At 36.9% G+C, this 72089-nt stretch overlaps 1 protein-coding gene and 1 pseudogene across 1 annotated transcript; both read right to left on the reverse strand.

Annotated features, from left to right (window-relative positions):
* Positions 1-24779: 24779 nt before the first annotated feature.
* LOC143595885 (UPF0481 protein At3g47200-like) lies at positions 24780-25919 on the reverse strand. Its single transcript, XM_077074797.1, has one exon. The coding sequence runs from the start codon at positions 25917-25919 to the stop codon at positions 24780-24782; it is 1140 nt and encodes a 379-aa protein (XP_076930912.1).
* A 5089-nt stretch (positions 25920-31008) lies between these two features.
* Positions 31009-54128, reverse strand: LOC143595886 (protein NRT1/ PTR FAMILY 5.5-like; annotated as a pseudogene).
* Positions 54129-72089: the final 17961 nt, after the last annotated feature.

Consider the following 72089-nt stretch of genomic DNA (forward strand, 5'->3'; position numbering starts at 1 on the left):
TACATTCATACATACATACATACACACACAAGAAATATCAGCCGCCTCCAGGAGAGCTCATCCTGGAGGAGGAGACTCTCTCAAAAGGATAAAACCCTAGATCTCTCTCAAAACACAATACAGTCACTCATACTAGACGAATGAATAAAAACATCTATTTATACTAGTCTAGCATGACTTGGTCTTCAAGCAATCCACCCTTAGTTGAGACCAAACAATATATTTTTCACCCACATATTAATTCGATGCGTCGGTCTAAAATATAAGTTCCAACAATCTCCCCCTTAGACCGATGCCATCGAATTTCTTCCATGATCACCTCATAACTCGTTGTCTTTCGTTGAAATTCTCCCCCTCACGTTAAGCTTCTCCCATTGTTCATTTCAAATTATCACTCTTATACCACTTTTGGATATAATTGTATGGGCATATGAACGAGGCTTTGAACTTAAAAGTTCAACTTCAAGTAATAAGGTTACCACAAAAAGAAATAAACTCAATGTGATCATCAAATAATCTTCAATTCTTCAAATTTGTCTCTTCCCTTGTAAATCATCTTCAAACAATTCCCTGAATCAAGATAGCATTCAAGTCAACCATAACCCGTTCTTGACTGTTCAAGTGACTATTTCATAGGAGGTTAAACTCTACTAATCATCCTTTCAACATTGTTACTTGTGATGACTCTATCTTCTCATCCGTACTAGGAAATCTGAAAACTTACAAACGATGAAACATCTTTGAAAGACCTTGGATTATTGATCTTGATCAACTTTTCGTTAACTTGAGTCTTTTACTTGATTTGAAGCTTGCCATTTGCAATGAAATTAAAAGATTGTTACTCCCCCAATTTCGTTGCAATTGTCTTTAATAATTGTGTCTTCAAATCAAGTGTGGGTGAAGCAATCTTGACCATCCTTATCAAGATTGTAAAAATCTGAAAATAAACATATTCATATGTTGGTTGACACTAAAAGTGAGTAAATCCTTCAGCTTGGTCAACACTTGTTCTTGTCATCTTTCTAATAGCAAACGTTTACCATTTAATGAATCTATGTCTATTACTCTTAAACCATTTGATATTATACATTGTGACCTATGAACATCCCCCGTCCTTAGCAAGTTGGCTACAAATACTACATGGTTCTAATAGACAATTACTCTTATTATATTTGGGTATATCCATTAAAATTCAAATCTGAAACTTTCCAACCTTTGTTAAGTTTAATAAACTTATTAACACCCAATTCAACGTCCATATCAAAACATTCCAATGTGACCTTGGAGGTGAATTCGATAATAATAACTTCAAGTCCTTTGCCCAAACAAACGGACTCTTATTTCACTTTGCTTGCCCTAAACTCTCAACATAATGGACGTGCCGAATGCATGATCCGGTGCATTAATGATATCATTTGTTCTCTCCCTATCCATGCTCGGCTTCCCTCATCATTTTGGGTGGAAGCGCTTCACACCACATCATATCTTTACAACATCCTTCCTACGAAACACCTGCATTTCAAACCCTTGCCTTTGTCATATGCCATTGACACATGTCGTATGATCACTTACCAGTGTTCGGGTGCGAATGTTACCCAAATATTTCTGCTACTCAAACAAATAAACTTTCGCCACGATCCACTCGTTGCATTTTGTTAGGATATCCATCCGACTTTCGTGGCTATCGTTGCTACGATTCCAAAACGGGTCGTGTACATATTTCATGGCATGTCTAGGTCAATGAACATTCATTCCCTTTTACCACCATCGCTCCATCTCACAGCTCCTACTCATTTTTGGAAGAACCTCACTCCATCATACACTCCAACTATCACTTTCCTACCTCAACCCCTCCAATCACAACTGACCAACCTCCATCTCCTATAACACCCCCTTCTTTAGCCCACTCCACACCTGCCGCCACACCAAACACTAAACTAGTTGTTTTATGTACACTTTGTTAAGTTAATTTATAAAAGTTAGCCTAAAGTTAACCGTAGCTCATGAATACACTAAACTAAGTTAATTTAGAAAATATGCTTATGTTGTTACCTTCCCATGCATTATAGCCTTCTCACTCTTTCTCGCAGATGAACCGGTCGAATTTTCTCTAGCAAATATCGTCGGCAACATTCCAGACAACAACCGCTGATCCCCAGATATGGTTTATACAGTTTTCACTTATATATATGCCTGAGTACCAGGGCCGACCCAAATGAGTTAGAAAGTAAAGCTAGGGCATTAGGCCCATAAATTTGTAAGGCTCCCATTTAAAAAGTTATATATATAATATAAATAAACATTTGTTAAGTCTTCTAAGCAAAAGATGTTGCTTTGGTGTAGAGGTGTTGCAACTTGGTTTTTCCTATAAGACCCGTGTTCGATTTTTCTTTCCTTCCCCAAAGTTTATATTTTTATTTTATCCAACATTCCAACCTGAAGTGAGAAGCAACTTAAAAGCCCAATTACATACAAGTGTCCATTTTCCTTTTCCCTCTAGTACTAGAAGTACATTAGTTCTTTTTTATTATTTTTATTACTTAAATAAACCTTTCATTTTTCTTAAATTAAAGTCTACTTCGAAACCTAAGCTTATGTGTTATAAAAATTACAATTATTAAATAGCATGAGCATATGATTAAAATTTGATCATTATCTTATAATAATTGTTCAGTTTTCTAAAAAAATAATACAATATATTAAAATTTAATGTTCAAAATGACCAATGTGTGTTGTTATCCCCCAAAATGATTTTCAATATCATACGAGTTACGTTTATGACGTGTTTCAAAATATTTGCATTTATTTTGTGTGCTTTAGTTATTATTTTGTTTTATTACTATCAGACAATACATTAAAGTAGAAGAGTATCTAAAGAGTATTTGCATATTGGTAATTGGGTTTTTAAATTTCAAACAATTATTACAATAAAGTAGAAGGGATCTAAAGAGTATTTGTATATTGGTTAATTGAGGTTTTTGAAATCATGTACTAGTTGTCTAACTCGAGTTATAAAATAGAGTATCTAATAAGTGAAACTATTTTGGTTTTGATTTTAACTTATTCATTTAATAAAATAAAATGTGAACGGGAATGAATAAAATTTTAGGAAATACACAAACCCAATTTTTTTAAAAAGCCCCTTGATTTTTTCTCGCTTTAGGCCTTTAAAATGGTTGGACCGCAACTGCTGAGTACATGTGTTTTATTTTATTTTATTCTAAAATGTTTATGATAATCACAAACTTGATATTAGGGTTGTGCAAATCAGTTAACCCGACCCACCCGGGTTAAACCCGACCCCACCCGGGTTAAACCCGAGACCGAAAAACATGGAAAATCAATAACCGAAAATTGTGCCTGTGCATAATTCCGGGTATCGGGTATTCTAGGGTTCGGTTCTTCGGGTTTGCAGGCTAAAACCGAGATTTCCGTCTTCTATATACTTTACACCTGTTAGGTGAGGACTAGAAGAGAACGATAAGGAGAAGAAGATGAAGCAACATCGATTTATGAGAGCTTTCTTACTGGTTTTGCAAGCTACGGAGGTTTTAAATTTTGCTTGTAAAATAACTTTTAAGAAAATAAAAGAGAGATGATGAGTGATAGCCTTTGTTTATAAACATTGTGTTTAATCCTTTTTTAAAATAAGTCTTTTATATAAGCATGTTGGAAGAAAAAAAGAAAAAAAAAAAAAAAAAAAAAAACCTTTTACTCTTTGATTTTTCTCTTAGGACTCACGTAGCATTGATATCAAACAAAAGCAAATTCAATAATAAAATATATAAAAAGTATAAGTTGTAACGTAGAAGTAAAGAAACTAACCATTACAACCTGGTTTTAAACCGGTTGAATATGAATATATAGTTATAATAAAATAACCTTATAATTGAAATTTACAACCTGCCATTTTCTAGATTGAAGAATATAGGTTGCTTTTTATCTTACCGATATATTTGAACACTTATTTCTATTAATCTATCCTCATTTCCTCAGTCCTCACTATCTCTCTTTCTTAAACTTTTTCTTTAAACCTTTATGAAGAATGAGAAGTTCATCTACATGTCTAGCTTGGAGATAAAAAGAGAATGGTGAAGAGAGTGATCTTCAAATCGTACAGAAGATGATGTTTTTTACAACATGTTGTTACAGAGATGGGAACACTGTTATGCAAATAAAGTGTTCATATGGGTAATGGAGCCTCACCAGAAGCAATTCGGGTCGGGCCTTTAAAAATCGGGCTGACTCGGGTAAAAACTGATAACCGAACCGAGACCGAAATCAATTGAAACCTAGAACCGATGGGTACCTGAAAATCATAAATACGGGTCGGGTTTCGGTTTTTTTCGGTTCACATATCGGGTTTTGTACGGGTAACCCGAAATTTGCACACCCGTGCTTGATATTAATGTGAAACTAAAGATGCCTTATGGTGAACGTGCGTACTTCATTCTCAAGTTATAACATACTATTAGATTTTGTTTTGGTGGTTTAAGATTTGGAAGCATCAACTTGATACATTTAAACATTTTTTTCATACTTTTTTTTATAGCTGATAATATTCGTTAAAATCCACATAAGTCACCACATAAGCTATCTATTGAGAGATTTGAACTCTCAAGTTCTAAAGGATAAGAATATCTATTTTACCACCATATCATTGAACAGGGTGTTCTTTTGTAAACTTTTCTATGTACTAAATTCAAAACTTAGTTATACAGCTTGATCAAAACGAGCGAGCCGACGATAAATAAATAATATATAAAATATGAAAAATAAATTCGTAAAAAGATATAATAGACTAAAGTGTCATTTTCATCTATGAGGTTTGGTCATTTACGTAACTTTAGTATAATTTTTTTATATGGACCTTGAGGTTTCATAATCTGGTCATTTTTATCCATTTCACTAAGCTTGTTAAATATGTCTATGTACCCATTCGTGTGTGAATTATGTATATCTATTAGGCTGTGTGTACTGGGTTCCGGCGATTTTTGGGCGCGAAGGGGCAAGAACACCCCCCCCCCCGGCGATTTGGGGCGGGGGCGAAGTTTACTTGTCGCCGGCGAGTGTTGAAATAATAATATAATAATAATAATGTTACCGTTGAGGGGGGGGGGGGAGTAGCGGCTATATAAAAAAAAACTTAATATAAATATCAAACCAATTAAACAATTTTCACCATATCATACATAAACCCAAACATAAAAATACCAATCATTTTTATTATTTTCATACTTCTTCAAACTGAATGAGTTCCCCGGATTCCATGAACTCTGCCGAGATTTGGAATCAATTAATCAACGGGAGTCGAAGAATTCATCAGATTCATCGACAAGTGGCGGAAGAGCATTTAGAGGTCACGAACGTGGTTCGGGCCGTCGCCGATAACATGGTGTCCGGCTCTGCTCCGTCTACGGCACCACGTAGACGGTCATATATCCTTCGGGATCGTATGCAAGCGAACGCACGTTTGATGAACGACTACTTCAATGACACACCTACATTTAACGACGCTATGTTTCGACGTCGTTTTCGGATGTCCAAGCGTTTATTTTTGCGCATCGTTGGAGATATGGAGCGGGAGTATGAGTATTTTCAACAGAAACCCGACGCAAGAGGATATTTAGGATTCTCCGCCATCCAAAAGTGTACTTCGGCTCTACGCATCCTCGCATACGGCAACACGACCGATATCAATTACGAGTATTTAAAGATGGCTGAGAAAACAACGAGAGATGCGTTGGAGAATTTTACATCTGTAAAATTTAAATTGTTTGTATTAACTATTGTTTTTAATATAAATATTTTTTTAATAATTTATTTGTATAGGGATAATACAATTATACTCTCGTCGTTATCTGAGGATTCCTACTTTAAACGACCTGACTCGCATATATGATGTACACGAAAGCAAACATTCTTTTCCAGGCATGATCGGGAGTATAGATTGCATGCATTGGGAGTGGGCCAACTGCCCAACCGCATGGCGAGGTCAATACACTCGTGGTGACCATGGAGTGCCAATGGTTAGTCTTCAAGCCATTTGTTCACACGACCTCTTGATTTGGTCAGCCTACTTCGGCTCAGTCGGGTCCAACAACGACATAAACGTTCTCAACGCGTCACGCGTGCTAGAGTATTACTTCAGCCGTAGCATACCGGTCTTACCGTTTTATGACAACGATACCTTCTATCGTCACATATACTATTTGGGAGATGGGATATATCCAGAGTACTCGATCATCGTAAAGACGTTTCAAGACCCTATTGAAGAAAAAAGAGATTATTTTAAGAAGAAGCTAGAGTCCGCGAGAAAGGATAACGAGAGGTGTCTCGGGGTTATAAAAAACGTTGGCATTATGTGAAAAACCCTTATCGTGTATGGACGTTGGCAAAAATGAGCGATGCCATGTATACGTGTATCATATTGCATAATATGATTTTAGAAGACGAGGGAAAAGCAATATGTCAACACTATATACCAGGAAACGTTCCAGAACAGTTCCCTGAACCAACCCAAGACCAACGAACGTATAACATTCACCAGCTCACATCAAGTGATATACATAACCAACTGAAGGCGGATTTGGTTCAACACGTGTGGGATAATCGTCCCGTTGAGGACGAAGATGAGGACGGAGAGGAGGACGAAGACAAGGAGGAGGACGAAGACGAGGACAGGGACGGAGACGAAGATGAAGACGAATATATTAGTTTTTTTATTTGTATTTTATATGTATTTTGTTGCGGTGTGTTTTTTTATTATAATTTATTTTTATTATTTGTGTGTTTTTTTTAGTTTTATGTATTTTTTTGTATTTATTTTTTTAATTTTAATACATTTTTATTTAATTATTAAAATAAATTGGTTTTTATTTAATTAGTTTAATTGTAAAAAGAAAATAATAAAAAAAGAAACTGTGGGCCCAACTTGTAGCCCCTACACCATTACACCCCAAAAACAAATTCACACTCTTTGCTGACTGGGTGTCACGTGTCACAATTCGCCTCCAATTGTAGCCCCTCCACTACACATAGCCTTATGTAATATGACGATGTCTCCCGTTCGTGTTTGAATTATTATGTACATGTCATATGAAAAGATTAATGAGCCTAGCTACGGCTTCCAAGATTCTTATACGAATAAATGATGACTTCCAAAAATGATTGTATATTTCATCACGGTTTCCTTTCATTACCTACAGGCTATATACAATTAATTAAGAAAGTTTATTTATTTTTATATAAAAACTCATTTTAAACTTTTACAGAGATTAAATTTCAATCTTCATGTTGAGCGTGTAAATACAGCGACGGAGTACATATATAGATGGTGTCGGGCTTAACCAACACCATTCATATTTGTGTTTCAAATAGAATGCATAACATGATAATTTCAAATGAACCCGATTCTTTTTAACATATTGGGTTATTGGTTTTATGATAAAAAAAATTTTGAACCAATTTCCCATGAAAAAATATTTTTTTATAAAAATTTAACCAAATGAAAATGTTATTGTTAAAGTTTAACTAGTCATTCTCACTTTAGTGAGGTGGTAAGATGGTTAAGATGTAAAATATAATGTCATAAGTTTAGACCCTATAGAACGCAATATTTTAGTTAAAAAAAGTATACTAATTAAACTAATAATCCTATTTCCAATTTATAGAAGCAAGATTATCTTTTTAAAAGTAAACCAAAATCTTTTTATGACCATGTCGTACTGGTCATGCATAAACCCAAATAACCTTGGTAGCTAGAGTAAGACCGGTATCGTATTCACAAAGAACATGTAGTTGGTATTACATGAGTTGTTTGATCATCTAAACGATTATTAAAACAAATGTAAAGAGTAATTATGAAACCTGCAATGATACGAAAGTTGTTTTATGTCAACGAAAGTTCGATAAAAAAATATGTAAAGGAAATGATCACCTCGGATTTAAAAACATGAAACACTTGGCACAATCTATTAAGTAATAACTACAAGTTGAGATTACATGGACATAAGTTGATTAATTATGTTTATAATATATGACTTGACCAATTGCATTTTATAGTGAGCTTAAAATGATGTAAAATGATGTTATAGTTGATGTTATAATTATTGTTAGTAAAACTTAAAATGGTCTGCAAGTGTCCAGCAGTTAAGTTGTAGGATTACCTCCACCACTTAAAACATTATTAGAAAAATTAAAAACTTGGAATAGACTTCAAAAGCATGATCTCTCCGTGTTTCATTTAGTTTAAGCTATAATTCCAAAGTTCGAATTCCACTCTTTATAATAGTTTCACATTGCGGCTCGGTTCATGCTTCAAATGTTTATAGTTCGTTAGTATTTAACTATTACACTGATATAGGGCCGTTCAAAAAGCTCACGGATCGAAGCTCGCTCGAAAAAAGCTCGCTCGCTCGATTCTAAACGAGCCGAGCCTAGCTCGACTCGATTTCTAAACGAGCCGAGCCTGAGCTAGCCCCGGCTCAACTCGAGCTCGCTCGATAGGCTCGCTCGATTGGCTCGAACTATTTTAATTTATATATATATATACACACACACATGCATATAATTATTTAGTCCAAAATCCAAATATATAACATATGGACTTCCTTTCTCAATTAAAAGTCCATCTAGCCCAATACAATTAAAATCCAAATAACCCTAATCTCACTTTCACGTTCTCACCGGTCACCACTACTAGGCACCACTCACCAGCCGCTCTTCTCTGGTCTCTAGAATGCGCAGCCTCAAGTCTCAACAACAACAACGTTAAACACTAACCTCAATCAATCAATCTTTCTTTACGGTAATTAATTAATTCCTCTTTATTGTTACTATGTGTTATTATAACTGATTAAAAGATTCGGGAACTACACATTAGGAACCAAATCTTTAATAGAGTGTATCATGCATATGAGTATATATTTAATATAGTAATCCATATGTGGATTTATGGAACCGAAAATTGTTACACTAGTTTAAATATGAATATGATATTAGAATAATCTAATAATTAGATTATATACATCGATTGCCAGTATCATTTAGCACATATATATATGTATATATATAGCTATATTGAAACCTAATATATGAATTTATAAATTTTATTGAAAAGTTATAAAAAAACAAATGAACAGTGTTGTATTTGTTGGAGTTAAAAATTCTGTTATTTGAAAAGTTATGAAACGGTACCCCACTAATTTAATATATTTAAACCGGAGTGTCAATGTAATTAAATTGAGTATAGTACCATTTAAATTGAGTTAATTATATGTTTCAAAGCGGAATGCTTTCTTTCTTGTTTTTACCTTTTTCTGTGTTATGAACTTATGGTTGATTTATTTGCTTAAACTTGTAGGATGTCTTCTTTTAAAGAATCTGTTGGTGGAATCGGGACTCAAAGTAATGAACCTGTTGATTTAAGTGATGGAGAAAGTGTGGAATTGATTGATGGTTTGGAAGATGGGGTTAATGAGCCTGAAGTAAATGATGCTAATGAAGGCGCTAAAAGACGTAGGACTACATCTGAAGTTTGGGGCCTTGCTTTTGAACTTCGTATTTTGTTGAACATGTTTAATTTATTTTGTATTTGGATTGTTTTAGACGTGTTGAACTTATTTTGTTTTCAATGGTGTTATTAGACGTATTGAACTTTGTATTTGGTTTAACACGATGGTGTTGATCTCAACGTCTTATTTATTTAGTTTAACACCATGGTTGCATAAAATTATTATTATTACAGGTAAATTTGAGCCAAATCGAGCCGAGCCGAGCTGGCTCGATTTAAAACCGAGCCGAGCTTGAGCTCACATTTTTAGCTCGATTAAGGTTCGAGCTCGAGCCGAGCCAGCTCGAATAGTTATCGAGCTCGAGCTGGCCCTGGCTTGGGCTCGGGCTCGGCTCGTGAACAGGCCTACACTGATATACATATATATAGTTCTTTTATATACTTGTATGATCATAAGGCAAATTGGATTTTAATAATCTCAACTTTTGTGCAGTTAGCCAATAATAATCTCACATAAGAAAATAGTTGCTACCGATCCCCACTTTCACACTAATTGTTTTCATTGAACCTCCATTAAAAAAACTTAACGCCGCTTCCAAATTTCAGTCTGATGTTTAGGGCTTTTCATCGAAATGAGAATACGAGTCGATTGATATAAAACTTACCTAAATCACGCTGCTCCAAACTGCTTGACTTTTGTTAATTGAAGGTTGTGATATGCCCGGAGCGGTGTGCCAAGATCCTCATGTCATCAATGCGGATGGCATTATTTTCTACTTCAATGGAAAGGAGGATAAAGATTTTTGCCTAGTTACCAACAACTCCTCCCACATCAACGACCATTTCATCGACAAGAGGAACCAAAACATGGGTTGAGACTTCACTTGGGTCCAATCCAATCCATTGCCATTATATATCTTTAATAACCACAAACTACTCAGGTTTAAGACACCAATAACGTTGTAGTTGAAGTTGATAATGTTGGAATTGGATATCACAGGCAACCAAGAATATTTCACAAGAAAACCACAAATATTATTAAACGTAAAACCTCCTTAAATAGATATTAATTGCCCAATCTTCTTGTAACTGTGATGGTTCAGAAAATTTACTTCCTTCGACAGTTTCAATTTCTGAGAATATATCTTCGATTGTTATATTCTCTTTTTCTTTATACTCAATTGAATGAGTGCTATTTGTTAAAGCATACGAGATTAAATAATTAATCGTAAATACTTTATTACCTAGTTCCATAAGGTCGGTTCTTTCACATTGATGTATGAACTTAATGTTTTATCGAAATCTTTTGAATCTCGATGTAAGGCAAATTTAGGATATATAGTAAACATAAATTTTCCGTATGCTAAATTTCCTTGTACTGCTCCTAAAAGAGCATCTTGTCTGTTAACAATTCTATTGTCAACTAGAGCCATTTTTATAGGAAAATTAATTCCATCTCTAAATTGTGCTTTTAGAAGAATTTTTACTGCTCCTATATGCACCATGTTCATAGTTCTTCTTAACTCAGGTTTCATAGTCAAAAATCTTTTTGCTATTTCTCCTTTAGTTAGAAGAGGTATATACATTTCTCCTGAAGTATCTTTTATATCTACTGAAAGCTCTTCAGTATTGAAGCAGTAGAAAATCTTATTTTTTCTAGAGAAAACCCTTGAGACTAAACTCTGTAGGTGATTAGGTTGATTAAAAACCGTTTTCGTGTCAAGCTTGAATTTAAGCTTGTTAATTTTTTCTAGTTGATCAAAATTAATCATATAATCTGAAGCAAAGCCATTTTCATTTTCTCTAAAGTTTATTACTTCGGTTATTTCTTGATTGTTTGATTCTTCACAATCGGTTTCTTTGAGATTCATTTTAAAACTCATTTAATTGTTGATTACTTTTCCCACTTTTTTAAAAAAACGAGCACATGGCTCTGATAAACCCTAAATATATATAAACGAAAACATAAAAATCCTTCTTCAAGAGCTGCAAGCTCTACCTTCTGATCGACCGACCCTTCTATGTGACAACAACAGTGCCTTTTTCATGACTCAAAATCCAGTATCTCATAAAAGTGCCAAGCACATTGATCTTGATTATCATTTTATTAGAGAGCTTGTCACATCAGGCAAACTTTGTACAAACTTTGTCCCGACCAATCTTCAGGTGGCTGACATTTTTACAAAGAGTATTCCACGCGCTCCATTTGAGACTTTCCGTGCTATGCTTCGTCTCGGTCCCCCACCATTCCAACTGAAGGGGGTATTAGGAAATAATCTTCTGTATTATATTTGGTATCTTGGTATTTATTTGTGTAATCTTTATTTTGGTAATTCTCCTATAATAATGGAGAGTTTGTTTGTAATTCACATTATATATTGAATAATCCTCAACCAAGATTGGTGAGGTTGTTTTACCAAATCATATAATTATCTGTTAAAAGGATAATTCAAATGTTTTTCTTTATTTAGTGTTATTGTTTTCTTTATTTAATGTCGTGGTTAGGTTTATCTTGTTTAGGGTTGTTTTGTGTTTGAATCGGCTTAGGTTTGTTCTCGCTCGTAATAAACAACCTCTAGTGTCCTGACCTAGACATAGTTTTACTGAAAACCCTTTAAGAATAGGAGAACCCAGTTTTACTGAATCACAATTAATAAGATCTATGTCTGAAAAGGTTGACAGATATGGTAAAATTCTTAAGAAAATAGCTGGAAAATGACATCATCATAGCCAATCCTTAAAAATTTAGAGCTTCTAAATGAAGAAATTGGTACCATAAAAATTGATTGTATCTTTGATTTTAATCAAAGAAAAGAAACAAAATCAACAAATGGAACACTGAAATTAGTCTGATTATTTAGTCTAACCTAGAAGAATTTTCCAATGCTAAGGCCTTATTGTTATTAATAGAACACAGGCCCGCAGGAATAGTCCAAGATTTTATTAAAAGAACAACTTGGAAGGAAGAATTACATGGGGAAGATCTCTTTGATCAAATTATTAATGCCATGTATATTATGTTCTTAGGTCTTGATAAAGATCATGAGAACCAAAAATTGCTTGAAAAAGCAAGACAAATATTAACCCAATCACAACTTTGTGATATATGTCTTTTAGATGAATTTACTTGTCTTTTTGAACAAAACTTATATAAGCTAAGCACAGGTGAATATCATTCTTGGATAGAAGTTTATCTAATGAAAATTCCTATCGTTGGTGAAAAAGCCAAAGAACGATGGAACAAGGAAAAGAACAACTTAACAATGCACTCTCTAGGATTTGCTACAAGAATTGTTAAAGAAGAAATTAATGTTTACTACAAGAATAAACAGTTAAAGAAATTTAACAAAAGTTTTTGCAATAAACTCATTGAACACCTCAATTATCTTTTGATAAGGAGTTATATTTCAAAAAGAAATATAACGTATGATTCATCTTCAGGTAATAGCAATAATAGTCCGAGATGAATAAAATTAAAACTTTTAAATGGAGGGATGAAGATGAAGACGCAAATAATATACCTTTTTGCAAAAATCTTCAAAAGAAAAATGAATTGGTTTATTCAAATGTAACTAATCCAAATTCCATTTATATCAAAGGAAAAATTTTCCTAAAAGGATATAAAATAAAAACTCTACACTGTTATGTAGATACAGGGGCAAGTCTCTGTATAGCAAGCAAACATGTTATACCTGAAGAGCTATGGGAAAATACTCTCAAAGACATCAATGTAACAATTGCAAATCAAGATACAATTAAAATAAATAAGGTTTGTAGAAACCTCATAGTGTATCTCTCAGTAGAACCATTCCCCATTCTTACAATTTATCAACAGGAAACAGGAATAGATTTACTCATTGGAAATAATTTCTGTCAACTATATGGGCCTTTCACCCAATGGTTAGATAGAATATCTTTTCACCTTAATCAGGAAATGATCTTGATAAAAAAAGATAACAAAAGCTTTTCAAGTTGGAAAACCAGGATTTCTAGAATCAATGAAAAAAGATTCAAAAACAAAACAAATCCCGGGTTCTAATATAAGTAAAGAAATTATAAAACCAGAGGAGACATATTTTCTCGAAAGATATTTTCTTGAAATACAGAAATACTAAAAAATAGAAGAATTACTTGAGCAAGTATGCTCAGAAAATCCTATTGATCCAGAAAAATCCAAGAAATGGATGAAAGCATCAATAGAACTTATTGACCCTAAGACTGTAATCAGGGTAAAACCTATGAAGTACATCCCACAGGACAGAGAAGAATTTAGCAGACAAATCAGAGAGTTACTTGACTTAAAACTTATTATCCCAAGTAAATCACCTCACATGTCTCCAGCATTCTTAGTGGAAAATGAAGCTGAAAAAAGAAGAGGAAAAAAGAGAATAGTAGTTAACTATAAAGCAATTAATGCAGCTACCAAAGGCGATAGCCATAATCTGCCTTGCATGCAGGAATTAATAACACTCTTAAGGGGGAAAACTTACTTTCGATTGCAAAAGCGGTTTCTGGCAAGTACTGTTAGATGAAGAGTCTCAGTTACTGACATCATTTACAAGTCCTGATGGTCATTACCAATGGAAGGTAGTTCTTTTTGGGCTAAAACAAGCACCAAGCATATTTCAAAGACATATGCAAAATGCTTTAAGAGGTTTAGAAAATTATTGTACCGTCTACGTTGACGATATCATAGTTTTCTCAAACTCAGAAGATAAGCACTATTTTCATGTTTTATCAGTCTTAAAGACTATAGAAAAATATGGAATTATCTTATCAAAAAAGAAAGCTAATCTTTTCAAAACAAAAGTAAATTTTTTAGGTCTTGAAAGAGACCAAGAGACTCATTTTCCGCAAAAACATATCTTAGAAAATTTGCATAAGTTTCCAGATGTCTTAGAAGATAAAAAACATCTTCAACGATTTTTAGGTATTTTAACTTATGCAGAAATTTATATTCCTACACTTGCAGAGCTTAGAAAACCACTGCCGGTAAAATTAAAAAAGGATTATGTATGGGAATGAAAACAATCCGATACAGATTATATTAAAAAGATAAAGAAAAACTTAACCAGTTTTCCAAAACTTTATCTACCAAAAGAAAATGAATTTTTAATCATTGAAACAGACGCTGTTGGAAGTAATTTCAGACTCTAAGTCACAAGTCGGTGAACTTGAGGGACTAATATTGACAACCTGGTCATAGTTCGTTATGTTTCCTAATTATATTGTGATTATAATAGGTAATATCTTGGCTAGCAAGTTAGGTTAGTCTATATAAACCGATGTATGGTTAGACATTATAGGGTGGTGTGAGATGTAACCGAGTTAGGGTTCATCTAGAGACACACACGAGATGTAACCGGGTTAGGGTTCATCTAAGGTGAGGTTGGTGTAACCGAGTTAGGGTTCATCAAGAGTCAAACCGAGTTAGGGTTTGAGAGTTTGTAATCAGTTTTTTGAGTGATATTTTTTGATTAATATAAACGAGAGTTATTCGTTTAGTTTGTGTGTGTTTGATTATCGATACGGGACTTGAATTGGTATAGTTACAGCAGAGTAGCGGATCAAGCAACTGGTGATCGAGAGTTGGAAACTACGGCGAAGTTGGGTGTGTTTTCCGACGGTGTTTTCGATCTCGTCAGGGGCGACGTGGACGGAACTGTTACGTCGGAGCAGCTGAGTGAGTATTGTTACGACGGCAGCGAGTAGGCTGTTACGGCAACGATAGGAATTCTGAAATCGGTAGCTACGATCTGATCGGTGACTTGCAGGTGAGTTATACCTATGATTGGTGCTATTCAAGAGGTTTTTTTTTTGGATCTTGTTGATTTGATTATTGCTGTCATTGATTGAAGAAGTAAAAGAAAAGGCAATTCGATCTCGGTTACAAGTGTTTCTGGTTTACATAATTGGTGAGGCTTTGTGATTAATTACAAAAGGTCACAAAAGTCAAAAGAAGGGTGCAAGGGTTTTGCACAGCTCACGACCAAAGTAATAATAAAAAAAGGTGTTTTACTATTTTTACAAAGAATTCAACGAAAAAAACAAGTGGCTTGATTTCTTTCTTTATTAGTTCAACAAGTTTGGGTTGGACATTGGTTGTTTTAGTTGGGTTGAACGAGTCGGTTCAATCAGAGTGTGTTTTTATACGGGGTTGAACGAGTTATGTTTAGACCAAGGTTTTGATTTGAATGATGTCATTGTGTTTTGATTCGGGAACAAAAGAAGATCAAGGAAGATTGTTGGAAGATTGTTGTTCACTCGATTAGATGACCGGGATTGCAGCCAAAGGAGTGGTTATGCATTTTCATACGACCGAGGGAATGGTTGGGGACAAGGTCACAAAGATAGTCGAGTTCGAGGGAGCCGGATAACACATCTGTGGATCAAGAAAAGTTCCGGGGAGATCAAGACCAAGAGGATTGTGAAAAACGAGAAGGTCAAGTTCATGTGTCAAATCAAACGGGGCAGAAGAGACATGCTCGGAGTTGAAGAATCACTTATTTAGAGTCAGAAATTAGGGGGTGATTGTTGGAAGTAATTTCAGACTCTAAGTCACAATTCGGTGAACTTGAGGGACTAATATTGACAAGCTGGTCATAGTTCGTTATGTTTCCTAATTGTATTGTGATTATAATAGGTAATATCTTGGCTAGCAAGTTAGGTTAGTCTATATAAACCGAAGTATGGTTAGACATTATAGGGTGGTGTGAGATGTAATCGAGTTATGGTTCATCTAGAGACACACACGAGATGTAACCGGGTTAGGGTTCATCTAATGTGAGGTTGGTGTAACCGAGTTAGGGTTCATCAAGAGTCAAACCGAGTTAGGGTTTGTAATCAGTTTTTTGAGTGATATTTTATGATTAATATAAACGAGAGTTATTCGTTTAGTTTGTGTGTGTTTGATTATCGATACGGGACTTGAGACGCTTCTCGGGGAGGGGTGTTGAAGGCTAAAACTGCCTAAAGAGAAGAAATATGTAAATACACTTCGGGAAGCTTTAAACAAGCAGAACAAAATTACCATAGTAATGAAAAAGAACTATTAGCGGTAAAAAATACCATTTCAAAATTTTCTATCTATCTAACCCCGGTAAAATTTCTGGTAAGGACAGATAATAAAAACTTTACTTATTTCCTTAAAACAAAAATTTCTGGAGATAATAAGCAAGGCCGTCTAGTCAGATGGCAAATGTGGTTCTCTAGATATTCTTTCGACATTGAGCATCTCGAGGGAACCAAGAACGTGCTGGCTGACTGCCTGACACGAGATTTTCAATAAACGTGAAAAAACTATTCACACCTTTTTTCACCTATCTAAGGAGCTAAAAACCCCCTCAAAAGGTGCAAACAATTCTTTTCCACAAAAAGAAAAAACCCATGGAAGAACTAAAGGCATTGCGCCTCAAAGAAAAAATTCTTCTTATAGAATTAAAATCCATTCAAGAAAAAATAGCACTATATGACGAAAGTCTAGAAACAACTGCCAGTTTAGAGCAGGAATCCGAAAGGAGACAATATGAATCTATTCCCTTTCAAACGTCAAAGGGTAAAGAAAAAACAAGTTCGTTTACTCATGTTGCTTTGGAAAAAAGCAAAAATAAAGTTGATGAAGAACTAAAATCTTCATCTAGTCCAGAAGCAAACGGCTCTGGTAAAGACAAATCAAATCCGTTGATGGCTGACAGTTTGCCAAAAACTGAAGAGGTCTTACTAAGACCAAGTTACTCTCAAATTACCCAGAGACCAGAAAATCCCAAAACAAGGTTTTATGTTATCTTCGACGGTGAGCATAGGGGGATATACGAAGACTGTTCAACAATCAAAAGCTACGTGGATGGAAGTAGCTATCCATTCAAAAAGTTTGGGACATTAGCACAAGCCCAACAAGAAGCCACTCGCTATTCAGCAAATCTTGGAAAGAGAGAAATATCTTTGAAGGTAACAATTTTTCCTGAACCCTTAAAACCAGGAAAATAAGAAAGAACTGTTTAGTTCAGAAAAACTTCCCCATTTCTCTTAAAATTAAAATTTTCTGAAGAGAAAAAGAAGAAGAATCCCAAGATATTGTATATCTTGATGAATTTAGATCATTATGGTCTAAAGCGCGGTCTTTAAGTCAAAATGACTTTGAATCTGAGCACATTTACACAGAAGATAAGGCTACTAAAAGTTTAATTGTCTTTTGTCCAGGCGCAAGCCCAGAAGTTATCTCCTTAGCATTCTCTATTGGGTTAGTTAAGTATATTTACCCTGCCTCTAATTTACAAGAAATTACTTTAATGGCTAAAGGAATGAAGAAAGCCATCAAAAACTTTCGTAAAAGGATTGCAGCAGCAAAAGATGCTAACACATCAAGTGTACTTCTACACTCCCAGATTGGCATCAAGGAAAAACCTTCCAAAGCTACCATCATCTGGAAATCGGTCTTGCTAAAACAAGAACCGTAAATCCATCCAAAGTTATGGAAGAAAAATATGAAGACCCGAGCAATTGGGTTGAAATAAGATTCAAGAGTTTTCTAAAAATTCTTGAAAATTTGCAGAAGATAAAAGCCGGAAGCTTTAATAAAGTGAACTATTACAGTCACCACTGCATAATTACCAGCTTCAGTAGTCTTCCACTACCAAAGCACGAGAAAGAAGCTTTAAAAAAGATGGAGCAAAGAATCATCTTTAATAAAGTAGAAGCAGGACCAGTCACTAAAGAAAGACTATGTCAGGAGCTTCAGAGCACTAATGAAAATCATAATTGCCAATACTGTTCAAACAGTACAAAAGAAAATAATAGCCCTCATCTTTACAGCTATTATTCTGACAAAGACACCAGAGAAGAGAATTGGACCCAACACATGGGTATGTCGACTAAAAACGTCATGCATGACGAAATTAGAAGGGCATTTTAGTCCATTGTATAAATCTTCTCCTCCTATATAAAGGGGAATGATTTTTAAGTTTAGGCATCGCATCCTTTCCTATCTTTTCTTTTCTCTCTACTTGTAATATCAATCATGTGTGTTAGTGAGTAATCTCTTTGCTAAAGGAGAGTATTATGTAAGTACCAAGAAGTTCTTCCCCAGGGAAGAACAATTGTGAAATAAATATATCAGTTCTTTTTATCCATCAAGTTCACCTTTTAGAATTTTGCAAAACCTGGAGCCCTGGAGCCATAAGAGTACCGTTGAGGCAGGAGGCCGTAGAGAACAAATTGGTTGGGTTGGTCACTTGAAAAATTCAACTTAAAAGGTTCACTTAGCTGGATAAGAAGAAGAGGTATAGTTTATTTTATGACTGTTAAATTACTTCAAAAGTATTTATTATAATCTCTTCTTAAGCATTTTTACAAAAAGTTGATTTCTCAAAACAAAACTCGATTAGTCTCTATCGAAACTAAATGATTTCTAATTGGAAACTTAGTAAACCTAAGAAAATTGATAAATACTTCATGTCATATTTAATAATACAGAAAAATGACCATCGACATCTTTTCTTGTCTTCCGTCATAAATAACTATAAAATGAGTAATCCAAACAATCTCGGCAGCAGTATTAGCCATCGCTCGGTATTCAGATTCACAACTGTATCTAGACACAATTGGTTGTTTCTTGACACTCCAAGAAACAAGATTACCACCAAGAAAAATAGAATAGCCGTATGTCGAGCGACGGGTCTTAATGCACCTAGCCCAATCTGCATCTGACAATCCAACAATAGAGGATTTGTGATTTCTGCTAAATGTGAGGCCAAATGATAAAGTGCCTTTAACATATCTGAGAATACGTTTGACAGACTGAAAATGATCAATCGTCAGGGCATGAAGGAACTGACAAACTTGATTAACCGCGTAAGACAAGTCTGGTCTAGTGATGGTAAGATACTGAAGAGCTCCGACCAGTGAGCGGTACCGAGTGGGATCAGAAAAGGGATCACCATGTGTGGTGAACGACTCATGTGGTGCAAGTGGAGTAGGAGCCCATTTGGAATCTAACAATTCCGCTCGTCGAAGAATATCAATTGCATATTTGGTTTGATGAAGAAATAGACCGGTATCTGTATAAGCAACTTCAAGACCCAAAAAAATAGTTTAGGTCACCAAGATCCTTAATAGCAAACTCGTGATTAAGGGCTGAGATGAAGGAGTTGAGCACCACCTCATTGTTAACCGTGAGAATCAAATCATCAGCATAACGAGTAAGTACATAACAGTTTTATCTTTCAAAAAATGAAGAGAGAAGTGTCCGCCCGGCTACATGAGAAACCGTAAGAGAGAAGAAAAGCGCTAAAGCGTTGGAACCAAGCGCGTGAAGCTTGTTTCAAGCCATACAACGCCTTGTTTAAACGACAAACGTGGTTGGGAAACCGAGGATTGAAAAATCCCAAAGGTTGCTCCATAAATAATGTTTCAGATAAATTGCCATGGAGAAAAGCATTTTTGACATTCAACTGATGCAACTTCCAATGATGAAGAACAGCAATGGAAAGAATAATACGCACCATTGAGGCTTTAACAACCGGACTGAAAGTGAGCGAGTAGTCAAGTCCGGGAATTTGAGTGAAACCTTGAGCAACAAGACGAGCCTTAAACCGTTCAACAGACCCATCGGAGTGATACTTGGTGCGAAAAACCCATTTAGAACCAACGACATTATTATATGTTGGACGCGGTACCAACTTTCATGTGTTATTGTGATGGAGGGCATCAATTTCGTCTTGCATGGCAGCAACCCATTGCGGGTTTTTGGTTGCCGGTTTGTAACCATGAGGCTCAATCACGGATGAAAGGGCAAGATGTAGTGGGTGAGTGGCTAAGGAGGCAATATCGGCAACGTGCTTCGGTTTAAAAATGCTCGATTTTGCTTGTGTTGTCATTGGATGAGTGGAGGTAGCTGTAGAATTATTGGGTTCGGAGTGGGCACGCTCAGGTGTTGGAGGTATCAGTTGGGGTGGGCTGATGGAATTAGGTGTCAGGTGGGTTGGGCTATTGGGTTGAGTGGATGGATTAAGGTCTTGGTGTTAGCTTGGGGGAGTGGTGGTTGGGCCTGATGTGGGTGCTACAGGTTGGGCAGTAGGTTGGGCAGTAGGAGTTAGTGAACATAATTTGCAATGTGAGATGGGAACAATTTTTAGAGGTGCTGTGTTGTTTATGCTTGGTGTTGGCATAGGCATTGGAGGTTTCTAAGAGAGGTCTTCTAAGAAATTTGTGATTTGGAGTGTGTTGAGATTAGTTGTTTGTTTCCCTTTAAATGGAAAGACGGTCTCATTAAATCGAGCGTGCCGAGTAATATAAATTCGAGACGTTGAAGGATCAAGACACCTATAGCCTTCGTGTTGTGTAGCGTAACCAATGAAAACACATGGAATGCTCCGTGGTTCAAGTTTGTGCTTAGAGTAGTCCCATAGAAATGGAAAAACTTGACATCCATATGTCCGCAAATTAGCATATTGAGGTTGTTGAGAAAAAAGAACTTCAAACGGTGACTTGTTGTCTAATGTTGGGGTAGGCAAGCGATTAATAAGATAAGTAGCCGAATTGAAGGCTTCAACCCAATAAAAGACCGGAACACTTGCATTGAAAAGCATTGGCAAACCTGTCTCTACAATATGACGATGCTTTTGTTCGCTCGCCTGTTTTGTTTCGGTGTGTGCGGACAAGAGAAACGATAAAACTTACCGTTGTCTTCAAAAATCTTACGCACGGTGTGATTGACAAATTCCGTACCCCCATCACTTTGAAACACTTTTATTTTACGAGAGCATTGCGTTTGAACTAGATTAATAAAATATGATAATATGCCATAAAACCCATTTTTAGTTTTTGTTTTCCGATCCTGAATATGAAAGAACGACTGAGAAAATAAAACATCAACCGAGTGATCTGAGGTTAGCTTGCTCACCGATAACAAACGCTTAGTAAGATTAGGAATAACCAAAATATCACGTAATAATAAATTGTTCGAAATAGTCGAATTACCCAAATGTGTAACTGGTAAGGATTTACCATTAACAAAAAACACATGTGAATTACCTTGATAAGGAGCCGCATGATCAAGGTTTTCAAACGAGGGTGCCATATGATGGGTGGCTCCAGAATCTACATTCCAATCCGGTGAATTTGCATTGACATGACGTTGGGCGTGAAAGGCTTTAACCAATGCTTCATCTGTGGGACCGGATCCAGTGGCATAGGATTGAAGATTCGGACAATTATTGGCATAGTGACCTATCTTATTGCATAATTGGCAGGGATTATATTTTCTGTTTTGGAACCTGCCTCCATTACCACGGTTGTTATTATATGCAAGATTGTGAGAACCACCTCCATGGCTATAGTGATTCCCACGGCCACTGGTATGGCCACGGTATTGACTACGGGAAGAAGAATATCGGCCCTCTTGAGCATGAGAAGCAACCGCTGAGGATCCCCAACCGTGGATGGATTGAAGGAAGTGCTCATGGCTCTATGCTTGAGAAAGAAGATCGTGAAAGGGAGGGACTGGTTTTATGGCTCGTATGGTGGTGGAAAAATTCTCGAACGAGGGCCCGAGACCACACAAAAAATAGTGAACTTTGTCAACCAGCTGACCTGTAGCTGCAAGTTGATCACAAACTGTTTTGAATTTCTTCCCAAATTCGATGACAGAAGAGGAACCTTTTGTGAGAACACAGAGGTTGTCCCGGAGGAAATGAGCGTGTTCAATGGATGAGTTGGCATAGGCGCTTTCAAGGGTCGCCCATATGAGGTGAGCACTAGAGATACCGAGAACCTCTACAGCCGATTCTTCGGTTAGTGAAGCGTTAAGAAGAATGATAGATTTCTGCTCATTTTCTTCACATACGGAAGTAGCAGGGTTAGGTTCTGATTTGTTGTCATTCGTGATAATAGGAATTGGTTTGATGGAGGTGCCATCAATATGGCCAGATAGCTTATAGAATGAAAATATAGGTAGCATATGGCCACGCCACAGTAAATAGTTTGTAGAGGAAAGCTTCATATTGATCATATGAAGCATGGTATTAATGGAGGAATCATGAGAGGTGGAAGATGAGGAGGAAGCCACCGACATGTTTGAAGGAGATGCCCAGGAATAGGGCTGTAAACGAGCCGAGCCGAGTCGAGCCAGAGTGTGCTCGAGCTCGAACTTAATCGAGCTGGCTCGAGCTCGGATCGTTTTCTTTATCGAGCTGGAAAATCGAGCTCGAGCTCGGCTCGTATAAAACTCGAGCCGAGATCGAGCTGGGCTCCTTTAATTTTTTTTATTTTTTGTTTATTATTTTTTTATTTTATATTTTACAAATTTTGATATATAAAATACAAAAAATATAATTTTAGCATACATATTATATAAAATTTATAAACTACAGAGTTTATAAATTTATATGTTTTATTTTCGTTATTCTTTTATAAGATTTTAGGTATCGAGTGACATAATATACGCCAAATTTTTATTTATTTATTTCTTGGTATGATATAATTATATATAGATAATCAAATTTAGGGTTTAATTTAAACGAGCCGAGCTAACGAGTCGAGCCAAGACCGAGCCACGAGCCGAGCTGACCCTGGCTCGAGCTCGGCTCGTTTAGAAATCGAGCCGAGTCGAGTCGAGCTCATTTAGAATCGAGCTTTTTCGAGCCGAGCTTTTTTCGAGCGAGCTGCGAGCCACGAGTTTTTTGAACAGCCCCACCCAGAAACTAGGCGGCAGTAGGGTTGAGAGAAGAGAGAAGACGGTGGTGGGAGAAAATTAAGCTTATACCATATATGATTTAGTAAAACAACCTCACCAATCTTGGTTGAAGATTATTCAATATATAATATGAATTACAAACAAACTCTCCATTATTATAAGAGAATTACCAAAATAAAGATTACACAAATAAATACCAAAATACACAATATAATACAGAAGATTATTTCATAATAATAACATGTTAAGGATCATTGCCAAAGTTGTCCCGATCACAAAACAAGAATCAAGAATCCACAACTATGATATAACCAACGAAGATTGCTTCGTGCATCTTGATCTCAAGTTCAAGTTCTTCTCGTTAGGTGATACCGTGGATAGGGTTTTGGGACAGGCTTACAGGAGTACTGATTATGTGATCAGCAAGGCGAACCTGTGTGTGTTAATGCATGTTATGGGAGGATATAGTAAGTTTTTGAGTAACAAATTATTTCCAACGGATTGTTTGGTTGCTTATATAAGGGTAGTGAAGAAGGTTCGCCGTTAAAGCTTGTGGTGCCAAAGTGGATTGGATGGGCAAGGTGTGGTACGCTTCCAAAATCTTGAAGAATAAATGATATTTGATTATTAGAATCTCATTTATATCACATCTAAGACTACATTATGTATATCATGCATGATATTCTTATAAACAAAACGTGTTTTCATACACGTGGATGACGGTGATGATGTTGCAAAAATGTCTTTAAACCTTAATCCTTCTCTCTTTCAAAGCTGAATTTTTAACAAGGATCATAGGTGTTTATTTGCAACAAGAGCTCATTTGAATTCATACAAAGATTTAGACACTAAAACCTGATCACATTCATATAACACAAACTAGACCATGTGCACACCTAAACTACATACACATACATCAAGCTGGCTTGAATCATAAATATATGTATCATCATGGTATTAATAATTGATCGTCGGCTGTTAATTATAAGGATTTAACAAGTGGATTTCAAGATTCATCTTCATCCAAGAAGGCAGAAGCTAAAACAAGGTATTTTAAATAGAAACTAAGATCACTTGTTGGTGAAAAAAATGATTTTCGTCACTTAGAATGTTTAAAGAATTAGTCCCAGTTTCCAAATGTCCAATTATTTAACTTAAGCCAATAATTAAAAGTACCTATTAACTATTATTAAAAACAGATTTAACCAACTTAATCATAACCAATTACGATCACTCAGAACCTAGTATTCTTGATTCATTTGGTTTACGGCTAATCATGAATGCCTGACGCACTTCAAATTTATTATACAACATTTATATTACATTGTTTGAACTATTATCATCAAAAGGCTCATACACACCGAATGAAAGAAGATAAAACACACAATCACAAATTACAATCTATTACTCGCTTCTGGCAGGGTTAACGGTAAAGATGGTCTGAACCACGGTAAGAACAAATAGAAGAATTCCGGCAAATAGAGCAATGATATTCCATGGATTGTTGAAATAAGTACACCTCAACCACGCAATATTTTTGGACCACTTACCATTGTAGTGCCGATTTAATTCCGTCTACTGATCAAAATAAAAAAGATCTCTCCAGTAAACGTCTTTGCATAAGCTGTTTATCATGTATGCAGCCTCTTGGTTCGAGCCAATATGGTTAACAAGGATTTTTGATTCTACCAACTTGGCAATGTCCTCTTGAGAATCAATTAGCGTATCTATGGCAAAGGCATACGATATAACATATTGAGTTACATTAGAATACTGCTCGTACGCGATGAGGGTTTTTAAAACCAACCCAGTAATATCATTAATCTCCAATACTGGCATTATGAGAGTAGGCCTACCCCAAGAGAAAGAAAAGAACGGCAACTTACGTGATTTCACTTCCATCGTCAATGGCCATTCTGTATCTCGGACACGCTTAAAGCTCACCCCTGCCCTGTCCAGTTCTACGGCCGAGGGAAATCTTGAATTTAAAAATTTTGATGACTTAGCATCCTCGTACCGGTAACATTCATGCAGAAGGCCAAGAATATGATGATGAGTGGTATTTGAGATGGTCTCAAGTTTGCATTTTATAAAAGGGTTGACTTTTTTTAGAACTGCGGCATGGATCATATCAATAAGAGAGGCAGTTTGATCAAGTTTCGAGACAGTGCAGTCAAAGATATGTTGAAGAACAAGGAAGGGGATTTGGTTTCCTAGCAGTACGAGGTCACAAACTGCAAACTGTACAAATGTCATGTTTGACAAATATGATTCTTTAGGGTTTGTAGCCCTGTACAAGTATTCGAGTATGAAACAACCATCGATAACCATCATTTTGGCAAGTTCGTTGTTTTTGTACCTTATTGTCTCAGCATAACAAGACCTGATTTGGTCTATTGAATCATTCACCTTTTTAGTACATGCTTTCAATGTTTTCTCTTGTCTGGGTTTCTTTTTTACTTCACTTGATCTTGGATCTTCTAAACGGTTCAATAGACTGATCATATGATTGACTTTTTCTTCTTCACCTGCTTGCAAGTTTTCATCTTCTCTGTGAAGAGGTCCAATAGAGACCACCCGAGGGTTGTAAAAACTTGGGTTGTGATCTTTAAGGAAACTAGCAACCCTGTAAATTGATGGTGCGGACGGTTTAGTCTGACTTTTTAACCTTTCCAAACATTTAAGAAGACCATCGACGGTATGTTTTACATCCATATTTGCCACTGGAAATGTTAGCTTTGATCGATTCCTGGTCAATAATAGGAAACAAATTCATTCTACACATCTGTTAATAAAGAAACAAATTCATTCTAGATAAACCAACTATTATGTATTGATCGCTTGGTTTTAAAAAGCGTGAGGTCTTAGGTCCTAAGAGCCGAGGCGTGAGGCGAAGCCATCATGTAAGCGAGGCGCCATGTATTGTATAATATTCATAAATCAATTATATATTTATATATACCACAATTTTAGTAATTCAATACCAGAAAAGAGAAATATAATAACAATAGTTACACACAGTTTAAGTGCAAATAGTAAAAAAAAAACAAAAACAAAAACAAAAAAAACCTAGTAAAAAGAATAAAAATCAGAAAAAACAAAACAAAAAAAAACATTCCAAGCAGCGGTTATATCCAAAGCCATAACAAAAAATGGGGAGGAAAAATGAATGACGCAAAAAGGCACGATATTGCGCCAAAGAAGAGAGCGGAAAATAAGAACAAGACTCGGTATAAGTGTAATAAAATTCACAAAAGGAAAGTGTACGATAGGATCTTTACCTTGATTCAGATGTCGGAAGGATGCGCTCATGGTCAAGCAATGTCCTTGTTAAACGAGACGATATTTAAGTAAGGTTTGGTAAATCTCATGGATGGCTTGAAGGAGATTTTTAATAATAATTAGTTTATTATTTATAAATAAGTTAGTCTTATTAATTAAGTTAGTTTTATCTTAAATCTTATTTGTATTGGTTTTAAATAATTGAGGATGTTATTTAAACCCTTGGTTCAATAATGTTTATTAAGTTTTTCCGTGAGTTACTTTTCCTTGATTAAGTTACCTAAGTCTTTATTTGTAAAAAAAAAATAGTCCAGTTCGTTTCTTATTATTAATAAATAATTAGAGCACTTGTTTGTCAAGGAAATAACCCTCCGCTGCAAGCCAAAGAATTAATCCATCTGTTTCCTTATTGTTAGTATAGAAGGAACAAGTTGAAGTAGTAATTGGGTTTGTTTCTTGTTCTGCACATTTGAGATTGATTCTTGATTGCCAACGGCTCCACTTACGTAATCGAGTTTAGCCGCTCGAAGTTTAGCCACGAGAACTGTGATTGACGGGGCTATACATTGAAACTCGTGGTGAATAAGAAACGCTAAGCACAATAACAAAGATGGTTCATACGTCTTTTGTTGCAGGAATTAAGCGATTGAATTAAACCAATTACTAGGTTGGGTCGACGTGTGCAACCTTCACGGCAGGATCATTGGTAGGCAACTAACGGAGCCGAGACACAGGTACCGGAAAACGACATAGGCGGTGCTATCGGGAAGTTGTGAGTAAAGGTTGGGAAGGCGATGTACCTACTAAAATCAACGCTTTAAGAGGAGATGTTCGAACAATTTCAAGAAGCTGAGACACCAAAACAGGTAAGAGATGTTCTTGAAAGACTATTCCCGAAGAAAAACGATACTCGGTTGCAACTTCTTGAAACCGAGTTGCTTTCGGTTACTCGAAACGATATGCCAATTCCAAAGTACTTCCATAAGGTGAAATCGCTTTGTCGGGAGATTACCGATTTCGATCAGCAACGGGTTGGAGATGCGAGGATGAAACGTATTATTATTCACATATTGAGACCGTAATTTCATTCGTTTGTTGTTACTATTCAGGGTTGGCCTACTCCACCGTCACTCTTGGAATTTGAAAATTTATTATCCGGGTCGGAATTCTTAGCCAAAACAGATGGTCATGGGTCGATCTCCGTTGGTTGTACCGAAATAAGAAAACGTAGCGCAAAAGAAAGTTCAAACCCAACCACGGTTACAACAAAAAGAAATGATGGGATCAATCGAACAATTTCAACAAAGGGAATAGACCCGAGGAACGAAACCAATAGGAAGGTGGTGATAAATGAAAGAATTGAAACCATGATAAATAAGGTAAACATCGGTCGTTTAAAACTTTTAAGTTTTTTTAATAGTGGCATGCAAGGACATATCGCAAAGTATTGTACATTGAGTGCAACTTAAGAAGTAAATGTCATGACAACACAAAATCAAATGGAAGAGCCTTGGATGCCGAGGCCCATTGGGCCATAATCGAAGAAGTTCATGCGTTAACAGTTATGGTAAAATCTTATTTAAATTCGTTAAATGGTTGGATTATAGATTCGGGTTGTTCGAATCACTTAATGGGTGAAAAGGGGAGGTTAACGAAAAGGTTACAAGAGGTGACAAGGTCATTACTATTATTTTTTTCTTGGTGGCTGGCAGTTAACAACAAAAAGGCAGAAGGAGCAGACGCAATTGAGAGAAAAAAAGGAATTACTTTTTAAAATGATTTACTATTCTATTATTTCTACCCTTAACTTAATTAATAGAGATATCGGTTTACTAAAGTTTTTCTTTTTTCTTTTTCACAAATAATTTTCCTTCCATTTTGTATGCATATAATTACTTCTTATTCTTATTTATTTAATTTATTATAACTAAAAACTATTTTCTTTTTTTAACTCTAGACATGTTTAATTAATTCCATATTTACTTTTTTTAACCGTCGTTTAGGTTAAAACCTAAACCAAATACATTTCACCAGCACCCTTCTACAATCCTGTTGCGAAATGCAGTTCCATACCCTATACACACACGTTTTAATAGTTATCGAAGATGAAAATATCTAATGTGACAACATCTTTAAAGCATGGATAAAATTTTGATCACATAATACAAAACTAATGTGACAAAAACAACGTAATTCAAAACAAATAGTACAAAACCACAAATTAGGTGTGAGGCCTTTATGACTCTGGACTCAAATGAATGACTGGAATTCAAAGCAAATAGTACAAATTAGGTGTGAGGTAAATGAGCGAAAGGGATTGTGTTTCGGTTCATACATCTATTTTCTTTCATAGAGCACTTCCAGCTCGTTCTATAAATATATGAGTACGTTTTATAAATTAATGGTATGGGTTTACATTATTCACGTCGTATATAATTACTTTTTTAAACGATTTATGTTTTTATAATAGTTATCGAAAGATAAATAGAAGCATGAAATGGTCCATTTTGGTTTAACCAATAAGATTGAGAGTGATAAACAAAAATCTTGTCAAAAAGACCATTTTAGTAAATATATTTTAAAGGACACCTTGGTAAATATTTATCCCATCAACACCCTTTTGGGAAAAAACTCGAAACTTGACAACATATTTATTTAAAGCATGGATAAGATTTTGATCTACAAAATCAACGGAATTCAAAACCTATAGTACAAATTAGGGGTGAGGCGTTTATGACTGTGGACACAAATTAATGGAATTCAAAGCAAATATATAGTACAAATTAATTAGGCCGTTCAAAAAAATAGTAGAAATTTGTGTGAGGTAAATGGGCGACAGGGATCGTGCTTGGGTTTATATATCTACTAACTTTTAGTTCGCTTGTAGTTTATATATTTATATTAGTGTGAATATATATTTTTCTTGTATGATGTGTTTATATATCAAAATTGAAGGTTACATAATGTATAAAATATGCTATGTTTATAGTTGGAGTTAAAGTTTGGTTTGCTTGTTATTTTTTTACTTCTATGAAGTTTAGTTTGTGATTTTCTTGTATGTTTGTATGGGCTTGTTGTATTGGACTTTTGTTGACACGATATGTATACATTCACATGTATCTGGGGAGAACTCGTGTTACGATGATTTATTTAGCTGTTTGTTTATAATCGTTTTGCTATTTTATTTTTTAAATACTCTGTTTTATTAAATCATTTGATCAGCGTCATAACCTTACCTACTTAGTATAATTTGTTTTTATTACTATTATTGTTTATTATTACTACAAATAATGATATTTATTATAATTATTTTATCTACGTATCATCCTCTCTTTTTTTCGTATCTGTTTCGTAATATATCAGAGTTTTAAGGCCTAGAACTCTCAACTATTATTTTAACAATTTTATTTGACATATTAATTCCTCAAACACTATTTCTATGTTAAAATATTAATTATCACCTAACATTAAATATTTTGTTCTCAACTCATAAAATTTGTGTAGTTTATTACGTAAATACACTATTTTTTTGTTAATTAACATTATGAAATTATTTTAAAACAATGCAAGCTATCTTTAAAAACTATTTAATAAAAGGTTCTCTAAAAAAATAAATGTATTTTAAAATAATACAAAAAGGATTTATTTTAAATAAGATAAAATGTTTTTTGTTATTTAAAAAAATAAAATTAATTTTAGATAATACAAAAAAAAGAAACAAAAATATCTTTAAAAATGTGTGTTAGAAATAACAATAATAAATGATAACAAAATGACAAAAAGAAACAACAAAGATTCTAATTGTATTTATATAAAATTTAGAGCATGGGGTATGTTTTTAAATGAGAGGTATGTTTAGTAATACCCTTTTTTATTCATTTGTTTTCCCTATTTATTGTTCTTTGTAATTTACTAATGGTTTAAACAAGAAAAAGGTTGATTGTTTTCTCTAATATATACTCTTGTAATTCTTTTAGATTTGGTTCCTCTCGAATAGAACCGTATCATTACTGCTTTCATTGATCGACACCATGCATCCATGTCGCGAGAAACCGATAATTTCGGAGTCAGTCGTTTAATTAGCTTAAACCGTCGACAACAGTTACAAAGTGCGGTCTTCGAAGTTTGGACTTGCTCACTATCCAACTCACACCACAAGCTGAACAAACTAAACTACTCCTCGCCGTCTTAGCCAAACCCGAGTCTGTCGCACCCCCACCACCACCCTTCTAAACTGTGAACTAGTCCTTACCCTGTTTTCACCTTCCGATAAATAAGCTAACAAACTAAGGCATAAGATAACCAAGGAAAATTTATCGGTGCACCGCGACAAGCATTATCGTTTAAGTATATTGAATAGCATGAGTTATTATATCTCTTTTGTTAGCTTATTTCTAAGATGTTAGTTGATCAATTTGTTTTTCCTAACTGTTCGTTTCTTTATTAATGATTTAAACAAGAAAATTTTCAATTTATTTTGTCCCAAATACATATTAATTAAAGCTCAAATTACATTCGGAAGAACACATTGCCCGTCAATATCCTCCTAAGCTTCTAGCATTTTTTCCTCGGCTAAAGGATATTGGTAGAAAGACGCAACAATAGCATAAATGACAAGATTAACTGAGCTTAGCCCCACCAATGTCCAATAATATCGATCCAAATGGCTTTTATCTGATGTATGCTGAAACCAGTTAGGATTGTTGTCTATTTCACTCACCTTTCCCACAACATAAACCGATAAAACACCAGCCATGCTTCCTAATCCTAAGAAAACTTTTTGGAAATGCTTCAGATAAGTTTGCATCAACCTGTGATGATGGCGAGGTAGTTGGCCCTCGAAAAACCTTTCGATACTGACAGTTGCAATCCCTTCAACAGCTCCAAGAAGTAGAACTGTGGAAGTAAAAGAAATACACTAATTGACCCATGGTTCCTAATCACATGTAGTTTTCGAGTTTCCACAATTGCAGCAATAACGCAACATAATATGGACAGAACCATACTTAGGGCAATCCCAGTTGGCGGATGATACCTTTTTGGGAATGCGCTGCAGTCCCATGGATTATATTTATACATGACTTCAGATATTTTGGCGGAGATTTTATAAAAAAGTAAAAAGACAGGAATCTGGATATTTATGCTTCCAAGTTTGCGGTCCATGTGATTAGCTTGCTCCAGAAAGTAAGTATTTCCTAGAGACAACACCAGTCCGGTTCCAATGAACGTGAGTAACATTGGGACCATATGAATACAAGTCTTGGTGTCTTCTACTTCACTCACAGTACACAGTGTCCAGCCTTTTGACATTGCTTGATCTGGATATTTGATAGCCGCCTTGTTCAGCCAACTGCAGCAAAATTCATATTAATTTATGTGTTGCGTTTTAAATGCAAGAACAATAAGGAAACATAAAACCTGAGGCTGCTGGTGTGTTCAGTATTATTGTCATTATAGGGTTGTCTAAATGTTGTTACTTGTTGAAAATCTTTGAAGCAGCAGCTACAAAAACTCTAAGAGCAATTTTTACAGGGCTCCCCTCTGGCTTACTACTTGTATACTGTGAAGATCTGGTTAAGAATAAAACAGTTGCTGCGGAGGTACATATAGCCGGAATCCCAAATCGGATTGACCATGGTTTTATATATGGAAGTGCCACACCTCCACATATGATTACAAGCATTGTAAATATCATTCTTACCGTATCCATATCATCAAGTATACGTTTCAATTTATATAGAACTAATTTTGTTCGTGATTTTGCTAAAGTTTCCACAGGTTTAGCTCGGACTTCATCTCCAGATTCAGCTCGGGCTACATCTCCACATTCAGCTTGGTCTTCATCTACGGATTCTAAAGCCAGATTTTTTGTATGCTGGCCAGCCTGTCCGATTGCTATCAACGATAAGGAAGTATAAAACAGGACTTTTTGTGCGTGACCGATACATTCCTCCTTGTACTGGCTACAAGGGCCAAAGAAGGGTGGCGTTGACAAGGACAATAATCCTAATCCCTACATAAATTCATAATTAATTTCATATCATGTTTTCTTTTTAACATTGTAAAAAGAAATGGTATACACTTACGATACAGTAGGCAATGCTAGAGAGTACGAGCGTAAAGAAGTTGTTGGGCTTCAACGGTGGTTCGGAAAGAAAACGGATAAAGCTATTAAACCCGTTTTGATTAATAATTCGTTTCGATAGTTATTAATCAATATTAATAAACAAATATATAAACGAGTTATAAAAACGCAGCGGATATAAATGATTTAAACGAACCAAAAAAAAGAAACCCGAACCCGGATCCGATTACAACAATACGATTACGATTAGACGAATAAATAAATCAACCATAGTAAAGATGTCGATATACCTCGGTTATACACAAACCGGGAAGACACCGAGGGTTGACGAGAGATGCTAGGATGACACAATCCAAGATCCAATTGTTTCGGCAGGCGAACGGCGGCGACGGCGGCTGACAGCGGCGGCGGACGGCGGCTGTGCAACAGGCGGCAGCGGTGGACGGCGGAGAACAGTAGAGAAAGCAGTAGACGGCAGCTAGGACAGCAAGACAGCAACTCCTCAGCAACACAACAGCAGCAGCACCCAAAATCTTGTTCGCCGGAAAAACGGGGCTCGCCGGAGAAGAAGTACCAGGTCGCCGGAAAACTGATTTAGGTGTTTAAACAGTACCGGAGCTCGTGAATAGCTGCGGTGGTGTTTGTAGTGACTAAAAGGATGTGCGACTGTGGCTGTGTGGTGTCAGCGGCGGCCGGAATGGGCTCGCCGGAAAACGGGTGGCCGGATTTCGGCGCCGGAGTTCTTGTATGTGTTATGGTTTGTAATTATTTTAGGTTTCTTTTAAATAGTTAAAAGCTTATATATTTATAGTAAACATGGTTTAGGGTTTAACAATTAAACCAACTTGGGCTTGAGCCCAAATAACCAAACAAAGCCTTTTAATCAATATCAAGCCCACTAATTTATTGGGTCGGGCCTAATTAACATTTAAGTAGGCCATTATCTCGTCACCCCCAGTGTAACTCAGTCCGGGTCACATTCGGGTCGGTCGCGTTGACTTGACCCGAACCGACCATTAAATCCAACAGTCTCCCACTTGGACGGATTTGGGTCAAGTATCACAACGCTAACGGCCAGAGGCGTTCTAGCTACACATAGCTGTCCCCAACCGAATATGACATTTTAAATCCATAACCAAAGTATCTTGGAATACCTTATTGCATGATAATGAATTTATAGTAATCGTTGTCATATATCATTCCTGTATAAGACATCAATTGAACAATGAGACATGGATCATATCAATCTCATATAGTGTCCAATTATTGTAGTTCTCGATGTAGATTCAAAGTGGTCCATTCAAACACACAGTAAGTTTGGGTGAGGCCTCACACTTTACCAGTTTGAATTAACGAGGGCGCCAATATGTCTAACTGTTACATTTAAATGTAAGAGTACAGGATCCCATCTTGACTACATACAACTCCCACTGAACTCCAGAACATTCCCAACCAATGCCTTTATGGCTGGCAGTTACGCAACAGCGGTTGACATGATCAAAGAATATTCCTCGGTAAACGAAAGTTCTAATATGTATCTCAGGTCTAAGGATACTAAATGAGCATACTATTATCAAAACATCTTATGATCAAGATCCATGAAGATGATTTGATGCGAGTTACATCCAACGTCATTCATAATGAGGTCTGTGAGTTTGGAAGTCAACTGCTTGAGTCCAAAGTCAGAATAGTCTTAACTCAGAATCGCTCCCACGAGTCTGACCGACTACGGATAATTTAGAATACAATATTCACGGATTAAACGTATTAAAATGAACACAGTTGTATTATTCAACGTTTGCATTTAACCATTAAATCAAAAGTGAACAGAAAAGTACAACTGATTAAACGTTCATACATCCAAATACTAAATCAAAATAAACCACTAGCAAGTCTAAGCCCGATAGCATCTCTATGCTGATCATGCTTGTCCTGAGTCATCGGCTTCGTGAACGGGTCAGCTAGATCTTGATCTGTGTCTACTTTGCTTATCACGATGTCACCTCGTTACAATAATTCCCGAATAAGATGGAACTTCCTTAGAATGTGATTGGTTCTGTGATGAGACCTTGGCTCTTTGGCTTGAGCAATAGCACCTGTGTTATCACAGAATATCTCGATTGGTTTGTGAATACTCGGAACCACATCGAGATCGATGATGAACTTCTTCATCCAAGCAGCCTCCTTAGAAGCATCTGATGCAGCTATATATTCGGATTCGGTGGTAGAATCCGCCACTACACTCTGCTTGGAGCTCTTCCAATAAATAGCTCCTCCATTGAGAGTGAAAACGAAACCCAACTGTGAGCGAGAATCATCTCGGTTAGTCTGGAAGCTAGCATCAGTGTAACACTTTAAGTGAGCTCCTCTTCCACTCCCCTAAACACCAAGAACATGTCTTTGGTCCTATTCAAGTACCTTAGAATGTTCTTCACAGCAGTCCAATGGGCAATGCCTGGACTATGTTGAAAACGACTGGTCATGCTCAAGGCAAACGAGACGTCAGGTCTAGTACACAACATAGCATACATGATAGAGCCAACCGCAGAAGCATATAGAATTGCTTGTATACGTTTAGATTCAATGTCCGTTCCCGGAGATTGCGATTTGCTCAACACGGTTCCCTTAGTCATTGGAATAGCTCCTTTCTTGGAGTTTTCCATTGAGAAGCGTTCCATTACTTTATCTATGTAGGTACTTTGACTTAGCCCTAGAATCCGCTTAGATCTATCTCTATAGATCTTTATTCCCAGAATATATACGGCTTCTCCAAGTTCTTTCATTGCAAAACAAGATTCCAACCATTGCTTAACTTCCTTAAGCACAGGAATGTTGTTTCCAATGATCAGTATATCATCCACATACAAGATGAGGAATAATCTAGTGCTCCCACTAGCCTTTCTGTAAACACAAGGCTCATCTTCATTTTTGACAAAACCAAACAATAGATTTTCTCGTCAAAGTGAAGATTCCAGCTTCGAGATGCCTGCTTAAGTCCATAAATGGACTTGTTCAATTTGCAAACCCTATTAGGATATTTTGGATCGACAAAACCTTCAGGCTGAACCATATAGACATCTTCAGAAAGATGTCCATTAAGGAAGGCGGTTTTGACATCCATTTGCCATATCACATAATCATAGTATGCAGCAATAGCAAGAAATATCCTAATTGACTTAGTCATAGCAACGGGCGAAAAGGTTTCATCATAATCAACACCTTGAGTTTGAGTAAAACCTTTCGCGACTAGCCGTGCCTTATAGGTTCGTACATTTCCATGCATGTCGGTTTTTCTCTTGAAAATCCACTTGCTCCCTACTGCCCGACTATCGGGGGGTAGCTCAACCAAGTTCCAAACTTGGTTATCATGCATGGATTGCATCTCGGCGTTCATGGCATCTTGCCATTTCTTGGATTCCGTATCAAAGATAGCAGATTTGTAGTTAGTAGGCTCGTCCCCAGACTCGGCTACTAATAAGACTTCAGGACCATCTAGATAACATAACTATCTAGAATTTGGTACGGAAGTCCTACTACTTCTGCGAACGCTTGTGTTCACGTCTGATGTGTCAGCAACAATAACTTGTTGATCAAACGCTCCAACCTCCTCAGCGGTACTTTGTGATTCTTGAATCTCTTCAAGATTGATAATGTTACTTCCAGTTCCTTGACTAAGAAATTCTTCTTTAAGGAAGTAGCCTTTCCTCCTGACAGAAATCGTATTTGTATCAGGATGAAAGAAGTAATAACCGCTTTTGTAATAGTATCCGACGAAAACAACTTTTTCGCCGCGGGGATCAAGTTTGTCATCAGACTCACTTGTGATGTAAGCATCACATCCCCATACTCTAAGTTAAGACAATTTGGGTTTATTTCCCTTATGTCATATCTCATATGGAGTTTTGTCTATCTTCTTAGTTGGAGCTAGATTGACAATGCGGGCGGTGGTCATAAGGGCGTAACCCCAAAAGGAGTGAGGCAAGTTAGTTCTACACATCATCGATCGAACCATGTTTAGCAAAGTTCGATTTCTCCTCTCGCTCACGCCATTAAGTTGGGGTGTGCCAGGTGGAGTGAGCTGTGAAACAATTCCATGCTCTTTTAGATGAGTGATGAACTCTGTGCTGAGATACTCTCCACCTCGATCTGATCGAAGTATCTTAATGGTTTTATCAAGTTGTTTTTCCACTTCGCTTTGAAACTCTTTGAACTTTTCAAAAGTTTCGTGCTTGTGTTTCATAAGATACACATAAGCGTATCGACTATAATCGTCGATAAAAGAAACGAAGTATCTTTCATGGTTTCTAGTCATGGTTCTGAACGGTCCACATACATCAGTATGTATGAGTCCTAACAGATCACTTGCTCCTTCACTTTTATTAGTGAAGGAGTCTTTGGCGAGTTTGCCAGCTAAGCAAGACTCACAATTGTTGAAAGAGTCCGGTCCTGTGGATTCAAGAATCCCTTAGGATTGGAGTCTTTTAACTCTTGCCTTGTTTATGTGGCCAAGTTGGCAATGCCATAGAAAATTATCATTGACGCTAGTCTTGATACGTTTTGAAAGATGATATACGTTATTGTCAGGTTGAACATCAATCTAATAAATACCATTTCGAGGTTTAGCCTCAAAATAAAAGATATCATTTAAGTAAGCAAAAATAGCCATGCCATTAAGAACATACTTAAATCCTTGTTTAAACAACAACGAAACTGAAATGATGTTTCTGGTCAAGCCAGGAGCATACAAACAATTATTTAAAGGAAAAACTAGGCCAGATGGACAAGTAAAATGAAATACTCCAGTTTCCAGAACTGGTACTCTCTTCCCATCTCCAACAATGAGTTCCATGCTGCCTTTATTCAGTTTCCTCCACTTCTCAGGCTCCTGCAAGACATTAACGATGTGGTAACCACATCCGATATCAAATACCCATGTGTTGCTAGAGACAGTGAAAAGTTCAATAACGTATATGGAAATACCTCCAGAAGAGCCTTCACCATTTGCTCTCTTCTTCTTGATCTCAGCAAGGTACTCGGGGCAGTTTCTCATCCAGTGCCCCATTTGGTTGCATTTGTAGCACTTGCGCTCCTCAAAGGGCGGCGGCTTTTTCTTTGCAACTACCTTGTTAGTGTTGGTGGCAACATTGGCAGCAACAATAACTTTCTTCTTGCCTTTTCTCTTAAAACCCCGATTCTTTGGTTTTGGCTTTTTGACACCAGTAGATCGAATAATCAGAACTTGATTGGTCCTAGAAGAAATGTTCATCTCAGCCGTCTTGAGCATGTTATGAAGCTCCGACACTGTCTTCACCCAACCATTCATGTTGAAATTCATTACGAACTGGTCGTATGAGTTGGGGAGAGAGTTGAGAATGAAATCCGATGCCATCTCATCGGGCATGGGATAATCAAGTTTCTTGAGCTGATCGATGTGCCCCTTCATCTTAAGAACATGAGCACTGACGGAAGACCCCTCTGCCATCTTGCAACTGATGAGTTGTTTCATGGTGTCGAAACGTTCTTGACGGGCTTGTTTCTGGAACATGCCCTTGAGTTGCTCAAGCATCTCATAAACACCAAAGTCTTCCAAGCCTTTAGCAAGCTCAGAAGTCATGGTGGCTAGCATAATACAGGAGACCTCAGCCGAGTCATCCTTATGCTTGTCAAGAACTTTTCGTGCAGCGGCTGAGTTGTTTTCAGGCTCGGTTGGAACAGGTCCATCGAGAACATACAGGCGTTTTACCATGGTGAGAACAAGTCTCAAGTTACGGTGCCATTCGATGAAGTTGGTACCGTTCAGTTTATCCTTCTTAAGGATAGTCTTAAGGGCGTAGGGTGAGTATTCGTTTGACGACATCTGATTAATTTAAGCAAAAGTAAATTTAATTAGTATTTTCGACATTGTAGTCCTATTATTAATGACCCAATAACATTAATTAATTAGGAGTATGAGAATCTAGCTTCCAGTTATTAAAGGCAGCTGTAGCACACAACATTAATAAGTGGTTAGGCAGACTGACAACGATTGCCAATTGTGAATAGAGCACAACTCTCGGTTATGAGGCCTATAGAGACAACGATTGTCTGTATAGATACGTTTAGCCTCATCTTTACCAACTTTAAGTCTCCAGACAGCTTTAGCACGTAATAGGAGAGTAAAGTAATAGTTGTCCTAGTACCGTGACGTGTGAAAGGGCCGGATGTGTCAACGAAACGCTTTCACCTTGATGGGATAGGCTAGAAAACAAGTGCGGTGCGGTAGCTCCAAACACTCGAAATCTGGCAGTATGCCTCAAGTGTGACTTGTAGTAGGATTGACACAAACTATTGGTTTTAAATTGGGATTAATTTTAAAATTACCAAATATAGTAAAAGTCAAATTTTACTGTATTTATTATCGGGACAAATAGATGAACCCTTTCATCTCCCAGGACACTTAGTTTTAGATGACCTATTAAAAACTAAGTTTGTCGCGATATGACTAACCAATTTTAGGTTAATAGAAAATAACTTATTAGTTTTGGAAATCAAAACGTTTTTAATTTGCAAAACATAATTGGTTAATAAAATGTTTATTTTCAAATTTATTTGGTATTAGGTTGGTGATATTATAATCCTATTATAAACAAACCAAGCAACCACAAATAGCAAATAACAATAATATGTAAATCCTTATGGCCAAAAGTTGATCGGTCTCGCTAGAGCCAATTAGGGAGACCGATCGGGTCAAGGGGTTCACAACACAAACAACCACAAGGATGGACTTCTCCGTGCATCCCGTCGTCTTGTCCGAACTCCCACTAACTCTAAAAAGTCCTTGAGCTCGTCCTCGGTTATCTTCGCGTCTTCTTAATTACAAATTTATAAACTAACAACATATTGTCCTATTACAAACTTGAACCATCTTTATGGCCAAAAGAAAACCGAAAAATAAATAATAGCCTTTTTACAACTTTTGAACCAACCATATGGCCAAAACAAGCTCAAACACCAAACACAACCAAACAAACACATAGGTCGGGGCCGGATTTACATATCTTAAATAAACGAATTTCGGGTCGTTTTGACTTTGTCAAATAAAATAAACAAAACTTTGACCAACTCAAAATCACCCGAAAATAAATCTAGATCTATAAACTTTAAACGATTTAAAGTTTAAGATGTAGATCCGGTTTTAAACGAACCGGGATCGACTCGTACGTTGTAACCGCGGCTCTGATACCACTGTTGGGTTTCAACGGTGGTTCGTAACGAAAACGGATAAAGCTATTAAACCCGTTTTGGTTAATAATTCGTTTCGATAGTTATTAATCAATATTAATAAACAAACATATAAACGAGTTATAAAAACGCAGCGGATATAAATGATTTAAACGAACCAAAAAAAAAAGAAACCTGAACCCGGATCCGATTACAACAATACGATTACGATTAGACGAATAAATAAATCAACCATAGTAAAGATTTCGATATACCTTGGTTATACACAAACAGGGAAGACACCGAGGGTTGACGAGAGATGTTAGGATGATACAATCCAAGATCCAACTGTTCCGGCAGGCGAACGGCAGTAGACGGCGGCTGTGCAACAGGCGGCGGTGGCGGACGGCGGAGAACAGTAGAGAAAGCAATAGACGGAAGCTAGGACAGCAAGACAACAACTCCTCAGCAACACAACAGCAGCAGCATCCAAAATCTTGTTCGCCGGAAAAACGGGGCTCGCAGGAGAAGAAGTACCAGGTCACCGGAAAACCGATTTAGGTGTTTAAACAGTACCGGAGCTCGTGAATAGCTGCGGTGGTGTTTGTAGTGACTAAAAGGATGTGCGACGGTGGCTGTGTGGTGTCAGCGGCGGCCGGAATGGGCTCGCCGGAAAACGGGTGGCCGGATTTCGACGTCGGAGTTCTTGTATATGTTAGGGTTTGTAATTATTTCATGTTTTTTTTAAATAGTAAAAAGTTTATGTATTTATAGTAAACATGGTTTAGGGTTTAACAATTAAACCAACTTGGGCTTGAGCCCAAATAACCAAACAAAGCCTTTTAATCAATATCAAGCCCATCTAATTTATTGTGTCAGGCCTAATTAACATTTAAGTAGGCCATTATCTCGTCACCCCCGGTGTAACTCAGTCCGGGTCACATTCGGGTCGGTCGCGTTGACTTGACCCGAACCGACCATTAAATCCAACAGAAGTTGTAGGTTCCCAGCCGGATCTACACGGAAATATCTCGTTCTACGTAGGTGCGGAATCCTTACGTAAGACGATACGAGCGTAGAAGCGATATACGTTAAACACAAGCAAACACACGTTACAATACGCAAACAACACGTTGTATTGCAACTAATAACACGTGATCTCTCAATCACCAATTACACGTACTGAATTGTTAAAAACAAAATAAGCCGTAAACAAGAATATATAGTTATTGACAACTTCGCCAAACAGGCTAGGCGAAGTTGTTGATAACTTCGCTTGTCCACAAGTTCGCTTCTATTAGGCGAACTTATGAGACAAGTTAATTAAAACATCAACACAAATCAAACTAACACGATTACAGACACTAGATACTGAACTACTGACATCATGCACCAACAGACTCCCCCTTGGCAGTAGCTTCATATCTCTATCTTCATTCACGTGTCTCGTAATCCCAAAACTCTCGTATCTCCCGTCTTCAAGCATGAACGTCTTCTCGTACACAAACGGAAACTACTCTTTGGTATTTCTTGGCTTCTTCCTTCCAAGCAGGAATGTAAAATATCTTTTTCTCATTCAGCACCTGCAAGTCTGCTTGAGACAAATTCACTAAGTGCATAGGATCATACACTCTCAGCAAATCTTGTTCATCTTCATCCTCCATCACTGCCTCAGCCGTTTCACTATCAACGTACCACCATTTCAGATCCTTTAGCACATCCTTGGGCATTTGTTTCATCGGCACTTCTTTTAGACACTGGATCGGCTTATACTTCATTATCATCCAAGGCTTGCCATCAGCTCTCATGCCTCTGTCTTTATCTTCAACTAGCTTTCCTTTCTGCGGTTTCAACAGCTCGAACTTTTTCTCCTTTATGCTTTCTTTCCAGACTATCTTCCCAATAATCCTAGCTATGTTATCATCACTCCTGTTTATCAACCCCAACTTGGCTAAGTCCCTCACCTCACACTCAGGCAAAGTATTCAACGACCTCAACAATCTCTTGAAATACTGAACTCCATCATAGCGTTTAATCACAAAGAGCCTCAACTGCTCATCATATAACCAGCAAATAATCCCCTTTTTCGATTCAGCATATCCTTTGATGTTGTAACTTTTCTTGAACATAGTAGGGACCGCCGGTTTCTTAGTCTTTATGAACCACTGAGCGTAGCCTTCTTTCCATCTCGGCTGCTCTTCCCATTCAGTCTCATTACATTCCGTATCTTGACCCAAATCTGACTTTTCAACTTTGGGAATTTCATGCTCAATGTTATCCTCCACAATCTCTCCTTCTTCAACCTCACTGTCAATCACAATATCAGCCCCAATTTTCTCAATCTCCTCAAACGATAACACGTCGTCATCACCTGTAACATCATCATTCAACACCTCCTCAGCATCCACTACCACCACGTCATCACCCCCCGATCCGCCAGTTGCACCAGTTGACTCCCCCTGAGTTGTGGAAGTCCCAAGAGCTTGTTCAGTTCTTGGCAACTCTCCACCTGCATCTTTTGATGCATTGGGATCATCATCTCGATCGTTTCTCTTCTTCATCCTCAGCTCGTCACCCTTACAGCTCGTCTCCCCCTGAGATGCCAAGAACTGTTTCAAGGCATCAAAAATTTTACCATGCTCAATCAGGAGGGACGAATGAATTTGATTCTCTGCAACGAGGCGCTGAATAGCGTGAATTTGGATCAGATTTACTCTTGACTGTTCTGCCACGACCCTTTCAAGAGCTGCTATTATTTCCTAGTCGGATATGGTTACGTCGAAATCAAACCTCATATGTGAAATGTCTTGAGCGTACGGAGGAGGGATTCCCAAGGTAACCGGCACATCAGAAACAGATGGAAACATAACCGCAGGTGGTATCGTAACAAACAACCCTGCAGTGGCAACAACCGTTGACTCAACAAACCTTGCAACGACCTCCGATGGAGTAAGGGTTGGAGGGGGCAAGGACACAATCTCTGGAGCCGGGAGTTGAAATGTAGTGGGTGGTATGCCAAAGGAGGATGAGGTAGTCAACACGGGAACACCCGAGGTGATCGATCCTGTAACTGCCAATGATGTAGGGACCATAGTCATACCAGACAGTGCGGGTGGCGAAAAACGAACCACCCTCGAGCTCTCACCAGCTCCCGATCCTTCACCCGTTCTCGCCCTTCTTGCCCGGCGAACCAACCGATGCAAATCCTCCTCAAAATCTGATTCACTATCATCTGTGTCTCTCTTTTTCTTCCCATGAATTCTTTCTTGAGTAATCAATATCTGTCTTGCTTCAGCCACATCATCGTTTGAGGAATAAGAATCAGTTCTTTCAAAATCAGCCACAGTCGTAGCTGCCAGCGACACATCCACACTTGAAACCTATGCAGCCGAGACCTGTACCTCTTCCTCTAGATCAACACGTTCCATATCGAAAAATCCTTGGCCGCCAAAAGCAGCTTCTAGATCGACGTGTTCCTCCGGTGCCACAACAGGAGCAGCAGGAAGAGATTGCTGTACCACAGGTGGTCGTTGAGGTGCTCCAGCCTGTTGCGGTGCCGGATCCCGAAACTCGTCCCCACGAGCGGCAACATACTCCGGGTTGATCAAGTACCCAAATAACGGAGTATGTCGAGGACGGAGCTCTGGTTTACTTCTGGCACTTGACGATCTACATTGGGCGAAGATCCTCTTGCTAACACTCTCCACATATCTAATCGGACGGCGCTGAGGTAACGTGGGAGCCACGTGATTCAAGATCATTTGAAGGAATCTTGGATACATCAAGAATCTCTCACGCGCCACCCCTCGTCTTTGACGGTCTATTTCGTAGAACACCATCTGACTAAAGCTATAACGCTTGTTGTAAGTCAGTGCTGTCATCGCCGACTGCATCGTCGCACCCATTCCATTCGTACCAACCTTTCTGCCCGACATGCACACGATCATCACGTGCATGAGAAAGCGCCATTGATCTAACAGAAATCCCTTGCGTCTCTGAGTATCCCCCAATGGACCAGAATAGCCCATTCTTAGAAAAGCACCATCTCTGAATGGAGCCACGAAGTCTGTAGGGTCATCTCTCGTTTCATCCCCAAACTGCAAAGCAACCCTTATCTGCTCAGAAGAGAACTGCACTTCCTGATTGTTAACCGTTGCACGCATAACTGGTGGCTCAACCCTGCAATCATACTCAACAGTCTGCCAGAAATCTTCTATGTTTGGTAAAGAGATGGCAGAGTTGTAGTAATAGCGTGGAAGATACGCGAGCGGATAAGAAAAGAGATGATCTCGCGATAATCATCTACACCTCTCGCATCCGGGTCCAACGTGATGTACATGTTATGCCCCGGGAAAAACTGACGGTTGTTGTCTCCACATTCGTCACCACCGGCACCACCGGCTCCTGCAACAGCTGCCATATCTGCAACCCAAATGGTCTAAGTTAGAGAAACGTCGAGGCAAATCGTAACTTCTCTTATTACCATGAGCGAAGTTAAGATAAACATTAGTGTGCAAGCGAAGTTAGACATAGGGCGAAGTTGATCACAACTTCGCCTATACAATAACTTCGTTTGATAACAGGTTAACATTTAAATAAAATTTAAGGCATCAGGCGAAGTTAAGCCTTAGGCGAAGTTAAGGATAACTTCGCCCAATCATAACTTCGCCCTTGATTAATTAAAGTTTTAAAGTAACAAGTGAAGTTAATCCTTAGGCGAAGTTAAGAATAACTTCGCCTAAACAATAACTTCGCCTGAACTGAAACGGCAAAGTTATAGAAGGCCAGACGAGATGAATTTGATAATTTGATGATTGTGGACTCTTAAACACATGATTTTATGGAGATCTAGACGATCAAGATGATTACGACCACGTGACAATAAGTTTGAAAAGCGGGTGCTGAGGGTTTGAATGAACGGGGACAGAAATCGGATCAAAACAACCTTTGATTAACGCCATTGACATAGATTATAAGTTAGGGCAACACTACACACCTTAACACGGATTGAAATTGATTAATATTAAGGTTTGATTCACAAGACAACTTCGCCGAGGGTTAACAGGTGATAAGTTCGCTGGGCTTTTGAAAAAGTATGAAGTGTTTGACTAGAAAGTTCCTTTATATATGGTCAAAGTTATACAGGCGAAGTTAGGGTTAACTTCGCTTACCCCTTAACTTCGCCTGTTTAATAAGTTCGCCTACTAACATAACTTCGCGTGTTATGAAATTTACGCAACAGGCCCTTATAATTAGAACGTTATGCCATTAACTTTTAAAACTTCCTTTAAAGAGTAAAATGTTACAATCAACTACCAAGTAACCAGGTATAAAACCATAAAACGACATAAGTAAAATAAAATCTAGAAATAAAGAACACGGGATCAAATTTCAGTCTTGTCGGGGACTAGCATGTTTTTAGAAAAGATCCTAACAGGAATCATACTAATTATGTGACTGTCACATAGATCCATGATCAGCTGTATTATGACATAAAGAAACAGGTTGTAAGCAGGTAAACAACTTAGTATGGTTTTCATCGCTTCAGTGATACGGGTTAGGTTCAATTTAGCTCAAAATATAAATGAACACCACATCAGAGATTGTGATGCCTCCTATCTACTCTCAAAGCTTATTTGGCTTTCCCCAAGTCACCCCGAGTTGACCTCGACCCGTAGTGTCTGATTAAGCTGTAAATACATCTTGATTATTTAGTGTCTTCGTCTCGTTCTCGGTCTTGCCTCTTGAGTGATAAGTATAACATCATAGACTTCAGAAGGCTTAATAATAATAATTTTTTTTTAAATACTTACATAGTCTTAAGCTGTAGACTACTGCAAGTCCCGAATCTGGATCACTGCAGTTTCTTGACACACTATCTTCTCGCGAATCAGAACACTCACGGGCTCGTGTATGACTGGGAATCACTTTTCTGCCTATCATTCGGAAAGATATATATGGAGACATATACAACTCTTGATGAGTTATCCCTTAAAATCGAGAGAATTTAGTTAGTATCACTTCTACTTTTAGGCACCATAAAAAGCTACCATAACATACAATGACTGTTCTAGAGTCTTTTAAGCCTAATAACTTCACTAGTTAAGCACACAGAAATAGTTTGTGTATCACTTTCCAAGGTTGGATCAATTTTCATATAAACATTGTAAAGACACTTCTTACGAAGTAGTAGACTTGAAAAATTATTTCATCTCCCTCAAAAATATTTGAAGTTCTATCGCCCCGTTCAAGTCAAAGTCATCAGGTAAACGGCTATCCTGAAGATCCAATGGGTCAGCTGGACCGACCACATACGAATATGCGTCCTTTTAACAAAGTATGAACGACTAATTTTCAGCGAAGGAATAAAACACATCGGAAACCGCCCCGGTCACTTTCAGTCATCTGGTTAATGGCTATCCTCATAATCTACTTGTAGAAGTGAGGACCAAACATATCCGAAGATATGTCCTTCAAACTGAAGCAACCGACATAATTCTAAGCGATATTGACTTTTTTTTTTAAGTAAAAACTAAAAATACGGTTACTCGGGAGTGATAATCCCATTTAGCTCAACAAGGTTTTGAAAACGAGTTCTGTCAAATGCTTTAGTGAACAAATCAGTGAAATTATCTAACGAATCAACCTTTTCGAGCACTACTAATTTCTTCTCAGCACAATCCAGTATAAAATGATGACGAATGTCAATGTGTTTAGTTTTGCTATGCTTTACGGGATTGTTAGTTACTGAGATAGCAGCAGTGTTATCTATACAGATAGGAGTATGAGTGAAATTCAGACCGTAATCGCGCAATTGCTGTTGTATCCAAAGAACCTGGGAGCAGCAGTTCGATGCTGCCATGTATTTTGCTTCACAGATAGAGATGGCGACTGAGGTCTGCTTCTTGCACTGCCATGACACTAATCTGCCTCCAAGAAACTGGCATCCACCTGTTGTTGACTTCCGATTCTGATTGCAACCTCCATAGTCATAATCCGTGTAAGCGACCAACTCCAAGTCTCCCCCTTTCGTGTACCACAACCCTAGCTTAGGCTTGCCTTTGAGATACCGCAATATCCTCTTCACACCCTTTATGTGAGATTCCTTTGGGTTTGCCTGAAACCGAGCACAAAGACAAACTGCAAACATAATATCAGGTCTAGATGCAGTTAAATACATTAAAGAACCTATGATTGCCCGATATAGGGTGGGGTCCACGTCTACATCACTGTCTGAGTCAGCACCCAGTTTGTGGTTGACGCAAAGTGGAGTATCAAATGGAGTGCTGTCCTCCATCTTGAAGCGTTTGAGAACGTCTTGGACATATTTAGTCTGATGAATGAACATCCCATCTTTCTTCTGATCGACCTGCAATCCTAAAAAGAAAGTTAATTCACCCATTGCACTCATTTCAAAACCTCTTTTTCATGACGGCTTCAAATTCCTGACACATGGCGACTTTTGATTTAGCAAAGTTGATGTCGTCCACATAGACTTGAACCAAAAGAAAATCTTCCCCTTTTCTCTTGACAAACAGTGTGCAGCCGATCTTTCCTCTTTCAAACCCATTCTCAAGCAAGTAATCAGATAAGGTTGCATACCAGGCACGAGGGGCCTGATGTAGTCCATATAACGCTTTACTTAGCTTGTACACGTGATCAGGAAAGTCTGGGTCAGGAAAACCTGGAGGCTGCTCAACGTACACAACTTCATCGACTATACCGTTAAGAAACGCACTTTTCACGTCTAACTGGAACACCTTCATCTCATTGTGAGCAGCAAATGCCAAAAACAGTCGAATCGCTTCCAATCTTGCCACAGGAGCAAACACTTCATTGTAGTCGATCCCTTCTTGCTGATTAAAACCTTTTACAACCAGCCTTGCCTTGTTCCTGATGATTATACCTTTTTCGTCTCTCTTGCATTTGAAAACCCATTTTGTGCCAATCGCATGCACATTCTTCGGTTTTGCAACCAATTTCCAAACCTCCATCTTCTCGAACTGGGCTAATTCTTCTTGCATGGCTTCGACCCACGAGCTGTCCTTTAGAGCCATTTGATAGTTCTTTGGTTCAATCTGGCTAATGAAGCAGGTGTACAAGCACTCGTTAATGATACCTGTTTCTTTGAGGCTTGCGTAAACACAGGTGTCCTTATTCAAGCTTCGTCTTGTTTGTACACCATCAGACAGATCACCTATCACGTTCTCCAAAGGGTGATATTTATGAACTCCAGTAGTCGGAACCGAACTGACTTGCAGATTGTCTTCCAGGTTCGAAGATAGTTCATCAATGGGCGATTATTGTTGAGAGTGAAAAGGATTGAAGAATTCGTCTTCTGTAGAGGCAGCAGGGGTATCAACAGCATTTGACGAGGAAGGTTGATCTTCGTCATACTGCGGTCGTTGCACAAAATTTTCTTCCTCATCATAAAGAATCTGCGTAGCAATTCTCTCATCAACTTCTGCACACTCCAAGGAAGGCATATTAAAAGATTTAAAAAGCTTATCATAGTCGAAAGCCTCAGCGGGTCCCGTGCTTGGTTTTGGTGGTTTGTAACTTGTGATGTCAGTATTACACACCAACTCAACCTTGCTGGTCGATAGGTTAAAGACTCGTCTGTTGGGTGTCCCAACTACATATCCGACTAAAATACCTTCGTCGGCTTTCTCACCAAATTTTGAGTTCGTCTTTAATATCGAACACGGAGACCCGAATGGTTCGAGACCATTCAAGTTAGGCTTTCTACCATGCATAAGTTCATAACATGTTTTATTCAATCTTTTAACAGTTAAAACTCGATTAAGGATATAACAAGCTGTTGCAACAGCTTCAGCCCAGAACACCACAGGAAGTTTAGCATCGGCCAGCATGGTTCTGGCTCCTTCAATTAGCGTCCTGTTCTTCCTCTCAGCCACCCCATTTTGTTGCGGAGTATACGGGGCGCTGTACTGGTGGTCTATCCCTTTCTGTAAGCAAAACATCTCCATCTGGTAGTTTTTGAACTCTGTCCCATTGTCACTCCGGATGTATTTAACTTTTCTCCCCACGATATTCTCAACCTTGGTAATCAAGTTAATTACCAACTGAACTGTTTCATCTTTTGTCTTCAGAAAATATACCCAAGAGTATCGAGAGAAATCATCAGTTATCACCAAGCAGTACGATGTTCCACCTAGGCTTTTTACATTTACGGGACCGAAGAGATCCATGTGAAGTAGGTCTAGGGTACAGACTATTGAATTGATCTTCTTGGTGTGATGAGATTTCTTGTGTTGCTTTCCCTTTTTGCACGATAAGCATTGGTCTTCAAAGTTGAAATTTTTTAAGGGAACACCAAGCACCAGCCCATTCTTGACAATGTAGTTCATTTTTCGAATATGTATATGCCCCATTCTTCGATGCCATAACTCGGACTGCGATTCAGTTGCTTTTGACAAAAGACATGATTCTTCTGTTGCCATCTCAGTCGACCTCATGTCCATTACATATGTATTCTTTTCCCTTGGAGCCTTCATCACTATCCATGCTTCTGGTATCTTGAAACCAGGATACAGTACAATCGCTTCATTTTTGGTAAAGTGCACAGTGTAATCTTTGTCACAGATCTGAGACACACTCAGCAAATTATGCTTCAGCTCTTCAACGAAATTCACCTTTTCTAACTTCATTTTACCATTAGTCACCATCCCAATCCCAGTAATTCTACCACCACTCTCTCCAGCAAAACTTACTCTGCCTCCCTGAACAGGTTTCCATTCGTGTAACAAATTCTTGTTACCAGCCATGTGCCGGGAACAGCCGCTATCCACAACCCATAGATTGTTTGCAGCCCTATTCAACTGTTCCTGCACGATTAAAGCAAAGGATTAAAATCTGGGGACCCAAGACCTATTGGTCTTGGGTCGATTAAATCTGTTAAAAGGCATCCCGTACTTTGGCTGTCCAAAGTTAGTATGAGAATGATTTCTGTAAGTCATAAAAAGATACCTTCTTGTAGATTGACTATGAGGCCAACCAAACCTTCGTGAATTAAATGAGTTATAACCAGTGGTTTGATTGTTAGCATTGAAAAACTGATATTGACATCTTTGAAATCTTGGTTTAGTCCAATGTCTGAACATTGGTGAGTTTGCATTTTTACCCTTATAATAATCATTGTTCGGTTTATTCTCAGTTTTCGGAGGCCTCATACCTCTTAATCTCTGATTTAGAGGACAATCAGCAATCATGTGTCCTATTTGATTGCATCTGAAACAACTCATGTGTTCAACTTTCGTCTCAACAGTTGTTTCAGATGTTGAGGTTGCATTACTACCCGTTTGTCTAACATATGGAGGGACATACGGGTTTAGAGGGGAATTCTTTTCAGTAGGTTTATATTTCTCCCCACGTCTTAGTAACGCTACCTCTTCTTTTGTCTCACTAGATTCGGATGTCTTGTCCGAATCTGATGAGACAGGACTTGGAACAGAAATCTTAACATTCGAAACAGGCTTACTCATTTCCTTTTTACTCAACTCTGGTTTTTTAATTGAAACTTTGACAGGAACTGTCTGACTAATCTCAACATCAACAGATTTCTGAGTGCTAGGATCATATGTATAATTATGATTATAAGGTGGTGGAACTTCAGAATATCCAATTCCTCCCCTTTTAACTGGGGAACGTTGATCACTTACGAGGTGATCAAGTATTGCAGAGGAATTTCTAAACTGCTCAAGCTTTCTGTTTAGTTCCACCACTTTCACCTGGTAATCAGCTATATGTTTATCCCTTTCAGCAATTAGTTTGGTTTTCTCTTCTAACACTTCATAGCTAAGATCAATTACTTGTATTTTTTCAGCAAGACTTGCTTTAAGACTTCTAATATCTTTTTCACTAGCCTTAATCTTTACTGAATAACTATTTTCTCAAGTTTTAGTGTAATGATGATCTTCTTTTAACGTTTTAAATTGAGAGTCCAAACTAACAAACTGATCAGTTAATGTTTTCAATTGTTCAGACAGATTTTCACATTGCATACAAGGGAGTTCAGAACTTACCTCAGAGAGCTGATCATTCACCTCTGCCATATAAGCTTGATCTTCTCTTGTCTCTCTGTCGTTTCCTTCAGTTTCGATGTTAACCAAGTTGGCCTGTTCGAACACTTCCTCAACCTCCAGATTCCAATTGTATCCCCCGTTCTGTCTGGATACCATCGCCCTATTCTCATTACTTCCCCCATTCGGTTGTCCTGGCCTGTTCTGACTACGTTCTACTCTTTCATTTGTGCATTCTTTAGCAAAGTGGCCATTCTGTTGACAGTTATAACACCGGACCTTTGACTTATCAAAACCTGGTTTTTCACCAACGAACTTTCTACCAGTTTTCTTCATAAACCTTTTAACTCTTCTTACTATCATCGCCATCTGCCACTGCAGATCCATCTCTTCCAGATCATCAGCATCGATCTGATCATAGTCTTCGTCTAAAGTTGCAGGGTCAACAATTTTACCTTTGATGTAATTTTCGTAAGAAGCAATGAAAGATGCATAGAGAGCAAACTGTTGTTCAGCAGATTTAACGCTCATAGGCATCTGAGAGTAGTTGTTGTTCAGAACATTTGAAGAAAAACTACCAGTTGTTGCTTGAGGTTTAGAAGAATTTGTTCCACCAGCTACGAAGCATACATCACCATCCATGTTGAGAGTTACATGACCATCATGAGTTGAGTTAGAGCTTGAGTCTCCCTTTGAGTAGTAAGCATTTGATTCTGACTTTGAACTTGAACTCGAAGTAACTTTCGCACCATACATTCCCGGATCCTGAACCTGATCAGTTGGTGTCTCTTTTCGAACCATGTTAAGTTCAAAAGTTCGTAGTTTATTGACTGCTGTTTCCAAGTCGATGTTCGCAAACTCTTTGTCCTCTCTCATCAAGACAGTGTACATTTCCCATTTCGGTGGGAGAGTATCAAGAAGTTTTTATATGATCTCTTCTTCTTTATAGTCAATTGAATAGTTTCTGAGTTCGGTCATCAAGTGGTAATACCTTGTGATGATATCATCAAGTGACTCATTCTTCAGATACTTGAACACCGAGAATTGGGTTTTGAGTAGCTTAATCTTGGATGCACGTATCCCCACATTACCTTCATATCGATTTTCAAGCGCTTCCCATAGCTCTCTGGCGGTTTTATATTTCCTGAAGGTGTGAAGAATCTCTTGTGGAAGAGCCATTGTTATCGCAGCATGAGCTTTGCTTTCAACCTCATACATCTTCTTTTCTTCCTCTTCCATCTTATTGTATTTCTTTATTTGTTCACGACCCTCAAACAAAGCCGTTGGTGGAATGTATCCATCTTGAATGCACACCCACATCTTAGCATCTTGATATTTAACATATTGTTCAAACCGATCTTTCCAAACAACAAAATCGGTACCCTTAAGCATTTTCGGAGCCTTAGTAGCTGAACCTGCTTCCACCTCCATTTTCACCAGTTCCGTAATATTTATAGAAGTCATCTTTGGGAAAAATACGAATGAACACTCAAAGAAACTAAAAATAATTTATTATTCTGAATAGTACAGTAGGCGAAGTTTTTCTTAACTTCGCTTAAGAGTAACTTCGCTTGAATACTCAACTTCGCTGACCTTAACTTAGCTTTCTTCACAACTTCGCCTGATGTTAACTTCGCCTGATGACAACTTCGCTTAAGATAAGCGAACTTGTGAGGTAGGCGAAGTTAATGATAACTTCGCTTAATCTTATATCTTCGCCTAAACCCTACAAACAGTGGCGGCAACTTCGCCTGATGAACACAATGTTTTTGCAGGTTTGATTTTGGCGTATTACGAGGTATTCGAAGGTGTAATGGGTTGTTTTTTATGGAGGGAGGTGAGTAGAACACAAAAACCCGGTATTTTAACGTAAACTCGTCCCGCGAATAGTCGAACAGAACGATTTCAACACCCGTGTGATAATCCCGAACCACACAATCACGAGCAAACGCTCTGATACCAATTGTAGGTTCCCAGCCGGATCTACATGGAAATATCTCGTTCTAAGTAGATGCGGAATCCCTACGTAAGACGATACGAGCATAGAAACGATATACGTTAAAACACAAGCAAACACACGTTACAATACGCAAACAACACGTTGTATTGCAACTAATAACACGTGATCTCTCAATCACCAATTACACGTATTGAATCGTTAAAAACAAAATAAGCCGTAAACAAGAATATATAGTTATCGACAACTTCGCCTAACAGGCTAGGCGAAGTTGTTGATAACTTCGCTTGTCCACAAGTTCGCTTCTATTAGGCGAACTTGTGAGACAAGTTAATTAAAACATCAACACAAATCAAACTAACACGATTACAGACACTAGATACTGAACTACTGACATCAAGCACCAACAGAAGTGACCCAAGGCAGTATTAGCAAACAGGGATAACGCAATGCCCAAAGACGGTGTGATCCCATTAAAAATGTTTATGATACCAGCAGAATGTGTAGTGCTTAAGTTCCAGACATCTGTTAAATAGTTCATCATCACAAATAATGCAAATGTAGATAACCAGTCCGTACATTCTAGTACTGCATTTGAGGAAGGATAACAAAAATTTAGAAACAACGAAAATAAGGTGATTTAAGTTAACTACTTCAAAATATATATGGCTTAACAAAATATAAGACCTAATTAACCAAAAAAAAACTTTGATTATTAGATTATGCAAAAAGAGAACTACACGTTGAGGCATAAATAATTGTATTATGCTTAAGCATTTGAAAATATCAACTATGATTCAGTGACGGGTCCAGGAAATTTTCTCACAGGGTCGGAAAATTTTTTTATCTGTACATAATTAACCATCGCTATATAAAATTTTTTTTTGGTCCGGTTCGACCATCGGGTCGGGTCGAATTGCGTCGGTCATATATATAGAAAAAAATGATAATCAAACAAAGAATTATATAACAAAAAAAAGTACGAGAAACTTTATTATAAATGCATAATTATTGAATAATATATCTAGCTTTGTTATATACGAGCTTTCATTTTCTTAAATCTAACCAAAACATCATCTAGTTTGACATTTAAAAGCAGGTTGTTTTTTAATAAAATAAATAAAATCATCGTTTAAACTCTCATCATCCATATGATTACGCAAATTGGACTTCACGTACTCCATCGCCGAAAAGTAAATTTCAACGCATACGGTTGCAATGAGTAATAATGATATGAGAGGTAACTTCAATTAACGAATAAAAATACACCAATGCAAATGAAGTAAGTGAGCAAAATAATGTATAGCCGAAACATTTTTTTAGATCAAAACACTTAATCCATTAAATTTACCTGACATATTACTTCCGCCATCATACTTTTTTTATTTAATTTGCTTAAATGTAGATTAAGTTGGGAGTTTGAGACTTGTGTTTAAAAATTGAGCATAGAGTAATTAAGCATTTGAGCTTAAACTTGTATTTTAACTATTTCCTACTAAACTCAAATTTAGTTGGTATATTATTTATATACATTTATATAATTAAAGTTGTAAATATGTCAAAAAAAAAATTATTGGGGTCCTCAAATTTCATAAGGTTATTCTCGAAATCCCAACAGGGTCATTGTGCCGTCCTCGAAATCACACAGGGGTCGGGGTAAAAACTATACAGGGATCGGTCGAGATTTTAACACATATATACTAGTAAAAGAAATTTTCACAGGGAACGGAGGACCCCCCCCCCCACCTCAAAGTGTGGCTACTCCATTGACTATGAAGGGTATGACCTGACTCTAACCCGAAACCCATGATCCAAGGGATCTGGATCATGTGGGGACCTGTTCCACGGTTATATTAGTCACTAATCCTTCTTGATTTGCGCTTGTTGGTGTATTAGTTATTGGGTCTTAAAACATGTATATTTTACCTTATGGTAATTTAGGTTGTTAAACATAAACTTATGTAATATGAGCTGAAGCCATGGTTGCAAAAACCGTGCCTAGGCACTACGAGTAAACCTGGAGTACTCCCCACCTAGGCCGAGTACTCGGTGAGTAATTTCCGAGTACTCTCCGACAAAGTTGAGTACTCGTCTGTCAACAGACTTAGAAGCGCCTAGCGTCTTCGGTAACTGTAGGCGTAGTGTACGTCAAACCCTGGTACGACCTTTATTTATTATATTATGTATTATATTATATTATTATTATTGCCTACTAACTAGGCCCATTGGGTTGGGGTTTGTGGAGGTAACCCCTAACCGGGTCTGGCTTAATAAAGGTTAAGGTTTCATGATAGTGACCATGGAGTTTCTATATAAAGAGCTTTCATCATTCATTTGAATGACCTTTTCTGGACACTTGGCTTCCAATATATTTTTATGTCTGTAAATAAGAGGAAACTCTTAGTAGTCACCTCTACTCCCCCATTTTTTCATGACAGATCCCGAGCAACCGAAGAAGAAGATCAAGACGTCGGTTCGTTCATCTCGAAGACGGGGAACATCGACATGGATCCGACCCGATTCATCGACATTGTTGAAGACCACATACTTTATTGTAGTTTCCTATATTTAGTTTGTTTAAGTTCGGGTTATATGCTATGTAATGAAATTGCATCGAATATTGTAATAAATTCGTGACATTCGTTGTTAACTTATTTTATGTGTTTAGTACTTGTTCAATTGGTTTGCACAATTCACAAATCAAGGCTATTTGTGTGGGTGTGTGTGTTAGATCACAATGAATTCTCAATCCAAGACAGCGATCTAGCATAACCAATTGTATAACTCTATATGGAACCTATCACCCCGAATAAGAGGAATAAAAAGAAGCTTTTGGATTATTTAAAGATGTTGGCAGCGAGGGCCTAAGTGAAGAAGGCAAAAGACCTTCAAACGAGCTAGTACTTGTTCAGAAGCAGTCGAATTCTGCAAATTATGATCATGTGGTACCAAAGAAAAAGAAGAGAATCCAATTGTTTCAGTTGTCTTGTTCATAGTCATAAAGCATCGGAGTGTACAAGTGTAATATTCTTTCTCCCTTGACAGGATTGATTATATGTGAACGATTAACAAAAAATTGATCAAAACATGATATATGTATATTGATAAAGTGGGTTCGTTATAATTGATTATCAGACATCATGTTTATATATACACGATACATACATACAACTTTAAAACAATGACATGTTTAACCCTTGTACTATATTTACATTGACACATCTACCTAAAACATAATATAAATATGAGTTGACATAAATGACCCTACGAGTTATGTTCGAGTTGAGTATGATTATATCCAACAATCACCCCCTAAATCACAATCAACCTGTAGTCGGTCTTTGACGCCAACTAGTTCCCTCATTGTGATGAACTTGATTTTTGGTATCGCCTTTGTTAAGATGTCAGCCTTTTGTAATTCTCCAGCAATGTGCTCCACAATTATTTGCTCATTTTCAATGCATTCTCGTATGAAGTGATAACGAGTATGTATGTGCTTGCTTCTTCTATGAAACACGGGATTCTTCATTAAGGCTATTGTTGTCAACCATCAAGGTTACTCTTTCTTTTTCCATCTAGTTAGAGCGCTAAGTAGTCTCTTTAACCATAATGTTTGACATGTTGATGCGGTTGCTGCCATGAATTCTGACTCGCATGATGATAACGCTACGGTAGGTTGCTTTTGAGTCCACCAATTGATAGGAGAATTTCCAAAGTAAAAAACTATTCTTGTTGTGCCTTTTCCTTCCTCGGTGTTGACTCCATGGCTACTATCACTATAACCAATTAACTTGCATCCTCCATTGCTTTGATAAGTTATACCGTAATCTTTTGTTCCTTTAATATAATGATTAAATTGCTTGATTTCTTTGAGATTATGCTCTATTGGTTCTTGCATAAAACGACTAAGTAATGCTACAAAATAACTTAAATCTAGTCTCGTTTGAAGGAGATATCTTAGGCATCCTATTAGACTTCTATACTTGGTGGGATCAACTGGTTCTCCACCTTTACCTTTTGTTAATCTAAGTCCTGGATCCATTGGTATCTTTGTATCATTACTCTCAAGCATTTCTGATTTTTTGAGAATCTTGTTCAGATAACTAGTTTGTTTGATTGAGATACCACCCCCTGTTTGGGTGACTTCTATACCTAAGTAGTAGGCTAACAAAACCTAAGTCGCTCATTTCGAATTTTCCTTCCATTTTATGATTTGAACTTGTCAATTTCTTTCTTCATTGATCCAGTGACAATCAAATCATCAACATAAACTCCAACTATCAAATTAGAGTTTGAACTTGCCTTGGTATAGACTGCTTGTTCTAACAAACACTTCTGAAATCCAAGTGACTTCAATGTGTTGTCTAACTTTACATTCCATGCACGTGGTGCTTGTTGTGTCCATACAAAGCTTTTGAAAGTTTGTAAACTTTCCCTTTGTTTTGTGGTTTCACAAAGCCTTCAGGTTTAGAAACGTACACTTGTTCCTTCAATTCTCCATATAAGAATGCTAATTTAATATCTAGATGGTGTACATCTCATTTGTGATAAACGTATAGTTTCTATTCGTGCTATCGGGGAAAAGACTTCTTCAAAATCTATCCCTGTTGTTGTACATAACCTTTTTCTACTAAAAGTGCCTTGTGTTTTATTATATTTTCACTTGTGTCTCTCTTGGTCTTGAATACCAATTTCAAACCTATTGCTTTATGATCCTTGGGTGGATCGGTCAAGATCCAAGTCTTGCTCCTATTGATTGAATCTAATTCAACTTTCATAGCTTCAATCCATTTTCCATCTGTTGATGCCTCGTTATAAGTTCTAGGTTCTTCTTCAACTAGTAATAATTCATTTCTATCTAAATCTACTTTTGGTGCTTAAGCATAAATATCTTCTAAACTTTGAAAACATGATGGTGCATAATCATAAGGTCTAGAGGTGCTTGCAGATGTTTCAGAGTTTGGTTCGTGGGTGTACGATTGTGGAGTGACTGGTGAATTCGGTGGATTAACGGGTGAATGCTGTGCTTCTTCATCTTCTGTAACATCCTAAATTCTCGTATTTAATAAAAGAAAGTTGTGTTTAGTTATCGGGCCTGAATAATTAATTAGTATTAATAAAGAACATGGACTTGAACTAATTAAGATGGATTAAAGGGAATGGGCCTTAGGTCCATGGGCTTTAAGGGATATAAATATCCCCTAAACCATCCTAAAACCCTAAATCCTCATTCTTATCATCCTAATCCCTACACACTCAAAAACACACACATACACTACCCCTCATACGGCCGAGAGAGAGAGAGAGAGAGAGAGAGAGAGCGAATTCGAGTCCAAAAAACAAGCCGACCATTATTAGATCTTCAATATACGAGATAACCAAGCAAACCGCGACCACACCGAACGCATAAAGGTATGCCTTTTAGCTTAAAGTTTATGTTTTTAGGATCGATTAGCTTCGAAACTTAAACGTACAGTAAATCGGGTCTAAACAAAACGTAAGGTAGCAAACTTGAAGTAGGAAACGAACTTAATAACCTATGGCTTTGTACGGCGAATCGTTTGAATGTTCTTAAGCTTAAAGGTCCAAACTTTACACTTATCCGAGTCAAGTCTTATCCAAAGTTGGCTCTGGGAATGTTTACGAGAATGGTAAAAAGGTTTATACTTTGAAATATAGCCGATTAGCGGAGTTAAAACCAAACCAGTGGCCATCACTGGATAATTTCGCTGAAAGCAAGTCCGTATGGGGCAACTTCGCTGCTAGCCAAGTTCGCCAGATACAATGGCTGGTTATAACTTCGCCTAGTGCCAACTTCGCCTATCTATATGTTCGCCAAAGCTAAGTTCGCAGCCCCTAAGTTCGCTGATGTTTAACTTCGCCAAGCTTAACTTCGCCTAAGTTAAGTTCGCTAATATGCAACATCGCTACTAGCTAAGTTCACTTAAGTAAGATTCGGTAACGAATCGGACAGCGGATCAGACTTAAATCGTTACGAAGAATGAGTTAACGAATTAGAAAATAAATTAAAATCCTAATGAAAAATGTGTTAAGACAGTTAATGTAAATAAAATTTTTCCAAGCTGACCTGGCAGCTCGACCCCAGCCAGGGGCTCTGCCCCTTGGACCCTGCTAGGGGCTGCCGCCCCTAGAACCCCGCTGCCAGGGGCGCTGCCCCCGGACCCCCGTTCGTTGTGGGTTATAATTGAACTAGAAACACAATATAGATAACGATAGATGATTGATACGTGTATTGTTATACAGTTAGCCGTGCACAGCTCAAGAAGGGAATAACAATTAACGGTGAACGTAACCGTGTTCAGGTGAGTTATAGCCCCATTTATGTGTTATGTTTTCGGGGCTGTGTGCATACTCAATATGTTTGTTAATACGCTTATCCTAAGAGATAATTGTATGCCTTATGTGAATAATGTGAAATGTATGAATGATTGCTTGATGGTACGTGAACGATCTTCAGATATTGCACGTACTGTCCGGTAGTAACGCTATGTATAAGGTAAGTATGATATGTATGCCTATGTGTATGAACGTGATAAAGTTAATAAAAGAAGGAAAGGATGGTTGTATGGTTGTATGGTTACGAAAAAGGTACCGAGCCCTAATAATACTCGAGGTATGATGTATGGTTGTATGGTAATGAAGAGGGAATCGAACCCTACTAATATTCGAGAACTAGGGAACCGAACCCTACTAATATTCGAGGAAAGAGGGTACCGAGCCCTAATAATACTCGAGGAAGGAGGGTACCGAGCTCTAATAATACTCGAGGAAGGAGGGTACCGAGCCCTAATAATACTCGAGGAATGTAGGGCATAATGCTCTTTATAACGTAAGATATGAAAGCAAGTTAGTACAAAAGAAAGTATGAAAGTATGAAAGTATGAATGAAAGAATAGAAGTTTGTGTGTATTGCATAATGTATGATTAACTAGAACTCACTCAGCATAGCTGACTTTTAGTATGCATGCAGGTGAGTAGGATGAGGCAGCTCGCTTGAGGAGACACGTGGCATTGAATAAGAGGCTGGCATCAAAAGGCTCAAGACGTGATATGTTTTAATTACTTTGTTTTTGAAAGCCAAGTTGTTTGTTTAAGACAAGTTTTGGATTGTTACGAAATGTTTTATGAAAGTTTTTAATGTTCCGCGAATGTTTTAATTAACTCTGATATTTAGAACTGCGTTTATGAGTAAATCCAACACGAAAGTAGGGCTACCGGTAACGGGGCCTTACATCTTCATCATGATTGTTGGCTTCAATGTGTTCAAACTGAGGTTCAGGATTATCGACTAGAATTGTAGTTATAACATCTTCAACTATGAATTATGCCCACTCATTTTATTCTGGATCATTACCTCTAGCATCCTCCTTCCAATTCCAAAACTCCTTTTATTTAAAATGTACATCCCTACTAATACAAATTCTATTTGTTCTAGGTACAAAATGTCTATAAGCTTTTGATCCTAGTTCACTACCTAAATATACCATTTCAGTGCTCCTATCATTCAACTTCTTTAAGTGTGGTAGTAATACTTTTGCATATGCCTTACAACCAAAAACTTTAAGATACTTCAAATTTGGCTTATCACCTTTAAGTGATTCGAAAGGTGGGCTATTAACTAAAGCTTTGGTCAGTGTTCGGTTTAGGATGTAGACAGAGTCCTTACTGCTTCTGCCCAAAAAAATCTTAGGCATATTACTTGCCTTTAGCATACTCCTAATAGCAGATAGAATTGTTCTATTTTTTCGTTCTACCATGCCATTATTTTGTGGGGAGTATGGTGCAGTAAGTTGTCTTGCTATTTCAATTTCTTTACAGAACTTGGAGAAATCTTTGGACGTGAATTCTCCACATGATTGACCCTTGTACTATATTTACTTTGGCACATTAAACTAAAACATAATATAAATATAAATGACATAAATGACCCTCCGAGTTGTGTTCGAGTTGAGTGTGATTATATCCAACATTCTCAACATTGTGTAAAACCCTATGGTTATGTTGTTAAACCAAGTGTGGAAATTGGAATATAAAATAAACACACGAGGAGACAAATATATGATTACTAAATTAATAAAGAGTTTCACTATTGAACAAGGTTGCAAAAGTTGCTAGATGGACCCTTGGCGGTCAACTAGGGAGTTGGGTGTACTCGGAGTACTCGGATATGATAAATATATTGAAAATTAATTTTTAGATATTATATATATGTCAAATATAATTAGTTTACTAATAATTAAAGACAATTTAAAGACATAAAAATAAATAAATAATTTTCCAAAGCCAGTATACTTTTAGGGTTTTGAAATTTTAATATTAGGTTTTTATAAATTGTTTTGTTATTTTAAATATAATCTACTAATTTTTAAAATACGAAAACATATTAATAATTAATTATAAAATGAATTGGGTTAGTATTGGTAAGTTGTTTGTAAGGTTGGAAAGAAAATTAATGTTTTGATGCATTTGTGAAAATCTAATGTAATAGTTGATAGGATGCGTTTATGTGTGCGTTTAGCACCTTGCAATAGTGATTCTCTTAAATATTTATAAAAAACTTTAAAAAACAATAATATAAAATAAAATTTGTAAACCATGTACAAACTTTTAGTATGAATCTAAATTATATTTCCTATTTTTATCTTTCACAATTTTTTATTTTTTATTTTTTATTTTTGTTTTGTGTCACAAAACAAAACAAAACAAAAATATTTGTGATAGATATAAAGATAAGCGGACCAATGATAGAACGTGAACTCAAACTTTAGGGATTTATGAAGATTTATAGATTCCTATAAAAAAAAATTTAAAAAAATTGAAAAAATGAAAATGAAAATAAAAATCATTTGATTGGTCACACACATCTTTCTTTCTCCTTGGATGTCCCACCTTCCTTTCTCAATCTCACTCTTTTGCTTCACATACCCGAATTCCCAACCTAACTCCCAACACGAGATGATGGCCAAGCTACCAAATGGACCCGAGCCCAACCCAAGTTTAATTATTTATCAATTTTATTATATTTATTGTTTTAAGTATTTTCAGTTATTACATATATTATAAGTAAAAGGAATAATTAAAAAACAAATAATAAAAAATGGTATATAAAAGTATAAAAAGAGTTAGAAAAAATAATCTATATACACTTTTTAATAAAAAACTACAAGTTTTGTCACTTGTCACTCCTACATTAAACCTCACAATTTTTAAAAAATCTATAATAGTAAAATAATAGTTACCATTTTTAAAATGTATGTTTCAAAATTTGTTAATTTAATATTTGTTTCCTATTTTTTCTTTCCAAACATTTGATATTTATAATTATCTTTTACTTTAATATTGTTTTAAATACTATTGTACAACGACTGTATTAATAGTGTTTAACGAGTTATTGTTTCTTGTATACTGATTATTTATTAAATATTGTATTTTCAAAAAATACCCGTGTATTACACGGGCCTCAAACTAGTATGATATATAAGCCAATAGCTAGCCAAAAATAAAACACAAGTTTTAGGCGTCGGCTAGGCTTAGTCTATTGCTATTTGCTAGAACTAGAATCAAGGATATGATCTATATATAGGACTTGTAGTCTTAAAATTTATTTTCATGGTTTCATCTTAAAAATTTTGGTCAACCTTACTATATATACTAATAATTTTCCTTAAGAAAAATGTATATTTATGGAATTACAGTTCAAATCAGTCACCTTTAGGTCTTGTTGCTCGCCTTACGTTGTTATCTGCACACAGATATTCAGATCCCAGTTAAGCTATCATTTTTACTGGATAAATAAATAAATAAATCACACTGAATGGTAGGATTTAAGAGTAAGAATTTAATTAATCAGGATCCATGTTGGAGATGTAGGACTAAATTTCTTTGATGAATTATGAGGAAATCCATGGGTTCATATCAAAGAATTTACACACACCAAAAGAAGTTTTTTTTTTTCATGTGGTATTCATGTTATAATAAGAGGATCCAATTACAATAGAGAGACAGGTAAGCAGACAAGCTGTGCCATCACCCCTTTTGAATGGCAAAAATTGATCACACTGAAAACAAAGTTATCGTTCTTCGACGTCGATGAGTTACTAAAAAAAGATGAACCTGGATTAATATCAGCAGGCGGAAGAGAGGGTCTTTTGGGTGGATCTGTAGCCTCTGTTGAAGTCAAGGAGGGAGCCGTAGAGTGAGGCATAAAATGGGAACAAGTGAGCGGCTCGTCAACTAAGCTTATGTCAACTTGTTCCGAAATAGGGGAAGTCATCTCAGCCATCCCAACCCTCCTAAATCTTTAAACAGCAAAGTGGTGTTGAATGAGATTGGTGATGGTGCTTGATGGTGGCGGCTGTGCCGGAGGTGGCTGATATGATGGAGCTCAAAGCCTCAAAAGGTAGAGAAGATGGAGGAGCTTAAACGGTACTAGTGAAGTTGGTTTATGGAAGATGTACATTTATTGATGGTGAACCACCCCCCCCCCCCACCCCCACACACACAAACCAAATTAATTTAATTTTGTGCTACTTTTAATTTGAATTTTTCATCACTTTTAATTTGCTTTTAAGGTTTTCTAATATAAATATGAAGGATTTAGATGGAATTCTTTTCTTTTTTTTAATTAGCAAAACTTTCATTCCACCGAAAACTAAACAACAAAGCCCAGCAAAGGGTTGAGCCACAGCTCCAAACAACTAGAAAAAGAAAAAGACAAAGCAAAATAAAACACACTACCTAGCTATATTACAAGACCATAACCCAGATTGTCCCCGCCGTGTAGCTCAGTTGGTTAAGGGGACGTAAAACTTGGAACAATAACCTAGAGGTCTTGGGTTCAAAATCGATCATAAGCGCCAATCGTCTTGCCGCTGAACGAGACTGATTTACCTCTCACGTGATGGGCCTGGGATGGTCTGGCATGGGCCTGTTTGCGTGTCCGGAACTACACATTTTGGAACAATAATCCAGATTAAACTCCGACCACCCTTTCCAAACCGCCAACGAAACCTTGGACCGATTTGATAACCACAAGAAAGCAAATTCTGTAACGTCATCCACCACGAAAACTTGGATCGATTAGAAAACCATCACCAAGATTATCTCTTTCCTCTTTGGAGAACAAGGCCAGGTAATAAATATCTTTCAGAAGGTCAGCAACTTCATGTGGAGATCCATTTACCGGAATTTTAACCCAAAGACAAAGCTGGTCCAAATCGACCTCGCAAACCTGGCTCTGATATATACCGGAGTGGCTTCCGTAAATTTTTACATCCCGAGTATGAGCCGAGCCACACTCATTCAACATGAACAAACAACAAGAACGAATTCTAAGAAAATTCATATTCATTTAGAATTTTAATAAGCTAACCTAAAGAAATATTTTGGCAACCTGTTTTGTTTATCAAATGAAGAAGCTATGATGACAAACTATCTATTTCATTAAGTATATTAATTAAATAAACTAACTTAATATATTAATGTCAAGTTTTAGCTCATTGCCATTGGTTAAACGGATATGAATGCATGCCCCCTTTTTCAAAACTTCTTTCACAGAATCACATCTACTAGAAAACATGTCATTTTTTTACAAATATTTCCTACAAAATTTATATGACAAAGTAATTTCAAAAGATTTTAAACGAATTTTCAACAAAAAAAATATAAGCTCTAATTTTGCTACAATATTGCAACAACAGAATAGTAGCAATAGAATTTTCGTTGGAAAATTGTTGCTAACTTTCCAACAAAAAAATAGAGTAAAGTTTCATTTTCTTCCTTATGGTTTGGCAAATAATGCGAATTTAGTCCAAAAATTTTAATATTTTGCATATGGACCATCCACGTTTCCTAGTTCTTGTCAATTACTTTCAAATTACTAACTCTTTTAAATTTAATCATTAAGTCAGGATTAGACATGTCTTTTCACTCTTTCTTTATTATAATACTTATTTCAGTGAATTGCGGCTTTCGTCCCTGTAGATTTTCCAAATCTGCGGTCTTAGTCCAATAGTTTCAAGTTTGTAATTTTCGTCTTTGTAGTTTCATTTCACTTGAAATTAAACCCGAATTTATTAACCTCGTTAAGTCTGGTCATTAAACCCATCAGCGTACCAATATGTTTGACTTTTAAACTTCTTGTTGTCTTGGGTGATGCACGGCCACGCATGCGGTGAGCGGGAGTGTGCTTTGTTTTTTTTACATAGATGGATGCATAGCCTTGTAGACTTCTTCTTTGGAATACCCTCGGCCATTCAAGGTTCTTTGAAAGGCGTCCGAATATTCTTGTTTTCGAGTTTTTCTCACTTCTTTTCATCGTGAACATCTAAAATATGTATTTATCAAGTATGAATGATCTATTTTTCTAATGATAATGCCCCCAACCACCCCCACCCCCCCCCCCCCCCCCCAAACCAAAAAAATAGTACCATAAAATGGTGTACATGTGTATGGAAAACATGTAAAATTGATGTTACATTGGTATAAATATCTTTTTGAAAGTTCTTTGGAGTGTATTATGTGTATGGGGCCCTTCCCCTTTCGTTCTTCTCTAATTGAATTGAGAATTGATAATACGCATGTTCACATGTGAAATGGCACCTTTGTGCATAACCACCGGTCCCACACATGTTGTAATCACTTAATATCATAACCTTGGTAATAAGATAGACCATCTTCAGGAGTTGATTCTTTTATTGAGTAGCAGAAAGGCTACTTAGTAGCATAAACTTGGAGACATGAGGATGAAACTAGTTCTTAAAAAAAATGGTGTCCTTGGTATCAGGGCCAGCCTAGGGGTTAGGCAGGGTAGTCGACGGCCATAGGCCCAACAACCCGCTATGCCCGATTTTTTTTATTTAAATTATATGTATTTTTATGAAAAAAATATGTATAATCAATGTTTCAACATAATTACATAACCACTAGCTTGGTCTAGTGGTAAAGATGTATGGCCTCTAACCAAGAGGTTCTGGGATGTTCTAGTCTTATTTTAAGATATTTTTAAGTTTATTTTTATACAAAACTTTTTTGCACAACTCAAATCATAACAAGTAAGCCTATTTAAAATTAAATTTTTTAAACCCAACAAAATGTATTTTTTACTTGAAGCCCAAGAAAAATCTCACCTTTAGCCAAGAAAAAATATTCGACTTCTCAGAGCCGGCTTGGTATGGTCTATGGGGTAGGTGAACCTCAGCCTTCCCTGCTTGGTATGGTCTATGGGGTAGGTGAACCTCAGCAACTACCTAAGGTGCAATTTACTTTAGCAACAAGATAAAGGGAAACATGGCCTACACAATATGCATTTATGTATATTAAAACAAAAACCTTCTACTACTTCATGATTGCAGCTTTCCTACGTTATTTTTTTTGTCTGGATCATGGGTTTGGGCCAGGTCTTAGGCTACTATAGACTGTTGGGCCTGTTGTGCTAGTTGGGTAGAGTCCAAGACCCGTCCCTTTATATTTATCATCCAAAATTTGATATTTGGTAGTTCGTTACAACTTTGCATCAGTATTGTATTAGATAATTATATTGATATGCATCAGTACAGCTTTACAAGCAACAACTGGTAGGGATCACTCAAAAACCTAGTATTCTTGATTCAGTTTGTGTAAAAAAATGAATGATGACAAACTTCAACCGAAGAAGAAGAAGAAGAAGAAGAAGAAGAAGAAGAAGAAGAAGACTCAAATCATCGATAGATTCCTCATTCATGACTCCTGCATATGTATATTAACATATCACAACTATAGCCCTAAACTATTGGACAACACTAAATCCAAACTTGGAAAATTCTTGTGGTTTATCAAGTCTAGATTATTGAACTATGATAATTGGAACATCTTCCTCAACACATGTAAGTGATCTTGTATTCTTCACATGTATGGTCATTGTGATTATTAAATGGGACTCTTTTATATTCCCATGTAACACATGATAGTTGTGCATATTCACGGCCCATTTGGCCGAGAAGAAGCTAGTTTTATATTTGACAATGACCAAACACAGTTGTCTTGTTTATGTGCATCATAAAGTGGGTTAACCATTGAATAAAATCAAGCATTTGTACTTTGTATCCTAGTCTTACACTGATTTTATTTAAATAAAGTAGGGAAAACTTAGTATTTCAATAAGGGAAAGTGTTATTAAATGTATTGTTATTATATGCAACAAACATTTTATTAATTTGTAATGTAACTAACATCATTGTTTCTACAATGGGTATAGCAAACAATAAAGGTATGGCGGTCCAAGAGTTTATTACTAACAAAGCTTTCTAACCTGCTAAGATCAAAGAAACACAATCGGTTAGTCTCACCGCAAGAGGGGTCTCTTGCGATCAATCTCCGACGTGAGAATCAGAGATATGATACGAAGATTAATAAGAGAGTATGAAGAGTAAGTATACAGAGTATAGAGAGAGATAGGATGAACGAGAATCAGTGTTACCTTTGAGTGAAGTGTTCCTTTTATAGGCATCTGAAAGCTTCTCTTGGGCAAGCTTAAGTTTTATAAAGGGAAGTTGTCAACTTTTCTTTTAGCTCATGCATGCAAGTAATACCGCTTGAATCACCTCAATCAGAGTTTGTTTAGCATGTTTCTGAAATTTACTCTTTAAGAGGCAAAATGAGTTATAAAGAAGTGTGTTTTATTGAACCAAACACACTCAATTTCTGATCGATTCAGAGGCTACCAAACAACCCCTAGTTCTTCTTTTACTAGATAAGAATATTTTTGATTGATTCAAAGGCTACCAAACAGCCCCTAGGTCTTCTTTAAAACAAGTATTAGATAAGAAACACACTGGTAATCATCAAATCTACTTGTTTATCAAATTCTATAAATTTTCATGTAATCTTTACTGTAAATCATTTTAGCATGTACATCAACCCAAAATTGGTAAAAACCATAGAAAGTGGGCATCAAGAACTCACTTGGCCTGCTATGGAACTTCTAATCTATTGTTCTTAACAAGGAGCTTAATTTTTTTAATAAAAGCTATCATGTTATCCAATTCTTCCGGTTCAATTAGCAAACCCTTTCATGTGTGTAAGGTTCGCACATAAGAATCTCGTCATGCCTTGTCACATATTGCGCTTTGTAAACCTCCTTCAGCTCTTCCTTAAGCCATGAAAACTTTCATGTTGTCATACTTAACTTATGTCCACGTCTGATCATTGAAACCGTTAACACTAAACTTTCATGTGCATAAATATATACGAGTAGCTTGAAACTGGCCCAAACAAACTCCAATTGATGTTATTCAAGCGGATATGGGCCGTCTCATTGGATTTCTTCATTGATTTTTGGTTATGAATCACCGCAGCCTCAAGGAAAAGTTCAAATCACATCCAAACAACCTATAATGCTTGCCTTTACCACACAGTAATCATAATTAGAATCTTTTTTCGAACTCACACGCTAGGTAAGTATTATGAGCACCGTATTTGATGCGACCACTCCATGGTGGCTTTCAACCACATCGCACCAATGATAATTGATCAAAGTCTTTCAAGTTTGTGTTTAATTGACTTTGTGCATATCAAGAACATGGTTTGATGGTTCTTAGGTTAAATCAATGATCTGATTGAGGGATTTTTTCAAACGTCATCCATGTACCATGCGATTATTACCTTTGCTCAAGGTTAAAATAATCATAATTCCATAATTCCCCCCTTAATGTATAGTTAAATAGCAACTTGATCTGGAAAATATGCTTCAAGGTTTCCTTTATTCTTGGTTTTTTTACATGACACAACACGTCTATGTGAAGTCGGGGCGCTACAAGTCTACTTTCCTTATAATAGGTTTTGTTCTAGATGCATGTGCATTATAGATTGATGGAGGTAATGTCGTCCCATCTCATCATCTCATCTGATTCGAGTGTATTTCAACAAAATGCTATCATTTCATCCAATCATTTCCGTCTGAGTAGCAAACCCTTCCATGCACGTAAGGTTTGCACATAAGAGCCCATTATGTCTCGCCACATGTTGCGACTTGTTATCCTCTTTCCACCCTTCCTGAAGCCCATAACACTTCCATGTTGTCATACTAGCTTATGTCCGCGTTTGATCATTGAAACCGTTAACACCAAAACTTTCATGTGCATACATATGAGTAGCTTTAAACGAAGCAAAACAAACTCCGATTGAGGTGATTCACGCTTATATGGGTCCGTCTCGTTGGGTATCTTTATTAGCCTTTGGTTATCAATCACCACGGCCTTTAGGAAAACTTCAAATCACATCCAAATAGCCCTTAATATATGTCTTTACCACACAGGAACTGTAATTTAAATATTTACCTAACTCACTCCTTTAGTTAAGTTTTATAGCGCACCATATTTGACCCGACTAGTCCATGGCGGATTACGACTACATCGCAGTGATGATGATTGATCAAAATCTTTCTGATTTGTGTCTAATTGAATTTGTGCATATGAATAACGTGGATTGATAGATTTTAGATTAAATACATGATCTGAGAGAGGGATTTTCTCAAAAGTCAATCACGTTTCATGCGATTATTACTTTTGCTTAATGTTAAAATAAATCATAATTCCATAAACCCCCCCCCCCCTAAAGTTTAGTTGAATAACAATTTGATCTGGAAAACTTTATGGTTTCCTTTATTGTTGGTTTTTAAATGACTCAACACGTCTATGTGAAGTCAGGGCGCTACAAGTCTAGATACATGTATATTGTAGATTAACGGAGGTAATGTCGTCCCATCTCATCCTCTGATCCTAAGGAATTTCTACTAAACGATATCATTTCGTCCAATTCTTCTCGTTCGAGTAGAAAACCCTTTTATGCGTGCAAGGTTCGCACATAAGAATCCCCTCATGTCTCATCACATGTCGCGACTCGTAAACCTCCTTCAACCCTTCCTTAAGTGATTAGCACTTATATGTTGTCATACTTAACTTATTATGTCCACGTCTGATCATCGAAACCCTTAACACTAAACTTTCACGTGCTTACATACGAGTAGCTTGAAACTAACCCAAACAAACTCCAATTAAGGTGATCTAAGCGGATATGATCCTGTCTCATTGGGTTTCTTCATTGGTCTTTGGTTATGAATCCCCACGGCCTCAGACAAATTCAAATCATATCCAAACAACCCGTGATACATGCCTCTACCACACAAGAATCGTAATTCGAATATTTACCGAATTCATCCCCTAGTTAAGTTTTTGACGCACCGTATTTGACCCGGCCACTCCTTGGCGGCTTATTCCTTGGAATTTTACTTGGTGATTAAGCATGATCTTTTTTATCCTTTAAACTAACATTTGTGTTGTTTCATTTTAGATAAATCTCATAAATGACTTGGTGCACGATTGCCAAGCTTTTGGATTGAACCCGAAGATCACATCCTTATTTTTGTACATTATCTAAGGGTGTTGTTAAAACTAGTATGTTTCGACTACGTCAAAGAAATGATGATTGATAAAAAAAAATTCCAGTAAGTGTTTAACTGACTTTGTGCATATCGGTTTGATGGTTGTTAGTTAAATACATGATCTGATTGAAGGATTTTCTCAGAACTCATCCACATGTTATGCGCTTATTACAAGTCTACCTTCCTTACAAGGCCTTGTTCAAGATATATGTACATTGTAGATTGATTGTGGTAATGTCGTCCCATCTCATCCTCTAATCTAAGTGTATTTCTACTAAACGATATCATTTCGTCTATTTCTTGTCGTCCGAATAGCAAAACCTTTAATTCGTGTAAGGTTCGCACATAAAATTCCTATCATGTCTTAGCTCATATTATGACTCATAAACCTCGTTCACCACTTCCTTAAGCCATTAATCCATGTTGTTATACCTAACTTATGTCCATGTTTGATCATTGACACCGTTAACACAAAACCTTCATGTGCATACATACGAATAGCTTGAAATTAACCCAAACAAACTCTGGTTGAAGTGTTTGGTCTTTGGTTATGAATCACCATGACCTCTAGGACAAGTTCAAATCACATCCAAATATCCCTTAATACATGCCTTTATGTGTTTTGGCATCCATTTACATGTTTTCAATTCTGTTTATGCATTTGGTCTCCATTTATGCGTTTTGCCATCCATTTATGTCTTTTGGCATCTGTTTATGTGTGTTGGCATCCATTCATACGTTTCGGCCTCTGTTTATGCGTTTCGGCCTCTGTTTATGCGTTTCGGCCTCCATTTATACGTTTTGTCATCCATTTATGCGTTTTTACATCATTTATGCATTTTGGCATCCATTTATGCGTTTTGCCATCCATTTATGCGTTTTAACATCCATTTATTCGTTTGCTATCCATTTAAGTGTTTAGACATTTGTGTATGCGTTTTGGCCTCTATTTATGTTGTTTGGCCTTCCTTTATTCGTTTTGCCCTTCATTTATTTGTTTTCCATCTCTTTATGCATTTTGATATCTGTTTATGCGTTTTTGGCTTCATTTTTGAATTTTGCCATCCGTTTATGTGGTTTGCATCTATTTATGTGCTTTGATATTTGTTTATGCATTTTGGCCTCCATTTGATGTGCTTAGACCTCCTTTTACGCGTTGTAACATACATTTATGCTTTTTGGCCTCAATTTATGTGACAACCGGTATTTTCAGGTGTATACATGTACATGCCCTAGACGTGTTTTTATTTCATGCTATCATATTTTGGCTTAATATTCATAAATTAGGTCAATCACGTCTAGCAAATCAATGCATATCGTTATCCTACATTAGATGGTTTGGAGAATTACCAATTATATTGATAATAGGGTTAGCATCGCTCATGATACATGAACTAATATTATGCTAATATTATTTATAGCCCTCCTACCCAACACAACCATGAAGAAATTCTATTGCAACCAAAACAAAGAAATACATAACCTATGATTCTAACAAAAGTTTAGCCAAAACCCCAGGCTCGTGGCTCTCAATTCGAGTTCTCAATCCATAATTGAGCCTCAAAAGGGATTTAAAGAAATAAACAAAAACAATATCAGAGAAAAAGATCCAATCAACAATCCATGTTTGTAAATCTTAGATAAAAGGCTACAATGCTACATATAAACTCCCCATCATCAATATTGACTAGTGTAACTAGATAAAATAATAGTTTGTTATATGTAACTAGTTAGATATAATAATAGTTTGACTAGTGTAACTATATAAGATTTTGACTAGTGTAACTAGATAAAATAATAAGAGTTTTGGATATTCGAAATTTCAGATTCGGATTTGGATAGTGAAATCCACTATCTGAAAGATTCAGGTATCCGAATTTCG

Source organism: Bidens hawaiensis, unplaced genomic scaffold (assembly GCF_021521415.1).
Source record: "Bidens hawaiensis isolate Kalapana, Puna unplaced genomic scaffold, B.hawaiensis_p1.1 tig00045626_1, whole genome shotgun sequence".
NCBI lineage: Eukaryota > Viridiplantae > Streptophyta > Magnoliopsida > Asterales > Asteraceae > Bidens > Bidens hawaiensis.

Coding starts and splice junctions, on each gene's coding strand:
- LOC143595885 (XM_077074797.1), bottom strand. CDS start 25,919: ATGGATGTAAAACATACCGTCGATGGTCTTCTTAAATGTTTGGAAAGG.